At 34.1% G+C, this 69,336-nt stretch overlaps 9 protein-coding genes and 1 pseudogene across 11 annotated transcripts in view; 5 read left to right on the top strand and 5 right to left on the bottom strand.

Moving 5' to 3' along the window:
* The window catches only part of LOC18605043, a 2,823-nt gene extending 323 nt beyond the window's left edge, over positions 1 to 2,500 (bottom strand). The window contains exons 1-3 of the mRNA XM_007037819.2: positions 2,437 to 2,500; positions 1,653 to 2,237; positions 1 to 121 (exon numbers count right to left, since the gene is read on the bottom strand). The exon at positions 1 to 121 is cut by the window's left edge and continues 323 nt beyond it. Of these exons, the coding sequence (XP_007037881.2) occupies positions 13 to 121; positions 1,653 to 2,176 (633 nt within the window). The 5' untranslated portion in view covers positions 2,177 to 2,237; positions 2,437 to 2,500 and the 3' untranslated portion in view covers positions 1 to 12. The remainder of the gene's footprint in view (positions 122 to 1,652; positions 2,238 to 2,436) is intronic.
* On the bottom strand, positions 2,351 to 9,710 carry LOC18605042 (telomere length regulation protein TEL2 homolog). The gene is made up of 13 exons (XM_018117348.1): positions 9,492 to 9,710; positions 9,306 to 9,334; positions 9,113 to 9,215; positions 8,847 to 9,018; positions 8,379 to 8,564; positions 8,013 to 8,152; positions 6,971 to 7,247; positions 5,538 to 5,752; positions 5,147 to 5,245; positions 4,532 to 5,055; positions 3,372 to 4,141; positions 2,868 to 3,066; positions 2,351 to 2,685 (listed from the first exon to the last, which is right to left on the bottom strand). Exons 1-13 carry the CDS (start codon positions 9,652 to 9,654, stop codon positions 2,530 to 2,532), a joined length of 3,033 nt encoding a protein of 1,010 aa, XP_017972837.1. The 5' UTR covers positions 9,655 to 9,710; the 3' UTR covers positions 2,351 to 2,529.
* LOC18605041 (elongator complex protein 3) lies at positions 9,874 to 13,624 on the top strand. The gene is made up of 9 exons (XM_007037814.2): positions 9,874 to 10,362; positions 10,797 to 10,866; positions 10,982 to 11,154; positions 11,522 to 11,696; positions 12,043 to 12,209; positions 12,325 to 12,544; positions 12,637 to 12,741; positions 13,005 to 13,157; positions 13,357 to 13,624. Exons 1-9 carry the CDS (start codon positions 9,890 to 9,892, stop codon positions 13,513 to 13,515), a joined length of 1,695 nt encoding a protein of 564 aa, XP_007037876.2. The 5' UTR covers positions 9,874 to 9,889; the 3' UTR covers positions 13,516 to 13,624.
* Positions 13,728 to 15,766, top strand: LOC18605040 (oxygen-independent coproporphyrinogen-III oxidase-like protein sll1917). The gene is made up of 2 exons (XM_007037813.2): positions 13,728 to 14,846; positions 14,921 to 15,766. The coding sequence occupies exons 1-2, from the start codon at positions 14,044 to 14,046 to the stop codon at positions 15,546 to 15,548; spliced, it is 1,431 nt and encodes a 476-aa protein (XP_007037875.2). The 5' UTR covers positions 13,728 to 14,043; the 3' UTR covers positions 15,549 to 15,766.
* Positions 16,032 to 19,732, bottom strand: LOC18605039. Of its 2 annotated transcripts, none has more exons than XM_007037812.2 (10): positions 19,524 to 19,732; positions 19,136 to 19,164; positions 18,840 to 18,924; positions 18,530 to 18,739; positions 18,011 to 18,133; positions 17,872 to 17,929; positions 17,621 to 17,694; positions 17,180 to 17,268; positions 17,029 to 17,101; positions 16,032 to 16,462 (listed from the first exon to the last, which is right to left on the bottom strand). In XM_007037812.2, exons 1-9 carry the CDS (start codon positions 19,596 to 19,598, stop codon positions 17,032 to 17,034), a joined length of 813 nt encoding a protein of 270 aa, XP_007037874.2. In that variant the 5' UTR covers positions 19,599 to 19,732; the 3' UTR covers positions 16,032 to 16,462; positions 17,029 to 17,031. The 2 variants fall into 2 exon arrangements, with proteins under 2 accessions (XP_007037874.2, XP_007037873.2); XM_007037811.2 differs by having other exon boundaries at positions 19,136 to 19,161; positions 19,524 to 19,720.
* On the bottom strand, positions 21,279 to 30,538 carry LOC18605038 (kelch domain-containing protein 4). 2 transcript variants are annotated; one of them, XM_018118597.1, is made up of 20 exons: positions 30,217 to 30,538; positions 29,928 to 30,014; positions 29,746 to 29,814; positions 29,508 to 29,640; positions 29,367 to 29,413; positions 29,183 to 29,269; positions 28,930 to 28,991; positions 28,264 to 28,306; positions 28,084 to 28,164; positions 26,671 to 26,787; positions 25,837 to 25,942; positions 24,424 to 24,487; positions 24,051 to 24,093; positions 23,558 to 23,821; positions 23,315 to 23,476; positions 22,792 to 22,926; positions 22,346 to 22,498; positions 22,060 to 22,146; positions 21,677 to 21,745; positions 21,279 to 21,560 (listed from the first exon to the last, which is right to left on the bottom strand). In XM_018118597.1, exons 1-20 carry the CDS (start codon positions 30,346 to 30,348, stop codon positions 21,474 to 21,476), a joined length of 2,028 nt encoding a protein of 675 aa, XP_017974086.1. In that variant the 5' UTR covers positions 30,349 to 30,538; the 3' UTR covers positions 21,279 to 21,473. The 2 variants fall into 2 exon arrangements, with proteins under 2 accessions (XP_017974086.1, XP_017974087.1); XM_018118598.1 differs by lacking the exon at positions 21,279 to 21,560 and having other exon boundaries at positions 22,060 to 22,174; positions 30,217 to 30,348.
* Positions 31,934 to 32,750, top strand: LOC18605037 (annotated as a pseudogene).
* LOC18605036 (adenine/guanine permease AZG2) lies at positions 38,181 to 40,038 on the top strand. Its single transcript, XM_018117228.1, has one exon. It carries the CDS (start codon positions 38,181 to 38,183, stop codon positions 39,816 to 39,818), a length of 1,638 nt encoding a protein of 545 aa, XP_017972717.1. The 3' UTR covers positions 39,819 to 40,038.
* Positions 40,931 to 43,990, top strand: LOC18605035. The gene is made up of 5 exons (XM_007037806.2): positions 40,931 to 41,608; positions 42,069 to 42,231; positions 42,423 to 42,489; positions 43,231 to 43,465; positions 43,588 to 43,990. Exons 1-5 carry the CDS (start codon positions 41,523 to 41,525, stop codon positions 43,796 to 43,798), a joined length of 762 nt encoding a protein of 253 aa, XP_007037868.1. The 5' UTR covers positions 40,931 to 41,522; the 3' UTR covers positions 43,799 to 43,990.
* Positions 48,200 to 49,698, bottom strand: LOC18605033 (GDSL esterase/lipase At3g48460). Its single transcript, XM_018116700.1, has 2 exons — positions 49,021 to 49,698; positions 48,200 to 48,908 (listed from the first exon to the last, which is right to left on the bottom strand). The coding sequence occupies exons 1-2, from the start codon at positions 49,660 to 49,662 to the stop codon at positions 48,405 to 48,407; spliced, it is 1,146 nt and encodes a 381-aa protein (XP_017972189.1). The 5' UTR covers positions 49,663 to 49,698; the 3' UTR covers positions 48,200 to 48,404.

The following is a 69,336-nucleotide window of genomic DNA, read 5'->3' as shown; positions in this document are numbered from 1 at the left end:
GACCAAATGTGGTTAGTAGGGCAGGTCTCCTCCAGGAAGCTCCCAGTTATCATCTTCATCATCATCCTTCTTCTTAGGGGTCTCCTCTTTAGCTTGTGCTGAAGCTTTAGGTTGTGGGCGTCTAACAATAAGCAAAACAGATCATTCAGTAAGATAATTATTATCATCAGAGATCTATCATTCAAAATTCCTTAAAACTGTACAAATATGGTGAGCATAAAATAATAACAAACTATGAACAGTATGCATTCTAAAAAGGAACGCAGTAGAACACTAAACATTAGCAGTACAGGCAGGTAGTTGAAATGTCAAAACTTTTTAAGCATGAATGCAAACAAAGATAATGAAACAGAAAATACAAGATAATTTGTTCTAGCCAAATAAACACCACCAAAGGTGAAACTAATAGGAGGTGGGCAAGGGAAACTCTCTTTGGAGAAATTCAAAGAGGAAGTGAACATCAAAACTGAATGAAAAAAATGATGTAAGAAATTTTAGAATTGTATAATGGTTGGGAGGGAGTTAGAGGCTTAGAGCTCCCCTTGACTTTCACCACAACTTCCAAATACTGTTTACAACTTCCTCAACCTCAAGTATCTTACCCTCTCCATGTCTTCCAACTCCTTAAGGTTTCCGAGACCTCTGAAAACTCGGAGTACGTAGACTGTACTCTAGAATTACATCCTCTGCAACTGATCAGTAGAAATTGTCCATTTATTCAAGTAATTTATTAAGCAGAAGAAATAGCTTGATTTTCCTGTCAAAATGACTCAACTTTAAGTTTGTTAATGAGAAAAGGTAAAGAGAAAGCAATACTTTTTTTTTTGTGACCAATCATAGTCAGTATTATACTTATTGTCTACCTAACAATCCATAAGATTATGCAATGGAGCCAAAAATTTTTTATAATCATCATCTCCTCCTGAAACTTCCTTTCTTTGCTCCTTCTCTAAACTTCCCAACTCCAAGATCCAAGGTGTGAATCGTTATTCATTAGCCTGTTCTAACTTTCTCCTCTGATTGATCTCAACTAACCAAGTCCAACATCATATTCAGCACCTTGACGGAATTCCAATATAAACAAAGCATAGTCTATATTAGCATTGGGATGCTTTTATTCTGGGGCCTTTTACCGAAGCAATTTCAATATTCTCTCTTGGATCACAATAAATTTACTCTCCAAGTTTCAGCAGTTATTGGTTCACTATAATCTTTAAAGTCTAACCTAACTTCCAATTTGAATTTCCATGGAAAATTAGACTTTCACCACTTATTCCATTGAGAAACCAGCAGAACCAGATACGCACAGCTGTCAAAGTCAGCAGAATTTTAGGAATAGACATAGCAGCATTGTCGCCATACAGCGAAGAAATGAAAAAAGGATCAAAATTTGGAAATTTAAGCATTAAAAAGGTACCATTTAGTGACACGAAGAGATTAAACCAAAGAAAAAATCTGTCCAAAACTTGGCAGCAACAGAAAGCATATTTGAAAGGAATAAAAGATCATGATCCCAATTCAAAGCTTCGAAATTCGACAAAATTATGACATCAAAGCGTAGACAACAAACCCGAAATCGGTCCCTATTAGTTGCTCCGAAACAATGAAAGAAAAGAAGAGAAAACAAATAAAAGGAAGGAAACCCAACAAACCTTTTGCGGTTCCTTTTAGAAGCCTCTCTAGCTTTGCGCTTCTTCTTGTCCTGTGAACTCTCAAAGAACCTCCTCCTTTTACACTCCTGGATAACACCCGCCTTAAACACGGCTCTCCTGAACCGACCCAACAGCTTCTCCTCGGGCTCATTCTCTGCCACCACGACCTGAACATTATAGCAACCCGACTTGAAGAACAGGGCATTTGCATATGCCAGTGATGGGCATGTTATAGCGGTGATGTCATCAGCTGTTGTCAAAGAAGACGAAAGACAAGTTGACGTTGACGTAGGTTTGGGGTCCCAGGTGGGAACCAGCAGAGCACAACCTGATGCTCTTTTGGGGAGTTGGAGAGTCGTCGGTGAGAGAAGGGAAGGGGAGTTTGGTTTTGATCGGGAAGGGAGAAGGGAGGAGAGTGATTTGGAGAGAGATGATAGGGAAAATGCCATGGATGATTGGCACCTCGGGGTTGGGGTCTTGATTCGGGAATTTTGAGGGGAGGGATGTTGATTGTTGGGTCCCATGTTCGATTTGCTATGTCAGCACTTGTCCCGTCTGATGCGGCCACGTTTGGTCGTTTCCCATCTGGAAAACCAGGAAAGCTGGAAATTCAGTAAACTGTGAATTGCTCCCGTTCAAATAAATGATTCGATGACCAAATCACGGCATGCCATGCATTTCACGTGCACATAAAAACCTCCAGAAGAAATAAAGAAAGCTTGTAACATCCTTGCAGTGTTGGATTACATTTTTGTGATACTTTGTGTGAGGGGGAAAATCTTACATCATTGATAGCCAAAGGGTCTTGTTCATTTTACAATATCTGCAAAATGGATACATAAATTATTGAGAACCTCTGCATTGACTGTACAAGAATCTATTCAACATTCGAGTAGGGGATTTTGATTGTTCCCTTGGACAGACTGGATGAGAGGTTAATACCCTTGGCCTTGAATGTACTTTCTGCTGACTCTAGTGCTCGGGAAGCTTGGAGGGCCATCTCAGAGTGTAGTTGGAGACATGACACGGCCATCTAAGACCACAAAAGCATAGGCATTAAAACAACATTTTAATGATTCAATTAAATAAAAAAGAAAAAAACAAAATTCAGCAGTCAGAACGTTGTCAAACGACATAGATAGGAGAGCAAAACTCCTGTAACCAACGAACAAAATCACTCATGAAGCTGAGAAATTATGTAATATCTTTGCTTACAGTGTAGCACTCTCTATCTGTATCAGAGTCAGCCACTTGGAGGGCCCATGTTCGGATCCATTCAAGCCCTTCAGAAATTTCAAGATTTCCCTCAACCAAGGAAGATGCTATATAAGAGGGATGAAGAGCCACCAGCACACATGAAGCTGCAAAAAGTACAGCTCTTCTGACATATGCTTCTTTGTGATGGCATACCTCCCTGCATTAAGTTAAAAATTGGCGTAAATGGCAGATTAGCAAATTATGTACACATGAAGATTTGAACTACGATGGATAATAGCATAAAACACCATTGAACAACCAAAGTATGACACCTATTTCTATGTAGACACATGCACATGTCCACGCATGAGCGCGCACACATCCATCAGGACCATGTGAAACAGGTCAGACTAGCTTGCCAATATATATGTATTATTAGACACTAGTTGGCTAATCCCGTGAAGGCAACCTCTAGTGTTGAGCACTGTGACAGTATTTATATAACGATATTGAGACAGGTACCTTGATCTTAACATATCAAGAAGAGGGGGAGCCAATGCAGATGCCTCTGGATGCATGGATGCACATTTCATACCAACACCGAGCATGTAGATGAGTTTTCCAAGGACAAGAAAGTCACTACCGAGCAAGTCAACACCACGTCTTTTTTTATCAAACCCCTGCATAGCCGGAAGCATAAATGCTGCCGCATATAGAGGAAACTTATTCTGAGACCACTCAATTTGGCCTTCTCGTATATTTCCCGATCTTAGGCTCCACCGGCGTGTCTTTCCTCTCTTGACCTGACCAGGGTTTAGTGGAAGTTCTCTCTCATATCGGTTTGACCAGTTCAGAAGGGTTCCTGTATCTGAGATCTCTCTCCAGGACCCAGCTCCAGGAGGCCCCACATTGCTAGGCAAGAACCAGGGTTGAGGTTCTGAAATGGTTGATATGAGGGGCCCTGTCTGATGTTTAGGTTTCATAGTTTTAGAATTGGCAAGCTCCTCAGCTGCCTGTGTCATGACATCAAGTATCATTATGCGTTGACTAACATCTACATTAGGTGAATATAATAGTTTGTTTAGAGTATCAAGAGATTCAAATGGACGTGTGACAATCAATGCTATCAGAGCTCTTTGCCGCTTCTCTTCCGCCGTTTCTTCCTCACCTTCTACTGCTGTATCAGAGCAACGAACATGTACAAGAGTTCGAACAAGATCACCTGCTACATGTGTAAGTTCATCAGGTGATGCTCGTATAAGACTTTCAGCAACATCAAGAGCCCTCTCCACCTGCAGTGTAAAATCATACATAATTGTTTAGGTGTAAGTTTCTTTGATTAAATTCTCCAGAAATAAGTTGAACCTTTATCTAATAATTGATATCTGTCTCATAACTTCCAACAAGCGAAATTTTCACAAATAAAATTGACAGCCAGGTAGTTGTAATGATTTCTAATATAGGTTTAAGCTTATAAAACAAGTCACTTGTGCAGCCAAAAGGGGAAAACCAAAATGTAAAAAAACCATAAGTAGCTGATATCAAATTTTCTAATCACCAGAAGTGTCCTCATAATGCATGTCAAAATTAAATCTCATAGATACCACAAATTGAATAGTTTGATATTAATCTCAGAAGAACAATTGAAGACAATAATGAAACAGTGAACTCAAACAACTCACCCCATCAGCATCATCAGATTTCCTTAAGGCTCCAACTACATCAACAAGTTGTGACATTTTTCGTTTTAAATCTGTATCATCATCGGTCAAGTCATATGGCTGCAAAGAGGAGTCACTTGAATCAGAATTCTCACTTGCATCCTCATCATCGTTTTCATCGGAGACCGATTTATAATTTAGTGTAGCTGGATCTATAATCTCATCTGGATCAACCAAACTGAATTCAGAGGATTTCTTGCTTTTACTCTTCACATTACTTCCTTTTAAACCATCAGCTGTGTGAGTGAAGTCTTTGGTTAACATTGGGGTGGTTGATGTCCCTGTTTCATCAATTTGCTTTTCTGCATTTGAGATCGATAAGGGCCCTTTCTCAGTCGTGGTTAATCCAAACTCCCAGTCAATGCTCTCTCCATTGCAGCTGTCATCAAGATATAGAGGATTTTTTGGGTCGATTACTTTAGAGAATACTAAAGCGATAGTGCTAGCCATTTTCCGCACTAGATCTGCAGGACTATCCAGCCTGCCTGTCAACAATAAAGATAAGATATTTAATGCAAAAATATGCCACCAACTAAAATCCAAGACAATCCATTAGCAAAGGTGACAAGAAGTTACAGCTGACTCCTTGAAGAATTGATTGCATCACATCCTTTGTCTTATCTAGTTCCTCTTTGGACATCTTCTCCAGGCAAAGGCCTACAGCTGCAGTTATATCTGATTTTAAGTTAAGGGGCAACAAACATTATAAGTAAAAGGCAAGAACGGGCATGAGAAAGGAAGAGGGGGATGGGGGGTTGGAGGTCTCTGGAATGTTAGAAGAAGGAAACTACAAGGCATGACATTTCCATGAAAGTAAAATGGAACCTTTTACTAGGATAAACTAATACTATGATCTATGAATCTTTGATTCCCCCTGTAAAATTGAAACTTCTACAGCTTGCATGTTCAATAGTTGTTAACCAAGTTGAGAACTTTCAATTTGATATGTGGAAGTAGTAAAGGATACAAGCTTGCTGCTCCACTGGGGCTGATTGTACAAAGTCCCTTTTTGACCATACTGCAGCGAGGCGTTGCACTGTGTCAAAAAGACCATTGGTTTCATGACCTTTTGTCTGTGAATTGGTAACAGGTGGACATCCAAGAACAGCAAATTGCAAGATCCACTGCAGGCAACAAACAGGAAACACTTTCCATAGTAAAAATTTGTCAACAAACATCGACCTGAGAGAGAAAATGCATGAAAAAGGACATCAGCAATAACAGAAACAAAGAAGTAGAGGAGCTATCTATATATCTATCCGTCTGTCTGTATGTATTCCTGTCTGTCTCTTTGTTCATTGGTGCCAAATAAAGTGAATTCCTAAATTGCATCGATTGATAATAAAGTAATACAATGTCCTATATCTATTTATCTATCAATGAAGAAAGACTTTTCCATTACACAATAATTTGCAAGTTCTGGAATTCACCTAAAGAAAACAAGAAGAAATTGATTATAGAGGAATTTCCCAATTTCAATTTCTTTCTGGATAAATATACAACCAAAGAAGGAAAAGAAACAAAGGGGTTTCTTTTCCCTAATAATACTCATCAAGTTGCATGCATGTTGTCATAGCTAATGCAATTAACTCATTAATTTAGTTCACCAACTCATTAATTTGAATTATGTGGGGGATTGTTAGAAAATAATTCTAATTAATTGATTATTCGATTAATACATAAAGTAAAATGATGACACATGTTTAGCCATGTGCTACTTGGTGGCAACAATATGTCCCACCAAAATCCATTTATCAAGAGGTGACAAGGATATAGTCACCTCATGACATATATTAGCCAAGTGTCACTAATATTGGCAACTCAATGCCAATTCATCCAATTGTATAGCCTATAAATACACTTTGAATGATCAGCTAAACATGCATAGAAAACTTCATTTTTCATCTCAGCTACAAACACATAAGTTTAGACCATTTAGTTTTTGCTACCAACTTGTCCGGTTAAACAAATAGCTTCCTTCCATTAATCTCTCTTTTATATTCTACACTACATAAATAGTTTAGCTAATATTGGGTTGGTGAAATTTGAGACAATTTGCTCAATATTGTTCATGTGCAAGGCTACGGAGATCATTGGCAGTTGAATTCTGGAAACTGGATGCCAAGGTAGCTCTACTTGCACCCGAGATATTACATGGAGAGGGCAGGAATTGGTTTTAAAGACAGTGCTCCTACCACACCTCAGCCTTTAAAGATAGTTTTCTTCCTAATTTAATTATTTTAGTTAGCTTAATTATACTATAAACTACAATAACAACTACTTGGTTGTCATTCTTCTGCTTCTGGATGGCCTAGAAGCATAAAGGAAACACTCAAATTGAATATGCACATTGTCAGCTATACTCGGTCAAAGAAATAAACATAACAAATGTTCACTGACCTGACTGATGACTGACGTTGGAGTAACTGATGAAACAATATCCAAAGAACCCAGTAAGCTTCAATATCACTTGCATGCTCAGTTGCAAGCTGATGCAAAAGCTGTTCAGAAATTCTTTCAACAGTGTAGGGGTCTGTAATTGCTTCCATTATCTTTAACCAAAATTGGGATTCAGGGTTTGACTCAAATACGTCTGTGTCAACTATATCACTATTTGAAGATAAGCAACTTCGAACATGTCTAAGAATCTGGGGAGTTACTTCAATTAACAGCACATCTGCAAGCAACGAATGTCATTACTTCAGTGTCAATTTCACCACCATCCTGCTTGCGTAGAGAGGAAAAACAAAAAATAAAGATTTCCCTATCAGCTGTATTTGCTGGAATGAACAGAATATCTGAATATTGTTTGTCCTTACAAGAACCACATAATTAAAAATCAGGTGGTTACTTATACATGAGGTTCCAAAGCATAGAACATGAAAATTCATGAGAAAGCAGGAACTTTCCGGGCTGTTATTCCTGATTACCATCTTTGTCAGACTAATAGCGATGATGTTCCATCACTTATTTAACCTACACCACAACCATCGAATTTAATAAAAGATCCATTATGCCTCTTCAAGATTAAGAGTCTTGATATCACCATGTGCAATCTTAGGGTTCACTTTGGCTTCTCCAGCTCCAACTGCCTCAAAGTTTCATCATTGTTAGCCGCATTTAAGATGCATGATAAACATTTAGCACCAGGAATCACAACAGAAACAGTAGTATGCAATCACATCACCTTATATGACATGAAATTGCTAGATACACTGAAACTCATGCATAGATGAACAAATATTTCTGCATTTACAAATCAGAAACTAGTGGCATACTGCGTTAAACTCTCTGGGAGAATGGGGAGTAAAGACAGGGTGAGACAAGAAATTGTTTCAAAATCAATATACAACTCACAGTGGAGCACAAGTCCACTAAAAGGGTGATGTATGAGCAAAATGAGAGAAATAAAATCTGACTCTAGTGCTTGAAATATCTCTACCTGAAGATCCACGTCGACAGATGCGGGAAAATATTTCTCCAATAAATAAACAGTTAACATCCATGTCACTTCTATTAGAGATCGCTAGTCTTTCTACCAAACCACTGAGAAGTTGAATAGTGATCTGCTTGAAAAACAAACTATAATACTCTTGTAAAGGAAAATCATTAAACAATCTCCTCTTCTTCATCAATCAGCATTTTTTAAGTAAAACTTCCACCATAAATAAGCTATCAAAATTTTGATTCCATGTTCCCTGGACAGATTAACAAACATGTTCAGCATCCTTTGCAGGTTAAAGCATAAGCACATGATTAGATATTTAAAAACAAACAGAAAAATTAGTGCAGTAGAAGTAAAGGATACTGTGATGAAAGCAAAGGCAGGGCTCTCAATCGTGCTTTATCAGGAATAGATGTTACAATCTGTGCTACCCTAGACACAGCTGACTTGAGCCTTTCATTTATAATATCTTTCGATTGGGAGGAAATGGAAAATTCTTTAGCCATTTTAAGCACCCCGGCATTGTCAAGAAGGCAAAGTACAAGCAATCTGTCAACAGTGGAAAACGTGTCCGCAGGTGAGCTACAAGTTTGCTATCATATCTCACAAATATTTCAAAAGAACTAGAAGAACAAACAGTGGAAGCTCTTTTGGTATCCTTTTCAACTATATCACATATGGTACAGTGAAATCATTACACTTTTATTGAATATACCAACTCCAAATAATTATGCACACTGATAAACTCATACTTAGAGAGCAGCAATCGATAAATACTATGTTTAAATGGAGAAATGGAACTAAGATTTAATAGAAAATATTCCGCCATACCTTTCTACATTTGACTGAATAGTATTAACATCGTGTACATCACTGCAGCTCTGCCGTAGACAAGGAACCAAAACCTGAACAACTTCAGTTGATAGTCCATTGACAAAGAAAACATCGTAGACATGTTTCTTTGCCGAAAGTGGGAAACAAGTGAGCCAACTGGAAGCAATATCTACATACAACAAATTTTTTGTATAAGAAAATACGGGATATGACTCTTGTCAAAACCATTGAAAACTTGGAAAAATTAACAAAAAGCTAATTACCAAGTAACAAAACCCTAGCCAATGTCGGAAATGCAGCTCCCTGATAAAAAGCCTTCCACCAATCATCCCTCTCATTTGCGGCATGAACCTTGGCACTAACAATCTTAACAAAGCACAACCAAATAATAAAAATTAAAAGAAAAGGTTTAAAAAAAAAACGAAGCGAACATAAGAAAGAAAAAAAAATACAAACCTGGTCCTTGAAACGCTCGTCAATGCTCCCTGCAAAATAGTAATAAAACAATTAGCAAAATTATAAAAAACAAAGCTTTCTGTGAATTTTCCAAGTTTCTTTCTTTTTAAGAAAGTAACAAAAAAATAGAATATGAGGAAATTAATAATAATTGTATGGTTAAAGAGGAAAGCGAGGAGGAGTGACCGGAGAGAAGAGAGGAATCGATAGGGAAGAGAAGAACAGCTAAAGAGTGAAGAGTGCAAATCACTTGGTCCGCCTGCTTTGCTCTTTCTATTTCCCTTATCACTTCGCCGACCTTCTCAACTACTCTGCTCTCTAGCTCTCTCGTCCTCTTTGCCTCCTCCATCTCCACCGTCGCCAACTCCCTCGGTTTTCAGTTCACAGTTCCCCAAAGCCAAAAACTTTTTTAAAAATTTTAAATTTTGAAAACGACGTCGTTGTTAAAAAGTCAGATAAAATAACTATAAGCGGGTGCCAGTAGTGAACGCTGTCGTTTAAGGGTGTAGTAGAGTTACCTATATAATCCCTTTTTTACTTCGCGTTGAGTATATTTCAGTTACGCCCTTCTTTCTCTCTCTACAATGGCAACTGCCGTCATGGCTCCGGAGCCAAAAAAGCTCCCGCGTCCCGGCCGGGGCGGGTTCCAAGCCCACGGACTAACAGAAGAAGAGGCCCGAGTTCGAGCCATCGCCGAAATTGTCAGCACCATGGTGGAACTCTCACGGAAGAACCAAACAGTGGACCTGAATGCCATCAAATCCGCCGCGTGCCGAAAGTACGGACTCACACGCTCCCCGAAGCTGGTGGAGATGATCGCGGCACTTCCCGAATCGGACCGGGAGTCCCTTCTTCCTAAGCTCCGAGCCAAACCGGTCCGAACCGCGTCCGGAATCGCAGTCGTTGCTGTTATGTCGAAGCCGCATCGTTGCCCGCATATTGCGACTACGGGAAATATTTGTGTTTATTGCCCCGGTGGACCGGACTCGGATTTTGAGTACAGTACGCAGTCGTATACTGGATATGAGCCAACTAGCATGCGAGCAATTCGAGCCAGGTAAGCTTTTTCTTTTTTCTTTTTTCTTTCTTGCTTTTTATTGGAGCACTTAATTAGCTTATTTTGAGCTCGCTGATGGCTTGTTTTGATATTTTAAATTTGAATATTTAGTTAAATTTTGAACTTGTACTAGGTTTTTTTTCATTGCAATCAATGCTAGCTGGCTGTTGGCTCTTAGGTCTAGCTTCGTATTTAAGTGGGTTGGGTTGGGTTGAAATGCTAGGGGTTAAAAAACCAATTTTTTGTTTAGTCAAATTAGTTTGGCTTTTTGTTTGTGGCTCAAACCAGCTTTTGAGAAACCAAATGTAATGCCAAATTTGGAGGCAGCTATCTTTCATGGTTGTGAGAGTGAGGGAGAAAAAGATAGAGAGTTTCCATTTGTCTGGTTCTGTCTGACTAAATTCTGAAGAAAACTTGATGTATGATAATCTCAGGTATAACCCATATGTCCAGGCAAGAAGCAGGATAGATCAGCTGAAGCGATTGGGTCACAGTGTAGATAAGGTATGAAAAATTCTCCATATTAAGTATTTTCTTTTGTTTATTGCATTGATGAGTTCTATGGTATAGTTAGAAGCCAACTTTTGCCTTCTTAACGGCATGGTCATGGGATTTGCAGGTTGAGTTCATCTTGATGGGTGGTACTTTCATGTCACTGCCAGCAGATTACCGAGACTATTTTATTAGGAATCTTCATGATGCTTTATCAGGACACACTTCTGCCAATGTTGAAGAGGCAGTTACCTACTCTGAGCATAGTGCCGTAAAGTGCATTGGAATGACAATTGAAACGTGAGTTATCATGTAACATTTTGAGATATGTTTTGAGAATTGCCAAGTTTAACTTATTTTCTTGTGAGTGGGACTCAAAACTGGTATAATTGGTAGATATGTAGACATTTATCACTATTCAGTCTTTTTTTATTTTCGAGAAGTGGGGTTACTATATATGGTGCTGCTTGCTCTGCCATTGCACAAAACTAGGCAGGAGTGACAGTAGTTGTGTAACTATAGTGTTGCAGAGTTGAAAATATGCCTTTTCTTACAGTTTTCTGTGTCAGAAACACACAATAAAAGTTTTTTGATTTTGACTTGTGTCATTGATCATCACACCTCATGATTAATAGAATGTTGTCTTCCTCTGTTTCTAATTCTACAGGAGGCCAGACTATTGCCTAGGCCCTCATTTGCGCCAAATGCTTTCTTATGGTTGTACACGACTGGAGATTGGAGTTCAAAGCACATATGAGGATGTAGCCCGTGACACTAATAGAGGACACACAGTTGCTGCAGTGGCTGATTGTTTTTGCTTGGCAAAGGATGCTGGTTTCAAGGTATGCCAGTGCCTTGCCATACATACTGTTGTTTAGAGTAAGAAGACATTTACTTTTCCACTAGTTATATCTATATAATATAAACAACCCCTTCTCTCCTCTTCGTCATCCTCCTCTCCCCTATCTTCTCCAATTCATGTGTAGCACAGCCATTGAACAAGTCAAGAAATCTTTTGAACTCTAAATGACATTTTGTTGGTACTGTTTGTCTAGCACAAACCATATTTTCATTAAATTTCATTGCAATGGAGTATGTGGCTTAATTATCAGCTTTTGCATTTTATGGATTTATGTTCTTTCAATTTCATCCTCTCATTCCAAAAATTTTTGTATTGCTTTTCTGTAGGTTGTTGCTCATATGATGCCTGATCTTCCTAATGTTGGTGTCGAGAGAGACTTGGAAAGTTTTAAAGAGTTTTTTGAGAGCCCTTTATTTCGAGCTGATGGGCTTAAAATTTATCCCACCCTTGTAATTCGCGGAACTGGGCTCTATGAGCTTTGGAAAACTGGCAGGTATAGTTTTCTATACTTCATTGTTAGAGATTCCACAGATCATAATTTTTCTTTGGATTTCTGGTTCCTTTCTGGTTTAACAGGAACTAGTAATTATAGTTATTTACTTTTGCAGGTATAGAAATTACCCACCTGAGCAGCTTGTGGACATTGTGGCAAGGATCTTGGCCATGGTACCTCCGTGGACACGTGTTTATAGGGTTCAGCGGGATATCCCTATGCCTCTGGTTACTTCAGGGGTTGAGAAAGGAAATCTTCGTGAACTAGCTTTAGCTCGTATGGATGACTTGGGCTTGAAGTGTCGGGATGTTCGAACACGTGAAGCTGGAATCCAGGTAAGGAGACACAATCTTGCTCCTCAAGAATCCGTTCATGCTGAAAAACAAAAACCTTTTGAAGGTGTAATGGCGTGTTTATTTGAAAACAGGACATTCACCACAAAATTAAACCTGAAGAAGTTGAGCTTGTTCGACGTGATTATACAGCAAATGAAGGTTGGGAAACATTTCTGTCATATGAAGATACACACCAGGTAACTGCAAGAACCATCTCTCCTGTTGGTGCATGTGTGTGCATATGTCTGCAGTTGATTTTTTGTCACATGCAAATATCTATTTCAGTCCTCTTGTTAACTGGCGTAATTTCATGGTATTTCCTGAATTACTTTATAAATGTCTTATCTAATTTGAAACTGTCCATCTCTTTCGGTAATGATTGTACTTCTTGGTACAATGTTTTTTTACATAACAGCTTGTCTCTGCTGGAACATAATGTGCCATCTCGTTTTGGACACAGGATATTCTTGTTGGGTTGTTGCGTCTGCGAAAGTGTGGCCGGAACACTACTTGCCCTGAACTAATGGGGAAATGTTCTATTGTCCGTGAACTTCATGTGTATGGAACTGCTGTTCCAGTTCATGGCCGGGATGCTGACAAGCTGCAACACCAGGTAATGATTAAATCTTTAGTACTAAAATATAACCTAGAAAGAACAGAGTTGAATCAAAGTTGCCCTATGTTGAGGTTGATACACTTCCAGTTTGACACCTTCAATTTTTTATAGCACAATGTAAAATGTCTGGACGTGTCTTCTGGTAGGCCTTCAAGTAAACTTTTGACTAATTGCCAATATTTTGCCCCCTTTGCAGGGTTATGGTACACTTTTGATGGAAGAAGCAGAGCGTATTGCTCGCAGAGAGCATAGATCAACAAAAATAGCTGTTATCTCTGGTGTAGGGACCCGCCATTACTATAGGAAATTGGGCTATGAACTTGAAGGGCCTTACATGGTGAAATATCTTGTTTGACGAGGCTAGTATTGGATTATAACACAATTTTGTACGTTAAGGAATTCATGTAAAATTCTGGTAACTTATACCAATCATTAATTTGTGAGAGTAGAGTGAGTTTGTTCAATTGTTTGCCAGCGTGAAGTCATATCTATATCCTTCTCTCGTTTTAAATTATTTTCAGAGAAGATCAAGGACTGGTTTCAAATTTGAGCGACACTTTTCTATAGCAGATCTGTTTTCACTACGTTTAGAGATATGATTATGGAGGCCTCAAACTCCCGGCCATGCACTGGAACTCGAGTATTGCAAACACAATACCGAACTTGAACCGAGAACCCATTTTGTTTTGTCATCAACAGGGCCACTGCCCGAGGCCCTTAAAAAGCAGTCAGAAATTAGAACTTGCAGATTTCCTCAAACGGCCTTTGTTTACTGACTTTCTCCCTATGCCTGGGGTGCTTTAGTAGAAGTCTTATCCTGTTTTTTATTGCATAAAGTAGAAGCGTCATCTTTACTCACCGCCACTCCTGACTGAAATAAGTAATGCTGAAATCAACCCTCACCCCGATTTTCTCAACCTTTCCCGCCAAACCCAGCAACCCAAAGCTCCTGACTCGTGCCATTTCTTGCACTTTAACTCCCACTCCACCAACTGCTCAACAAAATGCCTCACCCAACATCTTCACCACTCCCCAACTCCCTCCAACTTCGGCTTACATTCACCTCCCTTTCTGTCGAAAACGCTGCCACTACTGCGACTTCCCGATCGTAGCTCTTGGTTCTTCCTCAACCCAAACCTACGGCGACGGCGACGACGACGACCCCCGTATGTCAAACTACGTCCAATTACTTTGCCGAGAAATCAATGCCACCAAAGTAAATTTCAAGTCCCACCCACCTCTCGAAACCGTCTTTTTTGGGGGAGGAACACCGTCTCTTGTGCCACCAAGGCTAGTTTCATCGGTTCTGGATTTGTTGAGAGAGAAATTTGGGGTGAGTTCGGATGCTGAGATATCAATGGAAATGGATCCTGGAACCTTTGATGCTAAGAAAATGGAGGAGTTGAAGGCGTTGGGAGTGAATAGAGTGTCATTGGGAGTTCAAGCATTTCAAGATGAGTTGTTAAAGGCTTGTGGGAGAGCACATGGTGTTAACGAGGTTTACGAGGCTATTGAAATAGTGAATTCATGTGGGGTCGAGAATTGGAGTTTGGATCTTATCTCTTCTCTTCCTCACCAAAGTCCACAAATGTGGGAGCGGAGCTTGAGGTTAACCGTTGAAGCTCAGCCTAAGCACGTGTCTGTTTATGATTTGCAAGTTGAACAAGGCACAAAATTCGGAACATTGTAAGTATTATCAGGGAAAGCAACAGCTTTTAGCTTTATGGTGCATTGAGAACTGAACTTCCATGTCTCTGTAGGTACAAACCAGGAGAGTTTCCTTTACCTTCAGATGTCCAGTCAGCTGATTTTTACAGCATGGCGTCGGCAACGCTTTCGGATGCAGGTTACAACCATTATGAAATAAGCAGTTATTGCCAAGATGGATTTGAATGTAAGCATAACTTTACGTACTGGAAAAACAAGCCATTTTATGGTTTTGGACTAGGGGCTGCTAGTTATGTATGTGGAATGAGGTTTTCAAGACCCAAGAAAATGAGAGGGTACATTGATTTTGTACAGAATTTAGAGAATGGCACGATGGATTACACTGGGAATAGTAAGATAGACACCAGGGACTTGGCCACGGATGTTGTGATGCTCTCTCTCAGAACTGCAACAGGGCTAGATTTGAAGTCTTTTCAAGGAACATTTGGTAGCTCAGTTGTATGTTCTCTTTGTGAGGCTTACAAGCCTTTTGTTGAAAGTGGGCATGTGCTTTGCTTGAATGAGCAGAGAAGAGTTTTAGCTGCAGACGAATATAACACCTTGCTTTTGAATGAAGGCGTCATCGGGAAAGGATTAGCTTATATTCGGCTCAGTGATCCAGATGGCTTTCTCTTATCGAATGAATTGATATCTGTTGCCTTTGGAGTTGTTGCTCCCTAGAGCATGAAAGACTTTTAAATGTGAAGCTTTTTGATTGTTTCCTGCCCAGCTAGCCTAAAGCTGGCTAAGCATTAAGACATTAGCTTCACAAGGGAGACTTGAACGATTGCAGGAGAGCAACGGGCTTCAACCTTGTGGCACAAATTCACTTTGTATCATACAATACAAATATCTTAACAGAGTTTGTCATAGTTTTTTCTGCTGCCTTTGGCATCCCATGATGATGGTTTTTCTAAAGAATCAAGCTTTGTTTTTCGATAACAGGATATTAAGACCACCACAATTGTATGTTAGCAGGTTGAATTTATTTTTTAGAATAACAGTGGTAACAAAATAATTAATCTGATCTGAAACATGGCTTAAATAAGCCCCTAATACACATTCCTCCACATGACTGACGATGCAACCTGTTTTCCTTTGAAAACACTAACTCGAAATGTGAAATAAGAAGGTATATCTGCAATGCAGGTGATCTACTTCATGGAAAACATAAATTCTGCTTACATTCTCTGACCTCAATCTGGACTCAGAAGGAAAATGGATCAAAAAATGTCTTGCAACAGAACATCCAAAATCCTAGGTTGTTGAACTGCAGTTCCGAAACAGTATTCTCTATGCAAAACTCCTTATAACCCTCACAGAACTACCATAGGCCATGCTTTGCATAATACACTCTATAATAGTCTCAATGTGACTTAAATGACTAAGTGCGGTTCACTCATACGATAAGAGAATTTTTTGTACATCTTTTGCTTTATCATCAAAAACTAAAGTCACTATCAAGAGGATATTGGTATAATGCTACGCGTTCTGATTTCCAGTGACATGCAACAATGTGAACACATTCTTTTGGAATTTCCAATTTAAGGGCAAATTTCAAAGCAGCAATCTTCATTTTTTTGTCATCACCCTTCCTGCAACCAAAAAAGAAGGAAAAAAAAGGGGACAAAGAAGATAAGGTTTAAAAAGGGTTACAAACCAACTATCTGTCAAGCATAATCCAACCAACTTTTAAGGAAAAGATAAACCAGGAAGACACTTGAGCGTCTATTTTTTCATGACTTCAGTTAAAATATGGTGACAATTTGTTACCCAAAAGAAAAAATAATGAAGGAATACTAAAATAGAAGCATGATAAACTATAAACTACAACTACAACAACAGCTCTTTTCTTCCTTTCTTGGATAATAAAGAAGGACTAACAGCCTCCGATTGTTTTTAACCACTATTTATATTGGACAGGGTATCTTTTCAAGAAAACTTATATCTCCAATGAAATAACTGTCAAAAACAAGATATGCACAATCAAACCCTTAAAAACTTATGCTGTTGCCATTCACACCACACTATTGCTGACTGAAAAGTGAACCGTGTAATCAAAAGGTTAATATTCAAAGCGGGCGCCACTGAAACAATTAATCAACCACAGCAGCCCATTACAAGAAGTTCAAAAGCAAAAGCAAAAGCAAAAGAAGATTACCAACTATGAGGGTTTTGTTTTCCGTCCAACTTGTGACACTCGCCTAAGCACTTGGGTTCCCCTATTCATTTCTCTGCAAAATAAATAAATATCTTAAATATTTTGGCAGGGACCCAGTCAAGCAGAAGATTTTTGAAATTAGCGTTTTTACCTTTGATACAAATAATAAAGAAGATAGAAAATAGGAAGCAACATCAAAATCAGTATTGACGTAGCCATGTAGAGTACACTTGTTTGCTTCTGAACCAATAAAAATAAGCAATTACAGACATTAATCATATTTATTCAACAAAAAAATAAGATAAGTTAAAAGGACTTCTAGATCATTTTGCAATGCACTAAATCCAAAGGATAAATGATACTAAGAAGTTCCCAAATTTTGGCATTCTAAAAAAGTAGTTTTACACTTTTACTAGTCACATTTACTCAATCTTTGAATTTATAGGAGTTTTCCCTGATATCCTAAAAAACAAGGTGGCTAATCTAGGCATCACTGCTATTTTATGATAAAAAGTGAACCCTAGTCATCCATGCAAAGTTCACCTTTCAACCCCAAGTCCAAACTAAACCAATTATGATAAAGGAACCTTACCTTGCCTCCTTTTGGGAAGGGTTTTTTTTTTCTAGAGCAAGTATGAGCATCACAAAATTGGTGCAGAAACAATTCTTCGAGTAAAGGAGAATGCAACCAAAAATAAGAGATATTAGCAAGTATAAACATAACTTGTTTTAAGTAAGTGAAGGTTTCCTGTCGGTACAACAGTATCAGCTTTTCAATAAGAGGAAAAATAACATGAGCATCCATTGAAACATTCTTTGGGATATAAAAAGGCATTTCTATACCATGAAGGCGGCTGGCTGATGGACCCTGGGTAATAGGAAAACAGCTATCGGCAAGACTCTGTCCACATGAAAGAATCAATATAAACAAGGCAAAACACTGGAATTAACAAATTATGCCGTTATAATAATCAGAATCAACCTCACAAAGATGGCGATTCCTTGCAACAGCAGCAGGGTTGCACTTAGCCTTGAGCGACTTGGAATTCATCACAAAATCACAATGCAAAGCTCCACATAAATCAGCCAAGCACTTGCTTTGATTCTGAAATCACGTAAGCTTTATTAGCATTATTAACATCAATTATAATTTGACTAGGAAGATTAGAGAGAGAATTACACCCTTTACACAAAGATGTTTAGCAAACAATTCAAAACAGAAAGAAATACTGTTTCTCTATTTCTTATATAAGAGCAAATCCTTGATCAATCACGTATAGGAACACCTACAACATTTTGTGTTATTTTTGTTTATAGATATGTAGAAGAGAAGCATTACAGAAAGAAACAGAGCACAAGATAAAGGACAAGCATAAAGAGGCAAACGTTTATATATCTATAAAGACTGACACCGAATTATATAAAAGCAATCATCGTGTCAAGTGCAATAACAAAAAGAATCTAAGGCTCATTTCAAGACAAGGGAGAGGAGTCCACATACAACATTTAGAAGATTGTAGTGTCTGTCGTCAAAATGCTGATCAAGAAAATTTTCAGCTCGAAAGCTTTTCTTACAATATCCACACCGCCACTCATTTACATCCAAATTAATCTTGTGCTGCTCCTGATCCCTGAAAAGATCGTTGTCTGGATGAAGCCTACACTTAGTCGAAATCTGAAACCCTTCTTCTTCCAAAAATGGCATCAAATACTACAGAGTGTGCATGAAGAATATTGTTACTGACACAACACAAAACAACTAAATCGAAAAGGTGCTCCCTGTATACCTACAGAAAGCATTTTGCTCTTACATCCTCTATGATCTTCCAGGCTGCCCTACTTCTTTCTCTGGAACAATGTACCTCATTGGTATGATGTGGTTCCTGCTGAAGTGTCCTAAGTATAAGGATAATGACCATATCAGCTCGGTAACTTCAAGAAAAAAGTTGGTATATTTTTTAATAAATCCCAATCACTAGTCATAACGAGGACAGAAACCAAGTATTCCCCAGCTCAAACAAATTTAGGCTTTACGTACATTTATAAAGAGAAATGGAGCCTAATCTACAGTACAGGATGACCAATATGACAATGGAAACAGCATTACCTCGCCGCAGCAGATTCTTCCAAGCCCTGCTTCATAGTCCAAAACAGAAGGGAAAAACAAAAAGGTCAGTTTGGAAGAGAAATACAAAATAAAAGCGCTGTCCCAAAACTATGCTTTAAGCTCCAGACTCCTGAGTCCAAAGGGCATATACGGAAATGAATCATACATAGTTTCAATCAAACATTTTCATGAAACAAAGAATTTATTTACACCTAATCTAACTAACTGAAGCTATTAGGAAGCAACTAAAATAAATTAAGGAATTTAAAAAGGAATTAAGTGGAACCGAGATGAATAAAGAGAAAGAAGCTGAACTTGAAATGAACCATTAAAACACTGGGTCAGAGAAATGAACGAAATTTTAATCTAAAATGAGAAATTAATATACCTGAGATACTGTGTTGTACAGCAGTAGAAACTCAATGAGGAGAATTGAAGTTATTGCTTTCGCTCCTCTCCCCATCTCCTCTCCTCGTCTCTTTTTCTCTCTCGGATGAGAGAATTTGAGCTTTTTCTCTCTGCAAAAATATTTGCTCGGAAAATCAATGCTTTGAACGCTCGGTTTCCTGGAATTTCATATAGGCCTGTTTGGGCACCGGTAACTTAGTACTCATGCCTGGGATAAGGATTGTCTCGCACGCATGGAGAATTGCGTCAATGGTGTTCGTTTCCAGGCCCAATTCATTATTCTCTTCAACTGGGTCTTAGGCCCAACTAGTACTAATCAAAAACAAACTAACTGCCTCTCACAAGGAATGCGAAAGTCTAACAGGCAACCATCAAATGTCAAATCAAAATGAATAAAGTTTCAAGGAAAAGAAAAGGCATTTCTCATAAAATAGTGGTACCCAAATTCGGGTTGAACATGCAGCCATCATCATGTCTGCAAATTTCGTGATTATATAATTGTGATCAAGCTAGAGATCAACTTCCTTTATCAAATAAATGGGAGTATCAACCCTCAAGTTGATAGCATTATCTATGGAAAACCAGCTCAGTTTGGAATGCAAAGATGACTTTCAACAATTTCTATGCCGATAATGCTTGCAAATTGCAATGTAAATCATATAAAAAAAATAATGGCTTAACCTAGTCTTACTGAGTTTGCCTCCAGTTGACATTGATTACAAACATTCTAGTGTTATTGACTTTATCAATACAATACATATCTATGGTGAAGTTTCACATCAACATCTTTTCTTTTTTTTTCAATCTTGACCCTTTCTAAGGTTGCATTTATATATATATATGTTGAATATGCACCCAATAACAAGCTAGGATCCAACTCAGACATAGAGACATTAGTCATGTGCTTCAGCTCTAGCAATGTTCTTATTGCTTTGCTCTTAGTTTTCTTTGTCCTTCGTCCTGCTTCTTTTCTTGTTGCGTTTTATCACGCCTTTCTTCTTTGCTGCCTTTTTGCCCTTTACCACTTCCTCAAGAGCTTATGAAAAGATAATCCCACACATCAGAAACTGTTGATCTCCTGCACCTAGCTTGGCCTCTCTCCTTTCCGTCATCCTTCTTCACATAAAGCTAATGAGGTATGACTTAACTCTTCCTTCTCTAGTTTCTTTTCCCGAATTGTCTAAAGCCATATATAACTAAGGATATTATTATCCATGCATGCAGCAACATAGATCAAGGAACAGAAACAAATGTTGGCCTCAAAGATGATTTACAAACTCTGCATGCCTTCCGAATTTATCATTCTTCCTTGTTTCCATTTTCCTTCCAATTCAAGGTTCCTCGAGTCTTTCGAGATGCATGTCATTTGATCACAAAAAAGGGCATCCAAGGTAATGGATGGGATACAAAATTATGAAAGCAAGAGGAGGTTGAATCATGCGAATGAATGAGGTTTGGTTATTTACAAAATTGGACCCAAATACATATGGCATGGTGACCAATGAGCTATGCAAACTAAAAATTCATTGGTTGAATGTGCAACCTGACTTAACATTTTCATTGTTTTCAATGAACTCATTCCCCACTTTCTCTTAGAAGATTTAAACCCTTTGCCTCCAAAATACCATTAACAACATCAGTTGCTAGCAGGCATTTAGTTGCTTAAAATTTATAGAAACCAAATCTCACATCTCCATCCCCATTCCCCCAATCAGTAGACCTTTTGAATTATTTTGATTTTATACCCACCAAAATTCTTTGATAGTTAATATATATTTTACCATAAAAAAGTACAGCTCTAAAAGCAGCTGTTCTGTTTGTGTGTGCGACTATACTGTAATTTGGAGAACATAATGTAAACCAACAAAATTTTACGTTTTTTGGCTTATAACAATGCCAAAAGTACTGCAAGCGCAAGGCAAATAAATGCTTAAGTTTTCCTCTTTCCTCTCTTTCTTGAACTCGTTTCTGGCCCTTCTGCCTCTTCAGCCTTCTGCTCTGCCTCTAATATGGCCAACTGCAGCATACAGAAAGAAACAGAATGATCCCATAAGTAGAGAAATAGGTTTTGATTACTTGGCAATTGGGCAGTAGTCCAATGTAGACATTTAGAAAAGACAGTGAGACCTTTACCTCATCAAGAAGTGGTTTAAGTTCCCTGTATCGAGCCTCAGCAAGATCAAAACCATCCTTACGGAGCTCCTGTCAAGTCGAAGACCGCATCATGTTTTTTTGTACCCCAAAATGGAAACACAAAAGATGCATCATGCTACTGGGCATGAAAACGTTGATATATATTTGTGCATATGCATGCATTTGCAAGCAATAGAAAGGGAGAATGTAAAACATGATAAATAGGGATAGAATGTCTTCTTAGAGCAAAACAAGCTCTACCACATCTATCAAACAGAACCAATTTCAACAAAGAAGAAGAAATAATACTTAAATTGCTTGATAAATCATTGTTTCCACGTATATTTAAAACAAATAGTAATAAATAATTCAATAAAACAGACCTTGCCAGTGTGCTGTGTATGTTCATGGGCAGCCATTTGCCAGTACAAACTAGTACGTCTGTAGAAATCCCTCAAGAATTCTCCAGGCTGCAAAAGGAAACAAATGACAACCAATCTGTTCACAATTAGAGGACATGAAGTAACTTTATAGAAGCCTAAAGCAGGTAATAGGTTCACCATGCAAACAGGAGCTATGATTAACCAATGCAAAACTTGCAACATAAACTCAAACATCATCTTCCAACATACATAGGTTCAAATTTTGAAAATTTTATGAGGGGACTACCATTGGTGTTCTCTGTGAATCTGAGAGGCCAAGGTTAGCTCTGATCTGCTCTATCCTGGCTCGCTTCTCTTTCCTTCTTAGATTCTTTCCCTCACCCCTTACAAAAGCAACAGCATCTCCCATTTGAAGTGATCCTGCACCATCATTGCTAGCCTGCATGGACAAGTGAAATCATATAAACCGGCCAGTTCATATTTTCTAAAATTTCAAAGAAACAAGCATCAACTTCCCATTAAACATTTACAAAATCTCTTTCTGAGACTTATATCTACATATTCATGTCACAAAATTTTCATTTAAAGAGACAAGAAGAGCTGAAGGAAGAAAAGAAATTAGGAATTCCAAAGGCAGAAGAGATCTACGACATAATCTACTTGCTGATGATGAAACAGCATTTAACAAACAAATATGTATTTTGACTGAAACAATAAAGAAAGAAGAGGCACCTCTGCATCATCATCATCATCATCAGTCTCCTCACCATAGCTACCAGGCTCACCCATTTCTTCACTATCATCTTCATCTTCGTCTTCATCCTCATCTTCATCCTCTGAGGCTTCCACCCATTCACTTTCAGAAGCCTGGGAATTGAGGGGGATAAGGAAAAAAATAAGTAAAGCACAGCCATGATAAAGCAGTCATGCATGCTTAATAGTAAAACTACATTCACTACCTAATCAGGCATGGAACTTGTAATAAAATTTAAAAAAAAAATTAAGGATACTTTAAAGATTCAGATTTTAATATATAATCTAGAAGGTGACCGGAGAAGGGGTTTTGGACAGGAGAAAATTTATCCAAATGACTTATCCTTACATATTCTTAAGAAGATCTATCTCATCCTATTCACTGTAGATAAGCAAGTTAAGACAATATTGGGATGTATAACTTTAATGATGATTCATATCCTGTCTTAACAGGTAAGGAATGAATAAATGAACTCAAAGTAGAAAAGGAAATTCAACAAACCGGTATAATGCACTTCCATTCGTCAAGTTTACTAAGATTAAGTGAATACAAATCATCAAGTGTAATTTCTTGATCTTTAACCTCCATCATGCCCCCGTATACATATAAAGTATCTTTACCAACAACCATGCAGGAATTTATGCGTCCACAAGGCTTTACAATCTGAAATTTGATGATTCACATGTCAATAAATTGGACACATCTAAAACCAAGAAACAATCATTTCTATGCAGCATGACAAACCTCTGGTGAAACAGAACTTTGAAAATTTAATTTAGATTTAGATTGTTGAGGCTTTGCAGCAGATTTTATTGACCCACCATCATCAATTTGCATGTTTGCTACCATATTCTGAGACATTTCATTAATGTTGTTTTCCTCATCATCTGCTTCTTCATCATACTCTGAAATCTGGTCTCTATCATCTACGCCACTAGCCTCTGCCTCAATATTTATCTTATCATTAGAATCAGGGCCGTCAGGTTCTAGTTCTGAATTCCTTTTTAACTGCCAAACACGAATCAAAAGTAATAGTGCATTATTAAAATAAAAGCTATCACAAGAGAATTATAATTATAATTGAATTATCATCCAAAGAAAGAAAGTAGTACCATTTGGAAAGAGAGAGAGAGAAAGAGAGAGAAGGGGGTGGGGGAAGAGCAAACTAACACAACACTACTACAGACTTGTAACCAGTAGATAGATCCAATGCGAATGGTCCTTTTAGTGGCTATACCTTAACCTTGGTTGACTTTTCCTTCCGTAGCTCCAAAGGATACCTAAAATAAAAACAACACTCTCATTTAGAGACAAAGCAATATCACCCAACAAATTATCACCCATTTCAAACTTTGAACTAAAAGGAATATAATACAGATTGGTAGGAGGTAAAACTGAAAAAGGGGACTGCAATCACTCCTTGAAAGATATAAAGTTACTGCTCTGTTCAAAAATAAATTACCGAGCCTGCAGACTGTGAGCTTTTAACTAATGACCAGCTCCTTATTCCATAACAGTTTTTAAGAATTTAAAAGATTCTAATTTTCAAAAAATAAAAAATAAAAAATTCTAAGCTATTGAACAGTTAAGTAACATAAGACCAGGCTTACCATCGGTGGTTATCTAGTTGGAAGCCGTAAAGTTCATTCAAGAATAAGCTCATCATTACATCGTCTGCAAAGATAAATTTAGTCAGAAACAAAGAAGAGGACAATTAACTCAGAGTCATCACCTAACAGACTACATTAGTTCAATGGGTGAAGTAGTGAATATCACTGCTAACATCAACAAACAACATAGTTTGTTTAATTCCAGCTTAAGGCAAGATTATTAAATAAATGACAAACAGATATACTTTCTCCCTTAACACCTAAAATCAAATCTTTTTTTGTCCTCGATTCTCACTTCTAACCATGAACTGAAAACATCACCTGACAGGCTCACATGATAGAATTATTGATTATTATGAAAACAACATAAAAGGCTAAACTTTCTCCTTCTATCATCCCCTTGCAACTTAACCTAATATTTCCCACACAGATTTATTTCCAAACACCACTAATGCTTCGTTTTGCTTTTTGAAGAATTGCTATAGAACAACAGCAAAAGGTAAAAAGTAAGTAATATATTATCACTGATTTAAAGAGGACAAATAACTAAAGTATAGCATCAGCTATAACATAATTAGTCTATTAAAAGTAAAATCACACATTTTGTCATCTAAAAAAGTTATAGTATATTTTATGTATAATCTTTCAAAAATTTTATTGCTTTTGCGTCCAAACATGCTTTTTGCTTTTTTGCTTCCAGAAGTAAAAAGCAAGTGGCAAAAGCACCAACTAAGAGAAGCCTAAAACTTTTTCATTTCTGAAAAAACCTGGTTCATTAGTATCATCTTCACAGACATCCACAGGTCAAAGATTAGGCAATTTTTGAATATAATAGTGGCAATAAAAAAATTTCCACACTTAAAATATTTGAAATTTAGTAATTCAGTACAGAGGATGAAACCATAATAACCATTGACAGCGTTCTCACAATTTAGCTCAGCTTAATACTTCAAACTTTCCACATGATAAATACAACGGGTTAGCTTGAGATCACATGATTGAAATTGGCAAATTCAAGCCTCCTTTGGTGTGTGTGTGTGCATGTGTTTCTTTTGAGATGTCCACAAATTGAGAAATGTAGACAGTTTTAGTGAGTTTATCATGAAAAGAGATAACACCTGAGTCCTAGAATTCCAATAGGAGCTACTGCTTTCAATAAATTTCAACGCTAACAGAATAAGTTATACATTTCATTCAATTTCCTTGTATCTGCACACAGACAAGTTCTTTGATATCATTATACATATGTGGAGTCTTAGACATTTAAACAGAGTAAATAGTAGACGAAGAAGCTAAAACCAAAAACCTGGCCAAAGGTGGCACCAAATCCATCTAAAAGAGAGAACATTTTGCACAGAAGAATGATAGAGATTTGGGGGAGGGGGGGGGGGGGGGGGGGGTGGTATAACTAACCTTTCATTTCCATATCTACTACACCCCCAAATAATAAAGCACGCTTCTTATGAACACACATGGAAAACCCAGCACGAGCACCAGGAGGCATCCCACTTTTCTTAACCTATTAGACAGGAAGTTGTATCATATACAAACAAACATGCTGAGTGTAAAAGAAATTCTAGAAAGGACTTCCAAAATAATAAAGCTCTTGAATAGAAAATAATGTTATAACTGACAATTGTCCATATCAAAACTTAGTCTATACACACAGCTAAAACATTACAAGAATCTAAAATCAAGCATTTATAAAATCATGCTATAAAAAATTCTCCACTTTCAGGAGACTATGGCTTTAAATTGCATGGTAAACAATGATCGACCTATAAGCAGCAGTTAGCTTTTCCAAGGGCAAAGGATACCAGGTTCTTACCGCATAAAATAATTATTTAATTCAAGCAGAAAGCACTAAAGAAAGAAATTTCTCATAATAATTGAGCATACATTCTTCAGAAGTTTATTCCTTAATTTGATTTTCCTAAAGCAGAAAGATGGTAATATTAAAATACCACGATATTGCAGGAAGTAGTTTTTATAAAATCAGTTAAACTGGTTCCTTTAGACAGTGGATAATATAATTAACAAACATGGTTTTATAAGCAAATCATGATGATGTTCCTCTGAATTTATACACACAAGCTGATAAACAGAAGGTACTCTTAATATTTGCAAGTCATTAGTCAAAGATTATATGAAGTTATCCTGAAGTAGAATTGCAGTTACATGTCACAATATGCTTTCATCTCATTACCATCTATTTCTACTTATTGGAGAAAAGAAAGACCTACAAACCTTGTTCCACTCCCAAGTCCTAGGATCGAGAGACCACACGTCTGAATGAACAATTCCTTTCTCAGAGCTGTTCTTATCAGAAGACACTTCTTTGGAGTAGCCACCATACAAGAAAATCTGCAAATTATATTAAAAATGGAATTAGTATATATATCACTTTTATACAAAATGCTCTCATTTGCAACTGGTGAAAAGGATTCTGAGTAAATATCCATTATTAGGCTACCCGACAACACCTGACATCTATCAGAATAGAAGACAGCATCAATGTGGCAAGCAATATCAAGGGAAAGCACAGCAAAAAACTAAATAATGCCTACTAAATAATTTAGTTCACAATCATTCACCAAACACCATTCTTTTTCAAGTGTTTTATCCCAGTTTTGCTGACCAGGAAGATTACTGGTTGAAACCTGTTTTAAGCACTTCACAGAATGAGGCGTTAACAGAAGCGGGAAAATGACCTGTTAGAGAGGAATTGGACCTTGGACACATTTTACATGCAGGTCTAATGATTCTATTCTTTTATATTTATAAATGATATTCACACACACACACACAACAGGAGGTGATTTGAACCTAGAATTTCCCAAGGTCTCAGCTCCTCTTACCTCAGGAAGAAGCCTCATTAGCATTTCTGATCTAATTAATGCTAAAATATTTGAATTTTGTACGGAAGGAAAAACTGATGTAATATAATATTTAGATAAAGTTGCATCAAAATAAACTCCTGTTAGTTTTTATTGCTCATACTGATAAAATTCAGTATAATATAACTCCAAATGCAAAGGTGAGTTGGTAACAGTCTTCAGCATTTATGCTCAACACTTGTATCTTATAAAACTTCTATAGGATTTTGAATTGGCATTACAGTACTAGTCAAATTGATGAAAATATTTTTGCTTAACTTTAAGGTGGTTCTCATGCATATTAAAGGCACCAACTATATTCTTAGCTATTTTGGCATCCATAAAGCTTTGAAACTTTCCCTTTTCTGATATTTTATCAAAATATAATATGTGTGCTTCTAAATCAAAGGAATCACAAATCGAATCTGCATGGTCTTTAACCCACTTAAGAGTTCCAGATACCAAGACCACTTAAATAGATAAATAGAACTGGTGTAAGGAAGAATTGTTTATCAATTGCCATAAATAATTATCAGAATTCATTCAGAAAGGTTTAGCAGAATAGAAGAAATTCAAGAAAGGATTTCAACATGACAAATTCCCTCTAATCTCCAGCAAAATTTGAGTATATAAGTGACCAAGATGGCCCAAATGTCACCATACAGTTTAGGCAAACTATAGCAAATTAACAAAAACAAGCAACATTTTTCACTACTAACTTAGATTTTAAGCATTTTAATAGCTTCATGATGCCTAATCAGGTGCAATTCTTTGGCCAACTTACCTGATCTTGATACATGAAAAATTGGAAACCACTCCGAGCACTAGGCCACATGGAACCAAGCTTAGGCTTTATTTCTTGCCACTACAATCCAAAAGCACATACTTTTAGTTCAACAACTGAATGAAACTTAACATTTAACACATCATAAACTAGAGCAACAGAAGAGAGGGGAATATTCACCTTGAACTCATCTAGGTCAAAGATGTACAAATCATTATGATACCTGTAAACAAGTAAATTTAGGGAGGGAAAAGTCCATTGTCAACCTTGACTAACAAGGAGTAACGAGTTCATTGCTAAAAAAAAAAAAGTAAAAGTAGTACAGATAAAGTTAAAGCATGATATGCCAATAATGACATCATTGATATATCAGATTTCAAGACCACATGGATAAAGAGGGAAAAAAGGGAAAAAAAATACATAAATAAAGTTCCTGAATCTATGGTCAGCTTCTGCCTCCAAGAATCTGTCAAATTATGACAAATTTTGAATTACGTTCCTAACAGTGTGGCAAAATAGATATCGCTAAAAGTTAGAAGAGGAAGGTTATTACTTGGATGAGAGTTAATCTTACATTGAAGCATCTCTATATCTTATTTTATTGATACTATAGGACATGAGGTAATTAACTCATCTTCCAAATTCTTAACAGGTAGTTCTCATACATCTCAAGAGTTAGCTATTGGAAATACATCAAGTTATACAGTGTGCTCACGCATCTTGATAAGAATTAAATAATGTTCAACATAGAGAAGAGGGAATTGATTTAAATGTTTCTGAAAATTTTCAATTGTAAATAAGTCATTAGGAAACCTTTAACAGTGTCTGAAAAAAACCCATTAATACCTCACTTCTCTTAGAGTATCATAGAAGCCACCAAAAACAATAATCTTGTGCTTGTAGAGGACCTGCAACAAAACCAAGACAAAAAGATAACATAAAAAGTAGCATTAAAACCTAAAGAAAATTAATGTAACTTGGTCTCTCTGGTATTAATATGCCTGAGAGAGAGAGAGACAGAAAAAAACATTCCAAATGATAATTTCATTTCTTATCAATAAAACTATGCAAATATCAAAGATAAGAAACCTAAACTTACCATTCGATGACCAGACCGTGGACTTGGGCATCCTTTCAAATTTAGTTGTTCCCACTGATTTGTTTTCAGATCCAACATCCAAAAGTCCTAAAAGAATTTTCAAAGACAGCACTAAAAACTTGAAAAGTTACACTCAAAAGAAAAGAGAAAGGAGAAGGAGAGAGCAGTTTAAAGCAGCTTTCACCTTGTAATGATGGAACCGCTCTTGATTTGGGGATGTGAATTCACCACCTATCAACAAAGAATACAGTAATGCAAGTGATGCAGAGGAATAAAGTGTTAGCATGATTGTAGATGCACATTGAGGCAAAGTTTTGCAGTCTACCAAAGATGTAGAGATAATTCTTCCAAGCAACTGCCTGATGAGCACTACGAGGAGGTGGACTGTTAGGACTCGATACCAACTTCCATTCCATCTTTTCCACATCGTACCTGTAAAGATCACCATAAACAAATGTCTGCACCAATCCAAGTCGACATCAGTTGGTAGAAGACCAAAATGGCAACAATTCATCAACTCCAAATCAATCATATAGTCAAAACAGTTCATTTCTAAATCTAACCTTGCTACCATTGTAGAATTCACCCCCATATAATACCAACTCTGTCTCTTTCAGCGGATTAATGCTTAACTACACAATTCAGTCAAAAATAACAAGAAATCAATCACATAGGGAAAAAAAATATAAACATTAAAAAAAAAGACTTGATAAAAATGGCTAAGCATTTATAGACAAGGCATTACTGTGCAGTTGGATCGAGGAGATGGCGCAGGGACGTTTTCGTCAATGTGAACTTCCTTCTTCTTTGCTTCCTCCTTTTGTATACTCAACTGTGAATATACATGTTCAATCAATAACTTTTAATTCAAACTTTTTTTTAAACAAAAAGTGTGCTTTTCTTCATTGCTTCATTTGAATTAACCGAAATAACTTTGAAAAAAAAAAAGAAAATCCTTAAATTATATTTCCTCGAAGCCGATTCTAAGCTTGGACATACAGAAATGAAACACAAAGAAACCACGATTTGATTACCAAAATGGCGTCAATGTCATCTTCGGGAGAGAGTTTCTTGGACTCTCTACGAGCTCTCTTCTCCTCAGCTTTGGCTGTTTTCCTCTCGGTTTTCTCTTTGCCTTTTCCTGGCTTCTTCGTTTTCTTCCCCATTTTTTAAGATTTTCGATTAACTCTGCTCCTCCTTTAACAGCAAGTTAGTCAACCGAAAGCCTGCTGCCTGCTGCCTGCTACCTGCTACCTGCTACTCCAAAGTTCAACAGTAGAGAAACAGAGGAGGGTTTTAGAGCGACAGAAACCAGAAACACAGATACACAGAAAGTCCTAAAACACCGTCGCTTTCATGTCCTCAGGCCCCATGCCACTAACAATATGAACGGGCCGAGCCTAACGTTGAGTAAGCCAGAAATCTTGGGTTTAGCTGAAAGCCTCCTAAAGCATATAAAAAAGAGCTATTTCCATCTTTAATCGGGTCAGGCCCACAAAATCTTCTGGTTTAATAAAAAAAAAAAAAGAAAATTACTTTTTGTTGTAAATAAAGTAAAAAGAAAATTTACGGNTTTTGTGTAAATAAGTAAAAGAAAATTTACGGATGCTTGTTTCTTTTTTTTTTTGTTAAAACTTAAAATACAAAACAAATTCCTTCACTTAATTAAAATCCATCATTAAACCTCTATATCTTTTTATAACAATTAATTAAGTCCCTAATCAATTAATTACAATCAATTGAACTCTTATTTGGTGAAAAATTAAAAAATCATTAAATTTTTTACACCAATTAGGATCGGACAATCATGTGACACGGATGACATAGAATAAATACTACCACGTGGCATTTTTGACATGTGTCAAAATAAAGAAAAAAAAACCATTTTTTGGGCATGAATTAAAAATAAAAGGGAAAAAAAAAAAGACATTTTTGACATGCCTAGAAAGTGCCGTACCCACCATATTTATTCCATGTTGTTTGCAGCACATGGCAATTCTATGATAGAAAAAAATTAGTGTTAACAATTTTTTTGTCCACATAAGAACTCATTATTGTAATAAAAGGATAAAGTTTCATGTGATATATTTAATTAAAAGTTTGTATTTTAACCTTTTTGAAACTAACAGTTAGTTTACTGGTGGCAAAATTTTCAAAATGATTTTTTTTTTTTACAAACAAAAAATACACATTTAACAAAAATTCAACGATCAAAGTCATACTAATTACCAAAAAGAGAAAGACGAGTAAATCATGTATTATCCCTTTTAGCTTTGCAAGTGAATGATGGAGTTGCGGAGCCAGATACATGGTTCCTTGTCCAATCCATTTTCCATTTCCGGGTATTTAAATGACTGAAGGCGAGTGCAATAATTTTACAATTTAGAATAGGAAAAATACATACACATTTTGTCCAGCCAAAAACGAATAGGAAAACTAGGCAATCACATGCTTTTTGTGGATGTAGGCATCAAAATATTAATTTACCTACAAAAATTGGATCTTCAAATGAGAAATTGGCCGTTAAAGTCATTGCCACGACAGGAACTATATATCCTGAGCAAGCCGTTTCAGAGGTTTGTCACAACTCAGGCGTGCTCTTAATTCTCTGGTCACATCGATCCTTGAAAACGGCTTCAAAATGGGACGACGACTTTAGAAACTATTATATAACAAATATTTTAGGGTTCCATCTCTTTCTAGGAAATATATATATTTCTGATTTGCACTTCAATTTTAGCGTCACTCAATATGGATACAGAGGTCAATATTATTTTATCTGAACACCGCAGCTTAGTTAAGAAATTTATCATTCGTGTTCTTAGAGTTGGTCCCATTCCGAATCACATTGCTTTTAGTATGTATGGGAACCGAAGATATGCTGAAAAGAGGAAGCTGGAAGGCGGGGCTGGCCACGATGCTGGCATTTTGACTCTAATATTGTTTGTGCTTATATATGTACTGCTATGAGCTTGGAGTGAAAGACGTTACTGCCTGCTCCCTTAGCATTGACAATTTCAAAAGAAAGCCGAAAGAAGTTTAAAGACTAATTATGGATTTGATGATGCTGAAGATTGCACTCTTAACTTCCATTGTGAATCGTTTTGCAGGGAACCTACAACTCTTGACTGCTGGTATTAGGGAGGCAGCCAACAAACCTATGGAAGCTGCTGTTGATTTCTCTAAAGGTGTGCTCACAATTTGTATTGCCTACAATTGCACCAATGAGATCTTGCATGCCATTCAAGAATCTTGTGAAGGAAAATGCAATGATCGTATTCAAGAAATGATCATTAGTCATCATCATGGTGATGATCACAACCTTATAAATTAAGTTAGTGGACCTTGAAAAGCACATGTACATAAGATGGCCATTGCACCAGATCCTGACGTTGTAATCCGAACGGGAGGGGAAAATCGCCTAAGCAATTTCCTCATGTGGCAAAGCTCTTGCAGTTATTTGTCTACCATGTTCATACTTTGGCCAGAGATTGGCTACTGGCACTTGATGTGGGCTATCTTGAATTTGCAGCGAAACCACTCTTATTTTGAGAAGAAAAAGAATTAAGTAGCTGTAAACCTTACAAATCGTTCATAGCTTTAGTCCTCTCCGCCCTAGTAAAAAATACTGGTATTAGTTGTTATTAGTTCCTTTTACTATTCCAGTAATTAACCAGTTACCACCCAAGTTGGCTTCTCTATGTATATAAAGAATTCTTCAATGGATCATGGAGTCTAGTCTAACGAGTAGTGAATAATAAAATAGCTCTAGCAACTATGTTGTGCTAGTTAAATAAAGAGGAAATTGTAATAAATAACTTTCCTTATAAACTCGATTCAAAAATATTATTTTTTATAATTTTAACTATTTTTTGTATGACTTAACAATAATACCCTTTAAACAATTTCAGACAAATTAAAATGGTTTCAGTTTTCTCTCTCCCGCAATCCAAATAAAAATTTCAAAATTAAATCTCAATTTCTCTCTCTACTCAAATATGTGTATCTCGCCATCAAATTCGTAGCTATGACATCAAGCTCTTTCTTATTTTATTTTATTTTTTTGGATGGTGGATCTTGGGGTTCTTAAGGGCGATGAACAGCGATTTTGCTCTTTGCAGGCAGCGATTTTGCTCTTTGCAGGCAGCGATTTTGCTCAGGAAGAAAGAACAACTAAAGCATGTTTGATAGGTTTTATGGTGGTTCACGGTTTTGTTGTGTCTGGGATTGGGATGATTGTTAAGCATGTTTACTAGAGATTTTGATTTTTTTTATGGGATTTTGAGTTGAAATTGTTCAGGGTATATTTTGTTTTTGTATAAGGAGAGTGAGCAAGACCTCCCAATAGGGATATATTTTCTCTTGCTTTGGAGGGTTATGGAGTTTTGTAACATATCTTTTATGAAATGCACAATTTCATGGCTTAGCAAAAAAAAATATGTGTTTTAGGTTCTTGAGTTATTGGTTTATTCATAGAACCCCAAAATTGAGTTTACTGGTTTTTAGGTATTGCGTGACTTAATCACCATGTGACTAGTTTTTAATCATTACGTGATTAGTTTTAGGCATTACGTGATTAGTTTTATACATTGCGTGATTGATTTTTAAGCAATGCCTTACTAACTAGTCACGCAATGCCTTACTAACAAGTCACGCAATGCCTATCAACTAGTCATGCAATGCCTATCAATTAGTCATGCAATGCCTTATCAAAAACTAGTCATGCAATGCCTTATCAAAAACTAGTCACGCAATGCCTTATCAGAAACTAGTCATGTAATGTCTTATCAAAAACTAGTCACGCAATATCTAAATTCAGTCACACAATGCCTATTAACTAGTCACGCAATGCCTTATTAGAAACTAGTCACGCAATGCCTTATCAAAAATCAGTCATGTAATGCTCAAATTCAGTCACGCAATATCCAAAATCAGTCACGTAATGTCTAAAAACTAATCACATAATTCTCAAAAATCACCAAAACTGATGAATTATATTTAACAAGATCAACAACTTCAAACGATACACCATATTCCATTTAACAACATAATTAACAAATATGAATGCTCAAAATGTTCGAAAGTTTTTCTTCATATATAAAAAATCACTCTAAAATGTTTAAAAATACTCAAAACGCTCACAGGTTTTCTTCGTGCATCAAAAACTACTCCAAAATGCTTAAAATGCTTAAACGATTTTCTTTCTAGTAGGGAATACTCCAGAGATGAATAGTTTGGTGAGGAAAACTCAAAAAATATGAGTCAGTTTGAGGCGTAAATCTAAATATACTTGATTCATTAATAGGTTTCGGATTGAGGTGTGGAGCCTAGCAAATTGGTCGGTTTCATTAAGAACAATTTTGTTTAATTTTTTTTTTGGCTAAAAACAGATAAAATTATAGAGATGATCATTCTTAAAAATGCCTTATACTTCAGGCCCATTTATGAAAAGTACTCTTTAATAAATTAGCGAGAAAATCATTTGAGTTTCAGAAGGCGATCCCTTTATCTATCTCATACCCAGTTTTGAGCTCCATTTCGTGTTGCTAACTAAAGTGCTTCATAAGCAGACGTGATTTTCTTGTTTTTTGATAAGGAAAACCAGATTTTATGCTTATATTAGTAACTAAACTTCCCGTTACATGTAACTGAGATTCAAATATATTTTCATATTAATCAAAAAAATTCTAACAGCACTATTACATATAATTAAGTAATATTTTTTTAAAATTGATATAATATGATAATATAATCACATTAAATTTGTCACTTTTCACGTAAATGTCATATTAATAGAAATTGAATATAAAATGACTTCTGACGTTTTGTAACTATTAATTATAAAAATATCAATTTGACGTAAAATAAAAAATATATAAATTTAATTAAAATAATAAAAAATTATTTAATTTTTAATAAATAAGAAACTTTTTTAAATATTATATNAACTGAGATTCAAATATATTTTCATATTAATCAAAAAAATTCTAACAGCACTATTACATATAATTAAGTAATATTTTTTTAAAATTGATATAATATGATAATATAATCACATTAAATTTGTCACTTTTCACGTAAATGTCATATTAATAGAAATTGAATATAAAATGACTTCTGACGTTTTGTAACTATTAATTATAAAAATATCAATTTGACGTAAAATAAAAATATATAAATTTAATAAATATAATAAAAATTATTTAATTTTTTAAATATAAGAAACTTTTTAAATATTATATCTTAACTTTGTTAATAATAAGACGAAATACTATTTTTTACGTGGAAAAAAAATTCACACCACCGAGTTCGTAATTAGCTAGTCTTCTTGAAAAGTTGTAGATGTTTTCTCACCGGAAACAATCAACCACTGGTTTAAGATTTGGATGCATGCTGCCGGCCCCTTCATCCACACAATTTATTGATCATTTGAAATCAACCAAATGGGTTAGCTGGCTGCTCGCTGCCCACTAGGTGGAACGGTTACATCATGATTCAAGATCAAATTTGTGGAACTGTTCTTTATTTATATTATATATATATATATATATTATATATATATATATATATATATATATATATATATATATATATAATATTATATATTAAGAAAGATACAAACAATGGCCAAATAAACAAATTAGATACCAAATAATTAGGACAAAAAGAAGAAATCTCAATGGCCCTAGAATCCTGATTTTTCTTTCTAAAACTAAAGATAAGATGATCTTTCCTGTCTTAGACCTGTATGTAAGATCCAAATCCAAAAGGGAGGAAAACAAAGTTCAATCACCGAAGGCATCTATCAAAGGATATGTCTGGTCAGCCCCATCAACTGTAGCATGGAGCTTCCAGATTTGTAATTTGATTATTTATCACTTTTTACTATACTTTCTTTCTAATTTATGTTATGCTATTGTTAGGTATGATTGAATGAAGGCATCTAACTTAAGATGGACAGACGATAAAAGCATTCTAATTGCATCAACGATATTTCTAAGTTTAAAGAGGAAAAAGGGGAAAACCTTTGATTAAAAGGTTGACTATAAGGTCCAAATTTTAAGGTAACTTATAAGGTCCTGACCCTTAATAAAAAAAGCAATCACATAAGGATGAAATGATGGCGGGAAAACCATAGAGAGAGAGAGAGAGAGAGATTAATTAAGGTACCCTTAAAAGAAGAGCCCTTCTTCCTCTCTTCAACCTCTTTAGCCTGCTAGTGCTGGCACTGCCACTCTCTCCGACCCTTTTCCACTGAGGCTCTTTCACACCCTTTTCTTATATGTAATGCCAAAAATCTAAAACTAATCCAACCTTTGTCCATTTTCAGTTGTTTGTTTTGTTTTTATATGCTTACTTTTAGCTTCCCTTGTCCCTTAAAAGAAGAACCCACTGCAGTTCTCAGGCCTCCACAGGGCACTAAAAAACTAAAAATCACCCCTCACGCATGCAACACCAAAATTTTGTGTAATCTGTAGAGATTTTTGGGGTGACCCACAGATAAAAATTTGGCTGCAACGTTATAAAAAGAATTCTCATGATATTATTTGAAGTGGATTAGCAGAAGAATTTTTGCAATTGTTTAAAGTTTGGCATATTTAATTGGCTAAGGGGAGAGGTGATCACCATAAAGGAAGGCTGCAGGTAAAGCTTATGAGCCCCAGCATGCGTGACTACTCCATCAATTAATTAATGCTTTCTTTTCGTTTTTAATTATGAATCGCTGATAATGTCCTTGGATCAGATAAAAGAGAGAGTGAAGAAATTTATGTTCATCTTTTTTCTTTTCCCAATTGAAACTGGGGAGGAGGGAGATGGAGGAATCTTTCAAGTAACGAGGAAGAATGAAAGTTTTTGAACTAATTGAAAGGCATGTGCGCCTATGACTTTCTTTAATCAACTTGAAGTGTTCCGAAGAATAATAGTACTTGACTAATACTTATATTTCTAGGGGACTAGCCGACTAGCTAGATCATAAGAAAATTTGTAAGCATATGAGCTGTGCATGTAAGCATAGCCTTTGAATCGCTTAATATCGTCATCTAACATTGGATAATAGATGTATTTAATTTCTATATGCTTTGCAATTAAAGCAGCTTTAGGCCTAAGGGTCCACGCAATTAATTTAACAGATTCCTTTGGATATATACAGTATGATTATAAAATAATTTTAGATCATACAAAGATTTTGATTTTGGAATTTTCGAGCTACTACTCTAAAAAACAAAAATTTCCATAACAACTTGGTCTTAAACATTTTATTTCCTCTTCCGAATTTGAGGAACATGTATGCTTTTAGCGAGCATGGGCAAATATTATTAGATTAACAGAAATTCTCTCATTTGATTGTATCTATACCATATGCACGGTGTTTTTGGTTGCTGACATGATCCATCTATAAGCTTGAAAGTTATATAATTTGAAAAGTGATTCTTTGGGCAATTACTAATTTGGTATATACACATACAATTGAGCTAATTATTTATCTATCATAGACCATATATGGTAATATGATTAGATTTTAATTATTACTGTTTGAGACAATATAGTAAAACTGACGCAGATATATATATATTAACTGTGAAAGGAAAAAAGTTGTTCCCAAGGTAACAAGAGCCTGGATTTTTTTCCTTATTCTTCATAGTCAGTGGACCACAATGAAAGCAGTCAACTTTCAGAACGAATCTTAACCATCATTCTTCAGCAATAAAATAGGGATTAGGCTTAGAAAATTGGCATTGGCAATACTAATTAAAATATGTAGCCAGGCAATGGCATGCCTTAATAATGCAAAAGAAGTGGTAGCCTACTCTACCTTACCTTCTAAAGCTGCCCCCAATTTTATTAAAGTACTGAAAAATGCTTCTCGTAACGCTCATTAAACTATAACTCCTGTCTGTATGAATGACAAATGCCCTATAAAATCCAACGGGATTCACTTCATTATTTCTTGTTATATATACTAGTTATATTATTCCAAATCGCAACAGAGAGAAATATGGGAGGTGAACTCTGTGGAAGAATGGGAATTGGCTTGTGCGCAAGGCTGGCAAGGTCATGGAGAAAGATGGAGATAGCTCTCAATGATACAGTTTCCAAGAGCGTAGTTGGCAAGTACTTCAAGCTAGAAGCAAGGAAGAGTTGCTTCACAAAGGAACTGCGAGCCGGTACAGCTACTTTTCTCACCATGGCTTATATCATCACTGTTAATGCTACCATCATTGCAGACTCCGGTGGCACATGCTCTGCGGCTGATTGCTCGGCTCCGGTGAACCAAACCGCTTCCCCGGATTGCATGTTCAAGCCTAATGCAGGTTATGAAAACTGCCTCTCAAAAACTAAGAGTGATCTTGTTGTAGCCACTGTTTTATCAGCCATGATTGGGTCGTTTGCTATGGGAATTTTAGCCAACTTACCTTTGGGCTTGGCTCCTGGTATGGGTCCTAATGCCTACTTGGCCTATAACTTAGTGGGGTTTCATGGATCTGGATCTCTGTCATACCAAACTGCATTAGCGGTGGTCTTAGTTGAGGGCTGTGCTTTCCTTGCAATAGCTGCCTTAGGGCTTCGAGCAAAACTTGCTCGGCTCATACCTCAGCCAGTCCGACTTGCATGTGCAGCAGGAATTGGGCTGTTTATAGCATTCGTAGGCTTGCAAATCCACCAAGGGTTAGGCCTCGTAGGACCTGATCCATCTACACTGGTGACAGTCACAGCCTGTGCCAGCACAGACCCGGTTACAGGCAATTGCCTTGGGGGCAAAATGAGAAGCCCAACATTTTGGTTGGGCTTTGCGGGGTTTCTGATCACTTGCTATGGGTTAATGAAGGAGATTAAAGGCAGCATGATATATGGGATTCTATTTGTTACATTAATTTCTTGGATTAGGGGCACTGCTGTTACATACTTTCCTGATACCACACTTGGTGACGCAAATTACAATTATTTCAAGAAAGTGGTAGATTTCCACAAAATCCAGTCCACAGCTGGAGCTATTAGCTTCAGCAATTTCAATAGGAGTGAGGTCTGGGTGGCTTTGGCAACATTGTTATACGTTGATGTGCTTGCCACAACTGGCACCTTATATACGATGGCGGAAATTGGAGGTTTTGTTGATGACAAAGGAAGTTTTGAAGGAGAATACTTGGCATACATAGTCGACTCTAGTTCCACCGTCATGGCTTCGGCGTTAGGAGTATCTCCAGTGGCCACCTACGTAGAATCGTCGGCAGGTATAAAAGAAGGAGGTCGAACAGGATTAACAGCTGTGATCGTCGGTGTGTATTTCTTCCTGTCATTGTTTTTTACTCCATTACTGACCAGCGTACCCCCATGGGCTATTGGTCCTTCCCTAGTAATGGTTGGAGTGATGATGATGAAAGTGGTAAAGGACATTAACTGGGGAAATATGAAGGAAGCAGCACCAGCTTTTGTCACCATGTTGCTGATGCCACTAACCTACTCTATAGCAAATGGAATTATTGGTGGCATTGGGCTTTATGCTGCACTTAGCTTGTATGATTTAGTACTGGAATTGATTAGGTGGTTGAACAAGATGAGGAAAATGGTAGTCAGAGAACAAAATCAAGTGTCAGCTGCTACAACTGGGGCGGAGTCCACGGTTGAAATCATTTGAATGGTAGAGAAATTAGTCGGAGCTTTTATTAGGGGCTGCAGTTTCCTTGTAAACAAAAATAGGTGGGGAACAAGAACAAGTAACTCCAACCCGTCAGTACCCCCATCATTTTTTTGCAGCAAAATTTGTTTGTCGCTAGTCACATTATTGTAAAATGGGTAGTACAACTTTTGAGTGTGGTTTCTAGTTTGGTATATCGATGATAGAATTAATTTTCCATCTACCTTTATGCCTTTTGTCAACTTTTCTTTTTCGGGATAAGACCTTTTTCTATATCATATTGTAGCAATTAAAACAATGAAAAAAAAAAAACGTAGATGCCATTTCCAAATTCCAGTTTTCAAGTCATAGTCATATACTATATATTAGGATTTGTGATAGAATCAATTAGATATAATGCTAAATTTTTTTTTTAAATATTTAAAAATTTTAAATAAATTTTTATTATATTTAATTAAAATTTATATATATTTTTTAAATTAAATATATTTTTATTATTAACGATTAATTAACTACTATTAAGTAAAAACATCTCTTATCGTTTTATATTTATATGATTCTAATACGATTTTATCGTATATGGTGAAAAATATAACGTGATTATATATATCGTTTTACAATTTTAAAATATCACATCATTATTTATTATAATATATTAACATACTGTATTATTATCAAATAATATAAAATATCAAATAATATTTTGACTAACAACAAATATCAACCATTAGTCAAATTAACATATCGACAAACATAATTTAAAACTACTAATAATTGATTTGAATCTAAAAGCCATCCAAAACGTGAAACAGAAGGAACGTAAATATCTCACGTGCTCGGACATGTCATGAACGTCTAGAAGCTTCAAGTAAATTACAACAAACATAAAAGACTTTAGTTGAATATCATTGCAAACCCATATGCAGTGTCGTCATTTTTTGATTTTTGCAAAACACAACTGTGATCCCATACAAATTCCTTGAGCATTTTCTTGAACTTGAAGAATACACATTTTTCAGACAAGCTCCAAATTCCCACCTTGACTGCTACCCTTTTTCACGAATTAATCATGTTAGTTCAATAGTTATAATCTACTAATAGTAGTTGTTTATACTTTTTTCATAAAATCTTGAATCAAGACCCAATTTTGACAAACAGAGAGGGTTATTTCATCCCTCCAGGCTCCAGCTTTGTATATACGGGAAAGTTGGAGCAGCAGCCCAATTGGCCCAATACTCCAACCGGCAATAGTAATCAGTTGACGGCGGAACGGTTTCAACAGGGGCAGAAGCACCTAACCCACCCAATAACTGCTCCATTATACGGTCAAAGGGCAAAGTTTTTTAGGAAGTCAAAAAATCAAACGAAGCTTAATTAATTTGAATTCAAAAATAAAGAATACGAATCAACTGACCAATCCTCCTTCTCCTTTATTTCTTTTTTGGTTTTAAAAGGTGTTTGATGGATATTAGGATTCCAACTCCATTACAACTAGCTGTCCCTCCCACCTGCTTCTTCTTCACTCTTTAGGCCCTTCTATCGTTCAATAAACAACAAATTTTCAAGTTCATAGGATATTTGTTTTTTTTTTTAGAGAAAAAACAACAACCCGGAGTTCTAAATTCTCCTTTTTTTTTTTCTTTGTTTTACATTTTTGTTGTTAGTGTGTTAAATTTGGTCTAAACTTTAAAGTCAAGGGAAATTATGGATTATTTTGAGCTTTCTGCAAGTTCATCTTACCAGGATTACCTTAAGGTTCTTGAAGCTGACGTTCAACATGCCAATATGCTGTGAGTTTACTCCTCTTTTCCTTTTTGGGTTTGCTGTTGTTTTTATATATAACTGGGACTTTTTGATGTTGACTGGTAATTGAAACTTTTTGGGATTCTTTTGAAAATATAGCTTTGATCATGTTTAATGAGTTTTCTGTTACTATTCGGTAATCTAGACAAGGTTAAAATTTTATTGAAGCCAGGAGGTGAAAGGGCCTCCTTTCTAGACAGATTCAAGGAATTTTTTTTTTGTCAAGAAAAATATTTGATTGGGTGTTTACAGAGTTTCCGGGATCAAAAGAAAATCTGCAACTTTTGTATTAGTATCTCCGTTTGTTTTGTGCAGCAATATTTCATAATTTGTGTTACATTGCTTTCTGACTTTGCACAGTTATGGTTCAATTCTACTCATTTTCTGTTTTTTTTTTGTTTGTATGTAATTATATTTTTGTAATTTTGTTTTTTAAATTGTTGTTAGAGCGGCTTCTATTCCAAGAGCTAAGGGGGGTGCATGTCTTCAAATGAAACTGGTTTACAATCATTTGGCACCCATTTTCTTGGTTTTTCTTCAATGGTTGGATTGCTCATGTTCATGTCTACTTTCAAGTTATGTAAACCTATTTCACATTGTTGTGTATCAGGTCAGTTAATTTATACTCACTTATTTATGAGTTTCTATTGTGAATTCAATTATTTAGTTTTTCTCTATTTCTTCCTTTCGTTGTTGTTGTTGTTCCGCTTTCCTCTTCTACTTTCAATTTTCATTTAGAGAATGAAATCAATTAGAGTTAATGAATCTTTGTGTCGTGTGCTTGTTAATTTATATTCTTAGGTATGCTCTGATGGAAGGCCAAGTATCTCTTCATGCAGAAGGAAAGCAACCATAAGGGAATTCTACTGTATGTGAAGTGAACTATCATCTCTCTCATGTTGTTTTGTTCTTAATTTACACAATATTTGGATTTAAATGTAGAAAAGAAGTGAGAGAAATAACAAATAGAGGAAAATTTTGTGTAAATATGAAAGGAATTTTTTTTTTTTTTTTCAGTTGTTTGGACTTGAGAGAAGTGAGAAGAGAGTAATGAAATGAAACGAAAGTTTGATAGTTGATTAACCTCTCATTCATCAATTCAGGGGATATTTTCAGAATTTAGTAAAATGTTTTATCAATAACCATTAGTGCCGTCACAGAAATTGGACATTTGGAGATACTCAAGTAGGGGTCAGGAAAGAACTTGTGAATCATATTTCTCCTGTTTTTCACTTCTCTTTTCCCTTTGACTATCCAAACAAGAGAAATCATTGAGTTTTTCACTTCTCTCAATCCAAATAAACCGGTAAATGCTAATAGTCTGCATAGTATTGCATCTTCATCATGCACAACATTCATAGCAAGTGGCTTAACAAAAAAAACATTTATAGCAAGTCTCTTTTGGTCTATATTCTTAATTCAGGAACCCTAGAATTGAGTTTATATATAATAATCTAATCTAGATCACAATCCAATCCTCCCAAAATCTTAAAACCATTTATTTTATAATATTGAATTGTCTTCTTTAGAATTTATGCTATCAACTTGGAAAAGAATAGGAAGGCACTCATGTTATCAGAATTCATAGATTATGGATGTGAAATTGCAGGTGTCATATTACCATCTCTTCAGCGTCTTCATGGTGATCTGTCAGAGCTTGATGTAACACCAGGGGAAGATCACTGCTTTGAGATGGTTGTCAGGAAGAAATTAGACGATAAGAGGAAAGTTACAGATATGGAGTTGGAGAGAGAAGATGAATGTGGAATCTGTCTAGAGCCATGCAACAAAATAGTTTTGCCAAATTGCTGTCATGCAATGTGTATCAATTGCTATCGTGATTGGTATGTAAGACCTCATTTTCCTGCTTTTGGACTTTGCCCTTGGCTAATATTTGGTAATCGAGAAAATCCTTATCCTTAACATCTGATCTGTTCTTTCTTCCTCTTGTTTCCTCACCTTACAGGAGCATAAGATCAGAATCTTGCCCTTTCTGTCGTGGAAGTCTAAAAAGAGTAACTTCTGGGGACTTGTGGGTTCTTACACGCAGTACTGAAGTGGTTGAAACTCAAACCGTGTTAAAGGAGGATATGTTGCGCTTACATTTGTATATAAACAGGCTGCCTAAGGATATGCCAGATGCTTTATTCTTGATGTATTATGAGTATTTAATCTAATCTGATAGGAGAAAGTTCTGATGTACAGAGAGAAAATTGCCAACCACTGGATGTGCGTATATTCTGGTGAGATTTTCATGTTGAGAATTTCAGTTGCAAAACATGTTTTCAGCAAAATAATGTATATGATTATGGAAGATCCCCAATTATTAATATATTAATAAACTCTGCGATATCCCCCCATCCTTAAAATTTCTTTTTGTTGACAATGCACCAGGAAACACTTAATTGGATTATTGTTGGAGGCTGGTTAACAGTTATGAGCCTGAGTTTCCATTAGAGACTTCTTGCTTATGATTATTTAGACTTTGTAGTGCTTCAAGCTTTTAGGCACTTATTTCAGTAAAATTGACACAGCACAAGCATATATATATGCCAGTTTGTTGTAGTAATTAAGGTGCTGAGTATACCATTGTGACTTTGTTTGCAATTTTCATATCTACTAATGAATTGACTGTGCCTGGCCAGAGAAAATAATCTCCCTCCCCCTTGAGTTGTCAGCAATGAGGCTTGATTGTAAACATTTGGTCTATTCTTTGACGACATGAATGTCAATATGCTGTAGTTTAATACTGTAATTTGCTTTAAAGCGATTGTTTGGGAACGTGTCATCCTTCCAGCCTTTCTAAGACTGTAACGGCACAGCTTGGAAGATGCAGAAAGCAGCATTTGTTTTGTTCTGTTATAATACTTGTGTCTTAAGTCATGTTAGAGCTAAAGCAAATTCTCAGTTTTTGAAGTTGGGTTTCATTTTGCATTGTTCAGTAAAATTTTGGGAAGGTTAGAGCTTGCACATTCTTTGCTTGTAATTAGGGACCTGATGCAATTTAGCTCCAAAGTTGCTGCTCTTTTCCAACTCTTGAGAACCTCTCTCATGGGGGCCTGTATCAAATGTGCAAGTAATAACGCATACATAGTACCCAAAACGTATAATTGACTGTGGAAGTCTTTGGCTCGAGCAAGTAAACCCTTCCATCATTGTCATGGAAGCAAAAACCAGTTACTTCATTATGATCAACCAGTTATGGATGCTTAACAGAGCCAGAGGGGCTCTAAACTTTCCCAATAAAACGAATCTTGCTTAACTAATTCATTTACTCAAAAATAGAATGAAAATTACACAGAATCACACACACACACACATCTATATATGTATATATATATATATATATATATATATATATATATATATTNACACACACACACACATACTATATATATATATATATATATATATATATATATATATATATATATATTGTAGCAAAATGCAGAGACAGATCCATTCAAGGTCTCTAATAGTATACAAGGGAAAGTTGATGTCACATGCTGCAAACTGCTCGCAGTTCCAAATTAAGGAGAATGAAGAAACTAGCATTTCAGCTTGAGTATGACCCGGCTCTGTGTATTTTGAAATGCAGGAGCATGGAAAATGGTGCAGGAAACAACTGCCAAGAATACACCACCATCCGAAGGGTTACACCCAACAGTTAAAGGATTGTCTTTAATATGCTTCATACAACTGGCAGCTCTTTAATGGTTAATAGAAAAGTGACTTTGTGAAAGCTTTACTTTTCTTTATGATTTATTAAAAAAGAAATTATGATAAATAGTTTTTTTTGAGAAAAATATTTTAAAAATAATTATTAAAATAAATTTAATTATTTTTAATTATATTTAATCATAACTTGACAAAAATATTCTTAAAACTATTTCAAATAAATTAAATCATTCACCACAATTTTTATCTATTTGTGTTGATTTATTTCTTTCAACTCTCAAATTTTATCGATTTTTCTATTTAGCATTCGTCTGCTATACTTCCGATTTTTCTCTCTTGTATTTTGATTTTTCTTTTTGCACTTTCAAAATACCAAACAATGGTTTTAACGTGTTTGGACTGGTGATTATTTGGAAATTTTGATTTTTAAGTATTTTACGTAAAACTAAAACGGTAGAATGATCACAGATGTTTGAAATAACTTTTAATTAAATCAATTTGGAACCTAAACACTAATAAACTCAAAATTTGAAATTTATAAACTTAGATTTTTAAAAGAGTTTTTTTTTTAATTGAAATAGGTGTTTTAGATAAAAAAATTTATGTTTTGATTTATGAAAATATGTTAGAAACACTTTAATCGATGTTAAATTGTCAAAAAAACAAAAAAAATGAAGAGAGTTGAAAGGATTTGAAGTTTTGGTTCGTAAGTAACAACAACATTTTAAAAATTAAAGTGTAACAAAATGTTTTTGAATATGACGTGTAATAATAATATTTTTTCAACATGTCGTGTAACAATAATATTTATTTTTGAACATGACGTGTAATAACTTTTTTTAATCATGGTGTGTAATATATTTTTGTACATGGTGTGCAATAACAGTATTATTTTCAACAAGTATGTAACAACCTAATCATAACACGTCACATGTTTCCATACATAGCGTGTCACATGTTTTTATGTATAACGTGTCACATATTTTTGTACATGATGTGTCACATATTTCTGTACATGATGTGTAACAATCTAACCATAATGTATTATATGTTTTTGTACATAATGTGTAACATATTTATATACATGACGTGTAATATCATAATATGTAATTTTATTAAAAATAATTTTATTCAATTTAATTAAAAATAATTAAAATTATAAAAAAGATTATTTTTAAAAATATTTTATTTTTAATGGTTATTTTTAAAAATGTTATTAAGCTTAGTTATCATCAAGGCTACTTTTTAGAATAGGTGGCTGCAATTTGCCTGCTGGTCACTTGGTTTTAGATCCGATCACTTTTAGACTTTAGAGCCAAATGCCAACTTAGTGACCCATACCCAATGGCCATCTCTTTTATTGGGGGTATTTAGGTAAAAACAAAAGGCACTTTCATTGGGTAAGAACAAGAAAAGAAGCAAAAGATTTTATGCTCTATCTGATTATTTATTAGCATGCTAAGTTTGTTCCTCGTATCGATGTATTTGGTTCAGTGAGAATCAGGAAATATACAACTATGCACATTAACAAAACATGAAGAAGCAATTCTTCATGATTCCTGCAGATTAGAGATCTTGCTGGTGTTGGAAGAAACTTCTCAAGCTTAGAGATCTTGCTGCTTCTTACATTGAGTTTACTGGCGATCAAGCTAAGTGGTTGGCCTCCAAGCCATGTGAACTTAATGCTGCTGATACATGTAATTTCATTAGGCATAAGAAGCCTAAGGTGCACTATGGCAGACACTGACTTATCTGGTTTCAGCATAATATTCCCAGGCATGCCTTGATTGCTTGGATGGCTACTTTGGACAAGCTCCCTAATCTGCACATGCTTTCCAGGTAGGGTATCCCTATGAATACCTCTGGTTTATTCTGTGGTCAAGCTGTTGATGTCAGAGATCACTTTTGTTTTCGGCTGCTGCTTTTCTAAGCAAGTTCGGAGCAAAGTCTTGCATTGCTGTGATATTAATAGGCCTGCTGGGGATTGGTCTGAGGAATTCAATTGGATAAACTGGCTGAAAGGAAAATCTCTCGAGGTGACTGTTTTATAAAGTAGCATTGCGTGCACATATTTACTTTATCGGGTTAGAGCGTCACAGCCGGACAGGAAGCATGAAAAGCAGGGTGATGATGCTGAGAAGATTTTTAGTTGCATTCTTGGTTCTGTTCGATCCAAACTTAGTGACTTGTCTGAAGAGGATGCTGCTAGGAATGCCTCTCTTTGCAAAAACTGAAGAATTTGTGATTCTTTCCCTCTACATACAGCTTAGTTCTTTTTTGATGTATAGTGGCTGCTGATTTGTTGATTTGTACAGTTTCTAGTGTAGCAGGTTTTCCCTGCTTGCTCGGATAAATAAAAAAGCCATTTGTCCAATTAAGAAGCAGAGTCCAGCAGATTTTAGAAAGGGGAAGATGTCAGTGAAAATACCGCATTTCTAATGAAATCCAGTAGTATTCTTGGTGCCAAGTTTGTGCTTAAGTAGTTAACACATATGAAGTATGAAACTCTACCGAGATTCGCAATTGGCTTTCTGTTATTATTTACCTTGTATATTAAATTTTCAGAGAACAAGTTGGACTCAGGGGAACCTCAGTCTGGTTATTTACAGATTTCTGCGTTGATCAGATCAGGATTCTGTCCCTCAATAACGATATATAATTGTATTTGTTTATGCTTAAAATATTATGCCCTGGAAATTAAGATTATGCTTGCTGCCTGAACCATAGTTCACTTAACCTTCCTCTGCTCAAGATAGTCTGAATTACTACATTTTATGTCAATCCTTAATGTTCTTTTGATTCCTATACACAATAATAAGTGATTCCCCATTTCAGGTATGAACTTAAATTTCATAGTTCTTAAATTAAAAGAGATTTTAATCTCCAGATTGATAAATAAATATCAGAGGAAGTTTCTGCCATTGCCATATAGCAAGTCCATAGCTCGCTATAGGTTTTGACTTTTGAGCATATCAATTGTACTGTTGAAACGAGAGAACTCGAGTAAAGCTTCCGGCAGAGAATTTATCTCACAAGTGAACTGTAAAGGTACAATCAACAAGAAATAGTATCAAGGCAATTTCGAAGGCAAAGAGTTTCGTGCTTTCATGGCTTCTGCTGTTTTCTTTCCAGCAAGGATTTGAATGGAGGATTACTGAGATTTCCATTGAGGAACATGTCAGCAACCACCTTATACATAGCTTCAGTGAGGTGCACTCCATCCCAGTTGATGTGTTCAGAGGGGTTTGAGCAAGCAGTGACAGATGGCGTGCCGCATGTATTAAACACATCAAAGTTGTAGGGATCACCTGTTCCACAGCATGCCTTGAAGCTCTCTTTGAATCCATACTTCTCTGGATTCTTCATGACCGTGCGATAGGCATTCCAATAATCAGCATAAGCAATGACAGCTTGGGGAAACTGCTGCCTGAGATCGGATAACTTAGCTTGGAGGACTAGATTGTGGGTGTAGCTTTGGTTGTTCACGCTCTTCACACAGCCTATATCGTCTCTGTCATCCGAAGGAGCCAGTGTCATGGCCAGTGGTAGGCATCCTGTTGTAGGCAGAGCTTGGACAACAACATATTTTGCACCCTTCTTCAGCAATGACTGCAAAAACATTAGAAGCAAGACAGTTGAGATTTTATGAAGTCTTCTTACAGCTTTACCTACAAAAGGATATGCAGCCAAAAACTCTTACTAATTGAAGTTACTTTGTTACCTGTAAAAACTCGGTAAGACTATAGATAGCAAGTTTCCGGATAGTGTCATCTGATACAGTTGATCCAAGAGTATAGGCATAGTCGTTGACACCAATTTCACCAATCCAAAATAAAGCATCATCCAATCCTTCTTTGCACTCAGGGCCTGACTCTGGCCCTTTACAACCTTGACTCTCCAAGTACTTGTCAAACCAAATCAGTTGAGTTTGGATTGATTCAGGAGTGATATCAAGAGAAAGGTTGTTCTTGGCAAAGAAAGCATGATTTATTGCTGTTGAGCCAGCCACGGCAAAGTTCACCCCATAAGTCGTGTTGCCTTTGCTCTTACGGTAGGGCGGCAAGAAAGGCAAAGACAATGATTGAGCCACGAAGTCAATCACTAGCCGTCCATCAGAGTAACGGTTCGTAGGGTGATGAAAGAAGGTGGTGCCATAGGGAGGGTTGGAAACATGAACAAAGCCTGTGGGACCGGTGAGGGAACCCGTGTTGCCAGTGTCAGTGAAAGAGTCACCAAAGGCATAGATCTTCTTAAAAGGAGTTATGGCAGAAGCAGAAGGCAAAGAAGAAGATAGGAGGAAGATTGTGTTGACGGTGATGAGGATCTTCTGCAATGAAAAATGTAATATTGAGAGGGTAGCCATTGTCTATGGGCGTTTTTTACTCTTTAGAACCTTTCGCGCTCTCATATATATATATATACCCAAACACTTAATCAATGCCCCCTCGCTGCGTGGCCCTACATTTTCTGATACCCTCATGCTGTATAATTGAGTTAGTTTGGGTATTTGCATTTAATATACTGAAAAAGTAGCTTTGAATTTTCACACTATATTCAAAATTTATATATAAAAATAAAAATAATATTTAAAATAAATTTAAATAAATTTTTTATTATATTTTATTAATTTCTTATAATTAATAGTGACTTAGTTAAAATGTTAGTTGTTACTTTATACCATGAGACAATAACGTAATATATTGACATGTCATAATAAATAATGACATTGTATATTAATGAGTCATGATAACATGATATTTTTATATTTTTCAGTTTTCATATTAATACATATTATCGTCATGTAAATATAAAGTAAAAATTTATTTAAAATTTTTAAATAATTTAAAATTTTTTTAAGTATTATGTTAAAAATAAATAAATAATTTAATTAAATAAACTAAAAGAATAAAAATTAATTAACTTCAGCTGTTATTATTTAGTAAAATCGGACTCGTGATGAAGTTCTCAATTTTGAAAAAAGAGAGAAAATAAAATATAGGGTGCTATGCGGCACTGATGATGGCGTAAGCCTGCGAGGTGGGGGTGTGAGAGTTAATAAATTTTAGAGGTGAAGGATCTTAATGTAGTTGAAGCGAAATTAGTTGGGGGCTCTAAATGTGAAAAGAAATCCCATCACCGGTTTCTTCGGTGACTTGAAAGAAATACCAAAGAACTTTTCATTTTCGAAGAAGTAGATCGCAGCCAGTGTGACTCGAATCAATTATCCTTCTTCATAATTCAAAACCATTTTGCCTAACGTTAATTAAACCGTTAACTCACTGGTTAGACACGTGTCAAACAAATAATTTAATTAACAAACTAACATATTAAGTAAATAAATATAAAGATTAAAAAGAGTAAAATCCAAAATGTCTTTTCAAAACATTTCAAAATAAGATCTAATCCTCTTATTTCAAAAATAATATTTTTTACCCTTTAATTATTATCATCATTAATCAACAATTAAAAAGAATTAAACCTAACACTATATAGATGTTTTAAAATATAAATGCCTTTTATATTATTTTTTTAATTTAAATATTTTTAAAAAAAAATCTGTTCTTCGTTTTTTTAAAAAGCTTAATCAGAAAAAAAACTTAAAAATTTTTTATTTGAGGGTCTAAAAATTTGAAGTTATATATACCTTAAAAATCATAAACTTTTTTCTTGAGATAAAGGCTATTGTAATCAAATTGTTTATTTCTCCAACAATTAGAGTTTTTTTTTTAAAAAAAGAATATATTAAAAGTAAATCTTTTATTGAATGATGAATATTTGAAATTTAATGATGCAGGGTCAAAAAATTAACTTTTTACTAATGATTGTTAGTTTTGTTGAAAATTTTTACTCAAAATTTGTTATTTGAAACCAAGGTTTAAGATGACATAAAAAAAAATTTAACTTTGATTATTATATATAAAATGTTTTAAGATTTTTCCTTCTTTATCAAATATTGAATTTTATTAAATATCAGAATGAGATAAATTACCACATTCATAAATCTTGTTCTAGAATTTTACTAAATTTTAAGTTTTTTTTCTTCTCTATCAAATATTGAATTTTATTAAATATCAAAATAAATTTTATAAAAGGAATATGAGTAGATTTCTTTTAAGAAAGTATGTGTTTTAAAATATTTATGTAGTATTGGGTATAATGTTGTTTTAATTATCTTTTAATAATGTTAAAATTAAAGCACAAAGAATATTATTTTAAAATAAGAAGATCAAAATATCTTTTTAAAGTATTTTAAGAAAACTTTTTTTATTTTACCCGATTAAAACAGTATAAAATGACTGTATATCATCGTCAAAATAGAATGTTTCTGAAAAAGAAAATTGGGATTACAAGTCAATTTGCTTTCGGCCCCCCTAATCAAATCTATTTGCAGTACTTTGGTCCGGTGGATCCTTCGTTAATGCAACCACGGGGTATGGATTCACTGGTTGCTGATTGGGTGCTTTAAATTCTTTGTACAATCTGCAGTGAATCCCCATAGCAAGGATGCAGCCGGCAAAAGATTTGTTTCATCTAACGCTAACAGGTGGCGTCCCTACATATCAGTATTCGCTTTCATTAAATTGCTTTTTGCTCTTTGTGGGTTAATGAGTAGTTGGAGCTTTTCAGATTTCTATTTATTGTAATTAATATATCTTCTTTTACTTTTTACTCATTTATTTTTTTTCAATAAATTTATTACCAATGTTTTAATATTTAAAATTTAATTATTTATTAATTATAAAAAATGTTCATTTTTTTCATATAAAAAGTAATGATTTGAAAAATACTTGAAAGCTTAAATTATATACAGAATTGAGTGAATTCAAATTCAAATATAAAATGACTTTGATCTTAATTTGAGTTTCTAATATATTTAAGTTGTTTGCATTGTCACATGTTAGAACTTAAACTCAATCTCGTGTGACTTTAAATTCTGAAAACAGACCTTAAGTAAGTTTTAAAACCCACAAAATAATACAAGTAAAAAAAAAACAAGAAGACAAGAGAGCTTTTGAGAATAGAATGCTTCGTAGTTATTTGGGGTGCGTTACAAATAAGGAGAATGGGCCTATTTATAGACTAATGACCTCTTTATTAGATATTATTAAATTACAATATAAGGATAAGATAAGATAAAATAAAGAAATAATGATAGGGGATTTAATTTGAAGAGATAATATTCAAATTAAATCCAAATCTTAATTTAATTTAATAAATTTATATCTAAACCTAGATATACATTTACAAATCCAAAGTTCAAATCAGATTACACTACGTGAGCTGGCTTGTTGTCTAGGTTGCCTAGCCGACTTGGGCAATTGTTTGTTGGGTTGCTTGGCCTGCTTGAACTGGTTTGAACTCTTGGGCCATGACATCCTCCCCCACTCAATCCAGCAATACCCTCGTTACTAAGAATTGCACTTTTACATCAAGGTCGTCCTCTCGCACATCGTTGCTTCGAACAACCTCATTATGTGCACTTTTGGCTTTGACACACTTCTTTGGAATGCACCATCTCTTTAGACATTTGTTTTGAACCAATCGTCCGTTACTTTTGCCATTTGGTCTGTAAACACTTCTAAAATAATAAAAATAATAATAAAATATAAATTATAAAATAAAATTATAAAAAAATTATAAAAAAAGAATAGAGGAATGGCCGAGCGTATGCCCAGCCATCCCTTCCCCCAACCACCAGCAGTAATGGGGCTCTGGCTACCAACTCTTTAGTGTCAAAACCCCATTACCGGGTTTTCTAAATTTTTGGACAACCCTGTTTTTAAAGATTCACCACCAGCAAAAAGGAAGAAGGGGGAGCAAAAAAAAAAAAAAAAAAACTGATTCATCTCTTGGCAAAAAAAAACCATCCACCAAAAAAACTGAAACACAAAAAAAAAAACACAACAATTAACCCAAAAAAGCCACAATAAAACACAAAAAAATAGAGCAAAAAGAAAAAAAGAAGAAAAGGAAGAGAGAAAATGAGAAGGGTGAGACGCCGGTAGAGAGAAAAGAGAGAAAGAGAAGGAGAAAGAAAGAAAGAGGAAAAAGAAATAAGAAACCAGCAGGGGAACGAAAGGAGAAGAAAGAGAGAAAGAAGAAGAAGAAAAAAAGAGAAGAAAGAAAAAAGAGAGCTGCGGGCCAAAAAGGGAAAAAGAGAAGGAAAGAGAGAAAGAAAAAAAGCGAGAAAGAAAAAAAAAAGGAAAAAAGGCAAATGTCATTGGGCTTTTGAAAAAGGAAAGATTTTTCTTTTTGGGCTTCTAACAGCCCAATTGATTGAAGGATTTGATGGGCTATACACAAGTTATTTAGGTCATTATTAAAACCCAAATCAGGTAAAAATCTAACTCTTTTTTTTATTTTTGCATTATGAATTATGTTGCTTGGGTTTGGTTTAATTCATTAGGTTAAATTTGTGATTAGGTGGCAAAAAAATTAAGCTAAATTACTTAATATAGTGTCCTGAGATTTTATTTTAGATAATATTTTAAAATATAGTATAAATAGTAAAAAAAAAAGATGTTTAAAAAGAAGGAAATATTTATAGTATAAATATATTTAGATACTTGTAAATATAATATATATATAAAAACAAAAAAACAAAAAAAAAAACATGATACAAATATAAAAATTATAAGAAAAATGAGATGATTATTTGCGAAATTCCACCTAAGAAAGGCAAAGAGTTGCCTCTTTTAAGTGATTTTTTTGGGTGCGAAGTTTGAGACGGATTTTCACCGAAGCGTCGAGATAAATCTGAACTCTAAACTCCAATGCCCGTTAAGTCAAATAGTCATTGTTAAAAAATAAATTTACATAATGTTGCATTCGAACTTAAATTAGTTAATTAGCTTAAATAAATATTACAAAATAAAGTTAATTTAATCGTTTAAAAAAATTAATTAATTGTTTATTTGATAAGTTATATAATCAAGTAAAATATTAATCAACAACGTTAATTAAAGGATATGGATCTAAATAGAAAACAGAAAAATATAAAAAAATAAAATAAATAAATAATCCATGAAAAAAAATGACAAATAATAATAAACATATAAATAAGGTGATAGATTATTAAACACATAATTGGATGTATTATGAACCTCCTAAATCAACAAACGCGTGCATGTAGATATCATCATTTTATCCTGTCATAGCATGCCACATTTATCTTGCAAATGGTGCGGGAGTTCTGATGATGGGATTTCTCCGAGGAGCTTATAGAGACGAGTTCTTCCGAGGATATCTCTAGGTGAGAAAAATTTCAAGACTTCATCAAAGCGTTGGAATGGTCTTCGAATGATTTTCTAATAAAAGATTGTCGACCCCATTATTTAAAATAAATAAGTCATGACATCATTTTACGCTTGCATCATGTGCATACATAAAACCAAATAAAATAAAAAAACTAAATCAGTCAATTTAATAAAAAATTAGTTAATAAGTAGTGATTAAATCAAAAGTAGGCTACAATAAGATAACTTAAGATTAAATGGTACCGTTCACGGAACGGGCGTCACAGAGGTGCTAACCCTTCTCCGTGCATTACCGCACTCCCGAACCTATCTCTGAAAAACGTGGATCAGTTCTCAATCTGTCGACGAACCTAAAATTAATTTAGAACTTCGTTGATTAGAATCGAGTTAATAGGTGACCAATCACACCTAGATAAAAAAGATTGGTGGTGACTCCTAACCAACATTTAATTTTCACCAACGTCTAGCAGTCGGGTTCCCGGATCCGCACGTTACGACAGGTTGGTCTCGACATTTTCATGTCCATGTCTTGGGCTTCTTCACCTTTATTTGTGGTAGTCTCGTTGCCATTGGTCTTGGTCTCCTTCAGACCATACGGCATTTCGTTGTTATTTGTTGCTCCCCTAGATGTAACATGACACCACCTAATTTCAGTGCACTCCTTGGGTCTTCTAATCAAGGATGATGACATCGCAGATGATAGCACTCTCTGCCACTACACTGGTATTTCTCATTTTTCTTGTGTAACACTAATCTCCTTAAGTGTCGCTGCTCATTGGGTCCCTTTACACAATGGTTGTCACTTTTGTTGGCTAGATCTTCCTCGTCCATCATGATGGCCATGAGCTTTTTACGCATGGGACAATTCCTTATCAAGTGTGGTTCCTCGCATAAGAAACATTTGAAAAGCTTCTTTTTCTTGTCCTTCCACTAAGCGGTTACCTTAGTCTGACGATATGACGATTTTATGTCAACCTCTTCTTCTGACCCACTTTCTTTCTTTTCCCCACCATTGTCATTTTTCTTGGGCTTGGAAAGGAAAGGCTTGCAATCAAGCTTGTGTAAATCCACCAATGATTTTGCCACGGTAATAACCTTCATGACGTTCTGCACACTTCTCCTTTGGAGTTCCAACTTGGCCTATGGTTTGAGCCCATCCATAAAAAAAAATATTGCTTCTTTTTCACCAAGTGCATTAATTTGAAGCAATAACTCAAAAAACTATTTAGCTTATTCTCTTACCTTATTGTGTTGGGTAAGCCTCCTAAGTTTGCCACATGCCTCATCATCTACGTACTCAAGGTAAAATTGCTTCCGAAACTCCCTCTAGAACTCCGCCCAAGTATGTATGGTTGCTTCCCTTAGCTTCTTATTGCACCTGCATCTCTACCATAACAAGGCAATGTCCACAAAATATATGGTTGCGAAATTAATCCGTAGAGCATTTTCCATGATGCCTATGGCCTTGAAGTATTGCTTTAAGCTTCAAAGGAAATTGTCCACCTCCTTGGCTTCTCTTTTACCTTGAAATTCCTTAGGTTTGGTCACATTTAAACGAGTCTCCCATTGAGCAGTTGGCACAACACCTCTTGTGGTTGCCTCTAGTGTGGCGAGCTTGTCCCGAAGCCCTCATACCTCTTGTCACAACGACTCGACCAGTTCTTCCAATGTTGCATTTCTATGGTTCAACATCTCCATTGATTCATTGAGAGTTGATTGCAACTCCCTACGAAGCTCGTCATATCTAGACCTCAACTCATCCATGTTAACCTCGAACTCCTCAAGTCTGCCCCCCATCTCTCCCACGGCCACCTCCATTCTGGTTACTCGGCCTTCAAGAGTGGGCATCATGTCCTTTGATTTACCTAAACCCCAACTCATCCATGTTGACCTTGAACTCCTCAAGTTTGTCCCTCATATCTCCCATGGCCACCTCCATTCTGGTTACTCGACCTTCGAGAGTGGACATCATGTCTTTCGATTTACCTAGACCCCAACTCATCCATGTTAGCCTCGAACTCTTTAAGTCTGTCCCTCATCTCTCCCACAGCCACCTCCATTCTAGTTATTTGGCCTTCGAGAATGGACATTATGTTATTCGATTTACCTCGCTTGGTTGCACCTCTAGTCTCCCCCACCTCTTGGGTGGATGCAGACTAATCTTCTGTTGATGTCGTCTCTTTTCCTCAAACCTTGGCTCTGATATCAACTGTCACGTGCTAGAATTTAAGCCCAACCTCGTGCAGCCTTAAACTCTGAAAGTAAGCCTTAAAACTCACAAAATAGCATACATAAAAAAAAAAAAAGAGAGCTTTTGAGAAATAAAATGTTTTGTATTTCTTTGGGGTGTGTTACAAATGAAGAGAATGGGCTTATTGATAGACTTATGGCCCCTTGTTAGATAAGATTAGATTACAAGATAGGGATAAAATAGGATAAAATAAAAAGATAATGATAAGGGATTTAATTTGAAGAGATAATATTTAAATTAAATCCAAATTCTCATCTAATTAATAAATCTACATTTAAACCTATATGTACAGTAGTAATCCAAGAGTTCAAATTAGATTACACTATGTGGGTTGGCTTGTTGTTTGGCTTATCTAGGTTGTTTAGCTTGTTTGGGCTGCCTAACCTGCTTAGGCTGTTGTTTGTTTGATTGTTTGGCCTGCCTGGACTGGTCTGAAAACTTAGGCCATGACATGCATGGTGTCATTATTTTATATATATATATATATATATATATATATATATATATATAATATTCAAGATTTATATGTATTTAAGTTTGAGCTTAAGTTTGCTTTTGATTTGATAATTATAGGCTTAATTTAATTGAATTTGAATTTACTTTTAATTATTTAATCACCAAGTTTAATATACATTTAAAAATATTGAACTAATCTTGCTTAATCTAAGTTAAGGTCGAATTTTAATAGTACTAATTAAAATTACTCGAAATTGAAAATCAAACAGGTATAATAATGCTATGTCCCCTATTTTTGAAATTATATATGTGATAGTAAGCACGAAAAGCCTAGCATGAGCAAAATATAAAACATGTGGGAGATTGGTTTCAAATTGCTTGAACCCAATTGAACCCAACTTCTATTCTTTGGGCTAGGCTGCAATATGCATTTACAATTGTTGAAGGCCCATTCCAGTAAGAGGGGTGCTTCCTATTTTAAATTGGATATCATTATTATTTCTAAAATAAAAAAAATGGATGTTTGCCACTCTAAATTCCATAATGTATCACAAGAGACATAATTGCTGCTTTCTTTGGTGCTTGATGACATGTTCTGTTATTAATTTATAATTATTATGCATATGCACAACGTGACTCGTTATTCATGCATTCCAAATTGATACTATGGAAGAAGTATTAGTATGTAACACATCTATACCTATATATTAAATTATCCTCGAACATAGTTAATTAACTGACACGTGATATATCTAATTGGTTTACATGAGGTAGCTTAATTTGGGTTGGTATATATTGTCACAGCTCGAAACTTAAACCCAATTTTGTGTAATCTTAAATTCTTAAAATAGAGTTTATATACTCAAAATCCATCTCATTACTTATTAATGTGGGATCCTTAATATTCTACCCCACCCAATTGTGAAACACCTTCATTGCACTAGCTATTTATCCATAGAGGAATAAAACTCTTACACTAGTCCAGATCTACTTCAACCCTTGTAACTTTCATGGGGGGCCCACATTAGTGAAGATATGAGTATGCTTTGATACCATTTATCATAGGGCCAGAACTTAGGCTCAGCCTCGTGCGACCTTAAACTCTAAAAATAAAGTTTAAGTAAACTTATAAATCACGGGTCCATATTCCTAACCCAAAAGACATGCCTGATAGGTGGTGGAAAAGTCATGTTTATATACTCCAGATCCATCCCATCTCTTATTAACGTGAGATCCGTGATATATATGTTGTATTTTTTATTTATTTATTGAAGATATTTGTTTGGATTTTCTTTTTTGCCAGTCTTTTCTCCCTATGCAAGACAAGACTGACAAACCATTCTTTTCTTTCTTTTTCTTTAGGGGAGGGATTCTAGAAAAGCCCATTCTAGAAATTTCTCCTCTATTTTTGTACTTTTCTTTTCCTTTGGCTTTCTTCTCAACCTGTTCTTTTTTCTTTTTCCTTTTTACTCTTATTTTGTTTCCTGTTTTCACTTTTTTCTTCTTTTTATTTCTTTTTTTTTCATTTTCTTTTGGTTTTCTTTTCCCCATGTTGTTTTTCTTTTTTCGATTTTTACTGTTCTTTTCTTTATGACTGATTTTTTTTTTTTTTGCTTTTGATTATTTTTTATTAGTGTTTTTTTGTCTAGTTTTTCTTCAAGTCATAGAAATTAGTTGTTAAGATTCTTTTTTTCATTCTTATTTTTGGTCTATTTTTGGTTTTTTTATCTATACCTATATATTAAAATTGTCCCAAAGCATGGTCAATTAGCTGACACGTTAATGCCTAATTGGTTTACATGGGGCAACTTAATTTGGGTTAGGACGTATTTTCTGAATTATTGATGATATTTGTTTAGATTTTCTTTTTTAATTTTAGGCATTTGTTGACTTTTCTTTTCTCCTTATGTAAGATAAGATGAACAAGCCATTCTTTTTCTTTTTTTGTTTAAATTAGGCATTCTAGAAATTTCTTCTCTACTTTGGTACTTTTCTTTTTCTTTGGCTTTCTTCTCTACCTGTTTTTTTTCTTTATTCTTTTCTACTCTTCTTCAATTTTGTGAAACCCGTAGTTTTCGTAACTTGGACAATTAACTTGGTGAGCGTAGCAAATGCTTTTGTTAACGTAAAAACCTTAATTTCATCATTGAAATTGTATAATTTAAAGTCATGAAGGTTGTGGGAGAGATTTAGAATGAGATTAGGCCTTAAAGAAGCAATTTTCACAAATTCGGCCTTGGATGGAAGGCGATCTTAGTACATGGAGAATTGAATCCACAAAGTAAAGTTTAATGGGAAATAATAACACTGGCCCAAGATCGAGTATAGAACCCTTGTAGTAGATCTTAGGGTAGGATATGAGATTTAGGGTAAACAATCTGGTCCAAGATCAAGTACCAAGCTCCCATAGTCGATCTTGAGCTGCTAGATCAATAAAAATCGAGCTTAAAAGCCCTAAAATAAAAAAATTCTTCATTTTCCCATCCGATTTCTCTCAAATTTCACCCCACTCGAAACCTTCACACTTTAATGCTAAATCTTGGATCCTCTCCACTAGGAGCTCACCAAAGAGGAAGAATAGGTAAAATAAGTTCTCTATTTATTGGGTATGAAGTTTGGATGAAAGTTTAGTGAAAATAATTGGAAAAAAGTGAAGATTTAATAGGTTTAGAAATGGGTATTCAAAGTCTTCCGAAATTTTTGGGTTTTTGAGGATACTGATGGTTGAATATCAATTTGTTGGGACTTTGAGAGTATTTATGCTTGAATATCAATTTGTTGGGACTTTGAGAGTATTTATGTTTGAATATCATTTCTAGATGATATTGGAGTAATTTGAATTATTGAAAAAATCGAGCTTTCGACGAAAGGTGCCAACAGGAAAAAGGGCATGCTTCAAGAGGTGCGTAGATACAACGTTTTTAATTATTTTAATATAATGAAGCATACCTATTCTACCATCTCGTAGTAAAACATATTTTGATGAACTTTGTGTTGTGAATGATGGTTTCAAGCATGTTTAGGAAATCGAAGTATACTATGTAAAAATGTTACTATGTATCTAGTTTTGTGCATGGAGAACAAGCCTTTCAAATGTTTGATACCTCAAAATTTATGTTTGTTTGTGACTAGTTGAATGATTACAAAAATTTGAGAATTTCAAATGAAATGATTAATTTTGCATAGACCCTAATGATAACTCTATGATATAGAGTTATTTGAGCTTAATTTTGATAGTAATTTAGTGTAGTTCTTGTAGTAATGCATAAAAATTAGTATGTTTTATTTAAATTATTTTAAGTTAGTTATTTTAAGTGAGTCAATATAATTTTAATTAATTTTATACTTAATTTGGTGTGAATGTGATTAAGATAGGTTGTTGCCAATTTATTTGTGCTTTTGTAGGTGTTTAATAGAAAAAGAATTTTAATGGAAAAAAGAGAGCAATTTTGAGGTGTAGATTTTTACTGCATATATTTTGGTATTTCGACCACAACTCTCTTTACAAAACTCCAAATGAAATGATTCTTAGCCATTGGAAAGCTAAGAAAAAAATCTACAACTTTCATGTTTACCACTTCACCTACTTCTACTTGGAATGTGATCAAAAATCTTGTCGAAGTTGATGTATAGTAGCAATCCTAGAGCAATTATGATTTCTGCAAATAAATTGGTCAAGGCCATGACCCACGTAGTCTGATGAGGAAAACCTGATTGGAATTGACTTTTTTTTTTCACCCAATTTGGCCTAACTTCAAAGTCTTATAAAAACAACCTGTCAGAGAACTTTTGGAGAGAATGAGACACTAGATTGACAGTTGAGATTCAAGCTAAAAAATCGTTAAAAAGAAAATCGCATTGGAACTGAAAAGAAATTGAAAGATTCAGGAAAATTTGGAGGTCAAGAGTTTTACTCTTGGAGTTTATTTATTCTTTATTTTTCTTGGTTTAGTTTCAATATTTAAACTTTATTTGATGATGATGTGTGACTTGATGGGGAACTAATTCATTTATCTAAGATTATGATTGAACTCCATATATAGTCTGATTCATTTATCTCTCTTTTGTTTATGTTTAATGGATTTAAGTTGTTTCTTTGATTCTATTCTTAATACTTCTAGTTGCTTGGCCATCAATTATATTGAATTGGAAACGTTGGTTAAATTTTGATGAAAGAGATTTAGGTAGGCCTATAATAGAATAGCGTATGATTGAATGCACATAGTTTATTAGGTGATTTGATTTGCATAGAGGGCAGACATACACCTATAAGCCATTTGTAGCGAAATTAAAGCACGAACTTAATAAATTTGTCTTTAATTTAATTTGCATTGACATATAGTAAATTAATTATGAGAGATATTTTTATGAGAAACTCGACAAAGACTTATAAATAATTTAAGACTCTAGGTTAGCAACTTAATTCATTAAACTGAATTAAGAGAAAGAGAGAATAATCAGATGAAGTATTGAGGGACATCATAATCTTAGGTCTAGTAGTCACTCGAATTTAATAAAGTAAATTTGCTAATAGATTTTAGATTAGTTTTATTTTTAGTTTATTAGTTTTAATTATAACTTTAATTGTTTGGATAAGATTAGGGTGTGTCAATTTTAGTATTTAATAATAGGAATTAAATCAATTCTTTATGGAAACGATACTCTACTTATCATTATATTATCTTTTTTATACGTATACTTGCGTGGGTAGAAATTTGAACAACACCTAGCATCGGGGTCAACTTGTCTTTGATATTGATGATTTGATTTATCCTTCATTTCAAATTTCTATTGTGTTGATGATTGAGAATACACTTTGTCTTTGTTTTGTTTGAGCCCTTTGATCTTGGATGGTGAATGGATATACCTTTTCATTTGGAAACATAATGTAAAATGTTTTATCGGAGCCTACTTGAGTTATGGACCTGCAGCTAGTGACAGTAGCCACTAGCCATTATCCACAATGCTTAGCTTTGATTAGATATCTAACGGAGTCCTGTCCTCTTTAATTTGGTTTCATTTGGTAGTTGATATGATCCTAGCACCTTTGAAATACGGTCGATGACTATTATGTATTGGACTTTAGATTTGGTATTTGTTTAGATTTCGGTCTTTGGATTTGACATTTATTTCGACCTTAGTGCTTGAGTTTCGTATTTGTTTGATGTTAGTAATTGGATTTGGTATTCATCTCGACCTTCATTGTTGAGTTGGATATTTGCCCTGACTTTTGTATTTAGACTTGGCTTATTCAATTTACTATGAATTATGTTATTTCTTATATCCATTAGTTTTCTTCAAGGGTTTTCTAAAGGTAATGACATTATTTCATTTTGAAACTAAACCTTTGTTTTGCTTAACATATTTTACAAACATTTTTGAACTTGATATTTATTAACTAATTTTCTCGAAAATACTTGAATGTTTTACAAACTATTATTCTCATTTTAAACACTTATGAATCGATTTTCAATAAAACCTTATAAAATCATGTTAAATGAGTTTGTATCTATCGAGTTGATGATTTGAGATATCTTGGATAACTGATCATACTAGACACATAACTGGCACCTTGGGATGTTTGATTTTGTTCGAGGATTTAATTCCCAAACTCTTTAAATGTCTGATATGTTTGAAAGGAAAATTTTGATATTCTTTGGAATGGATTATTTGTATTATTTTTAAAAGTATCTTAGATAAATACTCTCCCTTTTAGCTTGTTCTCCCTCTTCATATCTGCTCACGGAGTTATTTATAACTCACACATGTAAGATGCACTTGTTTTGCAGATTAGTATTTACTTGGCTCATTGTCCTTTGGGAAGAGCCAACACTCTAGTCAATCTTTGGTAGGTGATCTTATGGCATCCAATAAGTGTCAACCCTTTTGTTTCGAATCGTACTTCATTGGTCCTATTTGGTTTGGTCATTTTGTTTGACTGTTATGGATATGACTATATTTATGTCTTGTATTAACGACATGTATATGGAAGTCGCCAAGTAATGGCCACACTTGGTGTATGCCACAAGATGGCCTATAAATGATATTTTACTATGTATGGTTTCCACATTTTGAGCACGTGAGCGTGCAAACTAATATGATTTAATCCTATGTGATTTGATATGCTCATGTTTGTTTTATGTACGATTCCATGGTGATGAGTTCCATGAGGTAATTTTGAGTATTGATTTGAATTGTTGATCTTGGGCTTGCATGGATTAAAAGGGTAACTCCTATCAATACCCTTGGGCAGGTTATGGCCTCGAATTTGGATTGTGACATGTTTCCTGCTTCACTTTCTTTTTATTTTTATTTTTTTTTTCATTTTTTGGCTTCCTTCTACCTATATTATTTTTCTCTTTCAGTTTTTACTGTTTTTCTCTTTATGGTTGATTTTCTTTTGCTGTTGATTCTTTTCGATTGGTGTTCTTTTATTTAGTTTTTCTTCAAGTCATAGAAATTGGGTGTTGGGATTTGTTCTTTCATTCTTATTTTTTATCTATTTTTATTTTTTTTGTATACTTATCTATTAAAGTTATCCCCGAGCATGGTCAATTAGCTGACATGTGGTATGCCTAATTGGTTTACATGTGGCAACTTAATTTAGGTTGGGACATATGTGGTATTTTCTAATTCATTGAGCATATTTGTTTGAATTTTCTTCTTTAATTTTACATATGGTAAATTTAAATCAAATTTAGATAAATAACTTATATTATGTTAAAATAAAATAATATAAAATGATTAAATATATTGATTTAGTTACAACTTTCACAATTTACAAATATATATTCTTTTGAAATTATTCAACTCTTACCAAATTTACATTTTATTTAAATTTACTCAAATTAGCAAAATATGTTGATTTAATTACAACTTTCATTGCATGTTTGGTTGGGGGAATTATTCTCAAGGAATTTTGGTTCCTTTGTTTGGTTGAAAAATAGTCCAAGGAATAGCCATTCCTATGGAATGATTACTTTCCAAAATCCTCCAAAAGTAAGGAATAACTAATACCACCCTCTCCCATGTTATTAGCTATTCCATGATTGAGTAATAAACTCAAAAAATGATAAAAACAAAAATACCCCTTACAAGTTTGAAAAATTATAACTTTATTTGTATAAAATATTATTTTCTCTCTCTCCTCCTTATCTCCATTGATTTCAACTTTTAATAAAATATTAATATTTTACAATATTAATATTAAATTATAAATAAAATATTAATATTTAAATTATCAATTAATAATAAAATAAATTATAAATTATTCTTATTTAAAAACAAAATAAATTAAAAATAAATAAACATAACATCATTTAAATTATATAAACAATATTAATAATTAAATCATCAATTATTAATATTTTAAATAAATTACCAATTATTAATATTTAAAAATAAAATAAAATAAAATAAAAAATTAATCATAATAATATTTAAATTAAATAAAATATTAATATTTTAAAATATGAATAATTAAATTATAAATAAAATATTAATATTTTAGAAATAAAATAAAATAAAAATTAATCATAATAATATTTAAAATAAAATATTAATATTTAAATTATTAATTATTAATATTTTAATTAAATTTTAGATTATTAATATTTAAAAATTTTAATAAAAATAAATAATGATATAAATAATAAATTGTGTTTTTATCTTTTTATTTTTTATTCCTTTCTTATTCCAAAATTATTGTTATCAACCAAACACTATAATCAATCATAATAATTATTCATGTCTTATTCTCTTTGTCATACCAAACTAAATAATAACTATTCTATTTTATTCCCACCTCATTCTATTCTCATATAATAACTATTCTATTCCATTTCTGTCTATTCTACCAACCAAACGTAACCTCATAATTTACAAATACACATTCTTTTAAAATTATTTAACTCTTACCCAAATTATCTTTTATTTAAATTTACTCAAAATTTCATATAAAACGATTTTATTTAAATTCAAATACCACAATCAAATTTTACTAAATTTAAATTATTAATTTGGATCTAAAAAAATTATTAATAAAATAAAATGGTACAAATATTTACAGTTATATTTAACTTTACCAACTATAAATGCAGTCTTTAATCTAAAAAATTTCAACTTTAAAAATATAATTTGAAATATTAAACAAAATAAAAATATAAAAAATAAATAAATAATTGAAAGGGAGCTCAGATTTAATGGTTGTAATTAAAGGTTTATCATGTCCAAATTAAGCAAGTTATAATAAGGAATTATTTTTATAATCATTGCCAACTCAATATCTTTGTTCTTCATTTTTTTAAAAAGAAAAAACTAAATCAACATGTTTTGCTTATTTGACTTTAGCTCAAGTTAAAAACTAAGTTAAATAAATTTTAAATTTTTATACTATTATAAATGGAAGAAAAAAGAATTTATTTAGTCCTTTTATGTTATTTTATTTTAACGTAATACAAGTTATTAATCTAAATTTGACTTCATGTATGAAATTTTGTCAAAATTTTTTATAAAAGGAGAATTCAAACTTAATTTTTGTAAAAAAAAAATTAATTTACTTATTTTATAATCAAACAATCAAGTAATAAAATATTTGTATATATTTTTTAACACCAAAAATCTTTTACACTTAAATATTTGGCTTATTAATAAGCATATCAATAATCTACTTACAGATCTGTATTTTTCAAATATTTTTTTTAATTTAGTCCCTCAACATATCAATTTTGTTCAATTTAGTCATTGTACTCTATATTTTTGTTCACTTTAGTCCCTATAATGTGGTAAATTTTTTTTTGATCTGTCACGTGGCATTGACATGTCAGCATGTTAGTGTCACATCATCTTATAATGCCACGTGGCATGTCCACACCATCATTCGGTGTCACGTGGCGTGCCACATCATCATCTTAGCACCATGCCATCAAAAGTGACAAGTCAATGATGATGTCATCCTTTTAATAACAAAATTGGATACTGTTAAGGGGAATGATTAAATTGGCACAATTTCCAAAATCAAAAGATTAAATTGTTTTGATTTTGAGTACAATGATTAAATTAAACAAAATTAAAGAGTATAGGGACTGAATAAGTCTTTTGACCTTTATTTATGTTAATGTTTAAGGCATCTTAAATGAGAGATTATGGGAAGCATGATTTGTTAGAAAGAAAAAAAAAAAGGAAAAGTTGAAACATAATAAATGGGTATTTGTTTTGTAAGTTTTGAGATTGAGTTCTTTATTTAGTTTTTCTCTTTTTTTAATTTTTTGTTATTCTTTATTAATGTTTTATTTTTTTACTGATAATATTTACAATTGTCTTTTTCCTCAGGAAAATTGTCATGCAAGTAAATATTAACTACCCATTGTTGTTATTTTTTTATGCATGAATTTTTTTTTAAAATTGATTTGATTTTTGGATTATTTTTTGGAATATGATTGATTAGTGCTGCTTTATTTTGTTGTATAATCTTAGTTTTTACAGGTTTAGGATGGCTACCAATTATAATTGTTTCAAAGGTATTTTAAATATTGTTTTTATTTTATTTCTTAATTTCACGAGTTTCTGTTTATTCAAGCTTTTATTATTTGAGTTCTTTATCATTTTTTTTATAATGTTGTTACTTCCATATGGAAACTAGAAACCTTTCATTTAAGTTCGTAATTTTTTTTTTTATCTTATTTGATTAGGTCTATAGTTATACTTTTCTATTGTAGACAATAATCTACTTATACTTTTACTGAAGTATCAATTATTAACTTCTTTTACTTGTTACTCATCTTATCTCATGTACATTATATAAGCTTATATTTTATTATCTTTTGAGTAAGAATATGTCCTTTACTAGAAATATATTCTTTAATTTACATGCTTGTCATTATTATTTAGCTCTATGTTTATCTTTCAACTCATTTGATATTTTTTTTGTAATTACTTTCTAAATATTCAAAAATGTCATAGATAAGTGTATTTTTACAAAACATAATTTTAGTCAACCATTCACTTTATAATTGTATATTATTAAAACTATATTGACAAAATATTAACAAGTTGCATATTTTGTGAGTTTTGAGATTTGTTTAGGTTTTCTCTCTTTTTCTAAAAAATTTTTTGTTATTCTTTTTATTAATGTTTAATTTCTTTATTGATTACATTTACAATTTTTTTTAGAAAAATTGTCATATAAGCAAATATGAACTATCTATGATTTTTTTTATGCATGAATTTTTCTAGTTTTTAAATTGATGTGATTTTTGGATTAGTTTTCGAGAATGCAATTGATTAGTATTGCTTTAATTTTTCAAGGTTTTTTTTTTGTTTCTCTTGCTAGGATTGTTTGTCCCTTTCTTATTTAATTTTTCTCTTCATTCCTTTCTCCCTCATTTTCTTTGTTTTTCTTTTGCTGTTTCTTTTTATTTTCTCAACTTATTTATCTTTCAAACCAAATCTCCAATTTTTTTACTATATTTGTTATTTTTGTTTTCACTTTAAACTTTTTTGCATGTAACAAATTTATATGTGTGTGTGTATATATATATTTAATTTTTCAACTTATTTTGTTTTTAACAAGAGAAATAGCACCATTTGTGAATTTAGATCTATGTTTTCAATACAGTGGCAGCCTCCATGTTAACTCCACAAATAGCCATCAAATTATCTATTGATTTTTAGATGTTTATTTTTACAAATTATAACGTAATTTCATGTTTGTAAATGATACATTGGTTTACTATTTGTGTTTAGACAATTATCTTTATTATTAATGTAAGTTAATTTTATATTTTATTCATACATGAAATGATTGTGCTTGAACGCATAGCACAGGTTACACGCTAGTTTTATTTATTATCAAATTCCAAACTGTGTTATTTATAGGCATTATACTCTTGAAGGCACGCATACTTTTTACTTGTAAAACCATTTCAAGAGATGATAAAATAACTCATATCCTTATTAAATTTGGAAAAGCTGAAGGCCAATAAATAAAAAAGATGGAGAAAATTAAGAGAAATAGTCATTTTGATAAGTCCATTTTAGAAATAGCTTTTAATATAAAATTAATTGTTTTTAACCAATTTTTGTCATAAGATAACAAAAATACCTTTGAAACCATTTTAGACAAATTAAATGCTCCCAATTTTTCTCACCTGCCATTCATCTGCTGTGCTTCCCATTCTGCATGCTTCCCATTTTTCTCTCTCGCCATTCAGTTCTCTTTAATTTTACCATCATCACCATCTCTCTATCTATCTCTTGTCATCTTGTCATATAGTCATTGATCTACGGACCATAAATCAATCAAAGAACATGATATGGAAAGTAACAACATATTTACATTCACAAAAACCTTTATTGTCGATTTACAGATCAAAAGATATAGCCTGGTGAGTAACAATAGGTTTTTGGGTTTATTGATGTTGAGTTTTTTCGTAATTCAAGTCTGGTAGAACATGTCTTGATGTGTAAAAAAGTGATTCATGCATTGGCGTGTAACATCAGTAAGAAGAAGGAAGTTTTGACATGTAATAGCTGGTGCTAAAGCTTGGCCTTGGTGTGTAATATCTGGTGCTAAAGCTTTGGTTTTATCGTGTAACATCTTTAGTTAAGGTGTGTAACATCTGCTTAGGCTTATAGTGTCATTTTGTTTTTCTTTTTTATTATTAAACATGACGTGTAACTTGCTCCCTTGTATTTCACTACAATATAAACTTTTAAAGTTAAAACGCATAACAACTTTTTTATCAACTACAAAAATATTTTTTTGAACATAACATATAATAACACAACATTTTTAGACATAGTGTGTAAAGCCCGACCTTATAAAATACTATTCATGACATACATGTGATGATAGCATGATTGCATGCTATGAGAGTCTCGAAAAATTTACAAAAGTCGGTATTGTACCTAGAGGTACAACAAAGTTTATTTAATCATCGAACTAGATCAAATAAGAATTTTAAGGTGAGATTAAGAGTTTCACAGTTCATGGATGACTTAAAATGGTAATTTGGAGTTTGAGGATCAATTTGGAGTCAAATCGGAATTTTCACTAATTAGGGGTAAAATGGTC

This window comes from Theobroma cacao, chromosome 3, assembly GCF_000208745.1.
Source record: "Theobroma cacao cultivar B97-61/B2 chromosome 3, Criollo_cocoa_genome_V2, whole genome shotgun sequence".
Classification (NCBI taxonomy): Eukaryota; Viridiplantae; Streptophyta; class Magnoliopsida; order Malvales; family Malvaceae; genus Theobroma; species Theobroma cacao.
Note: the sequence above shows the minus strand (reverse complement) of the source record. Positions and strands in the feature narration are given on the sequence as shown.

Bases quoted from the DNA above. Each gene is read 5' to 3' on its own strand.
- LOC18605042 (XM_018117348.1), bottom strand. From the start codon at position 9,654: ATGGAGGAGGCAAAGAGGACGAGAGAGCTAGAGAGCAGAGTAGTTGAG. The intron at 9,335-9,491 runs GTCACTCCTCCT...ACTATTTTGCAG, and splicing joins CGATTCCTCTCTTCTCTCCG to GGAGCATTGACGAGCGTTTC. The intron at 5,246-5,537 runs GTATCCTTTACT...ACTTAAAATCAG, and splicing joins CCCAGTGGAGCAGCAAGCTT to ATATAACTGCAGCTGTAGGC.
- LOC18605041 (XM_007037814.2), top strand. From the start codon at position 9,890: ATGGCAACTGCCGTCATGGCTCCGGAGCCAAAAAAGCTCCCGCGTCCC. The intron at 10,867-10,981 runs GTATGAAAAATT...TGGGATTTGCAG, and splicing joins TGGGTCACAGTGTAGATAAG to GTTGAGTTCATCTTGATGGG. The intron at 12,545-12,636 runs GTAAGGAGACAC...ATTTGAAAACAG, and splicing joins CACGTGAAGCTGGAATCCAG to GACATTCACCACAAAATTAA.
- LOC18605040 (XM_007037813.2), top strand. From the start codon at position 14,044: ATGCTGAAATCAACCCTCACCCCGATTTTCTCAACCTTTCCCGCCAAA. The intron at 14,847-14,920 runs GTAAGTATTATC...ATGTCTCTGTAG, and splicing joins GGCACAAAATTCGGAACATT to GTACAAACCAGGAGAGTTTC.
- LOC18605039 (XM_007037812.2), bottom strand. From the start codon at position 19,598: ATGGGGAGAGGAGCGAAAGCAATAACTTCAATTCTCCTCATTGAGTTT. The intron at 18,740-18,839 runs GTAAGAGCAAAA...CACACTCTGTAG, and splicing joins CCTGGAAGATCATAGAGGAT to TATTTGATGCCATTTTTGGA. The intron at 17,930-18,010 runs GTTGATTCTGAT...TCATGTGGACAG, and splicing joins GGAATCGCCATCTTTGTGAG to AGTCTTGCCGATAGCTGTTT.
- LOC18605038 (XM_018118597.1), bottom strand. From the start codon at position 30,348: ATGGGGAAGAAAACGAAGAAGCCAGGAAAAGGCAAAGAGAAAACCGAG. The intron at 28,165-28,263 runs GTGAATATTCCC...TTTGGATTGTAG, and splicing joins TTGACCTAGATGAGTTCAAG to TGGCAAGAAATAAAGCCTAA. The intron at 22,147-22,345 runs GTAGTCCCCTCA...TTCCTTTTGCAG, and splicing joins ATTCACAGAGAACACCAATG to CCTGGAGAATTCTTGAGGGA.
- LOC18605036 (XM_018117228.1), top strand. From the start codon at position 38,181: ATGGGAGGTGAACTCTGTGGAAGAATGGGAATTGGCTTGTGCGCAAGG.
- LOC18605035 (XM_007037806.2), top strand. From the start codon at position 41,523: ATGGATTATTTTGAGCTTTCTGCAAGTTCATCTTACCAGGATTACCTT. The intron at 42,490-43,230 runs GTATGTGAAGTG...GTGAAATTGCAG, and splicing joins AACCATAAGGGAATTCTACT to GTGTCATATTACCATCTCTT. The intron at 43,466-43,587 runs GTATGTAAGACC...CTCACCTTACAG, and splicing joins ATCAATTGCTATCGTGATTG to GAGCATAAGATCAGAATCTT.
- LOC18605033 (XM_018116700.1), bottom strand. From the start codon at position 49,662: ATGGCTACCCTCTCAATATTACATTTTTCATTGCAGAAGATCCTCATC. The intron at 48,909-49,020 runs GTAACAAAGTAA...ATGTTTTTGCAG, and splicing joins GTCTTACCGAGTTTTTACAG to TCATTGCTGAAGAAGGGTGC.